This window comes from Tenrec ecaudatus, chromosome 18 (genome assembly GCF_050624435.1).
Source record: "Tenrec ecaudatus isolate mTenEca1 chromosome 18, mTenEca1.hap1, whole genome shotgun sequence".
Classification (NCBI taxonomy): domain Eukaryota; kingdom Metazoa; phylum Chordata; class Mammalia; order Afrosoricida; family Tenrecidae; genus Tenrec; species Tenrec ecaudatus.
Window position 1 is genome coordinate 67,001,611 of NC_134547.1, and position 72,089 is coordinate 67,073,699.

Consider the following 72,089-nt stretch of genomic DNA (forward strand, 5'->3'; position numbering starts at 1 on the left):
GCCCAAGCTCCAGGACCAAGCTTTCCCTGGTCGGTGCTGGACCAAATGCAGGGGTGGGCAAGGCCTGGCCCCGGCTGCAGGACAGCACAAGCTGAAGGAGGGAAGCAACCGCCGCCATCACATTAACACGTGGTCACCGCGCATCCGACGCTGTGCTGAGCAGGCAGACAGGCCTCTGAGCTCCCAATGCTCCATCCCAGCGCAGTGCTGAGATTGCTGCTTGGGAAGAATTGTGTCCCCCTGCAAAACTAGGTGCTGAAATCCTAACCCCCATAAACGGGGTCTCTAGGGGATGCAGACGGCCAGTGCACGTCACACTCAGTCTACCCGGCGGGCATTGGAAGAAACCGGCAAAGCCAGGAGCGGAAAATCCCGCGGTGCACAGTTCTGCTCTGACACACCTGGGGTCTTCAGGAATCACCACCAACCTGTTCAGAACTGGCTGCTTGGGACCTGTGAGGTTGACCCTGAGACAGAGCTTTGTTTTGTTTTTCATCATGTTGGTGAGACCAGGGGAGCATACTGGGGACCCTAAACCTCTGTTGAGTTGGAAGAGACTGGAATGACCCACTGCCATTGACTCTGTTGGGACTTGCAGCTCTCCCCCCCACCCCACCCCCACCCCCAGTGTAGGCTTTCTAAGCCTGTTCATCTTTACAAGAGCAAAAAGTCTCGTTGATCTCCTTTGGAACAGCTGGCAAATTTGAATGGCCAACACTTCCGTTAGCAGCGCAATGTCTAATCCGCTTCTTACAACAGACCAGAATAGACCCAAAGAAACCCACAGGGGAAAGATGAAGGAAGACGGTGGAGACATGTTTCGACAAACCCAGGATCGCCAAGGTTGCTGGCAGCTCCTAGAAGGCAAAGTAGACTAGGAAGTCTCTCTCCCCTGAAACCACATCCAGAATCCAGACTTGTCTGTAGCCTCCTGAACAAGAGACGCTACCCAATTACCCACGCATGGGATTTCTCTTCCTGTAGGACCAGGGAACTAAGACAAGGGGACAGGGAGACATTCTTTGGGATACTTGGCCAGTCCTCCTCAACATGGTCAAGGTCATGACAAGCGGGAAGACTGAGCACCAGCCACAGACCAGAGAAGACTGCAGAGATGCAGCGACCAAATATAACATGGTGGCCTCAGCTGGATCCTGGAACAGGAAGAGGAAGCAGCTAGATCAAAATACAGCATGGAGTTCAGTGGGATTGAGCCAACGTTTGTTTCTTAGTTTTGGCCAAGGCCCCAGAATAGCGTAAGATGTTTACAATGGAGACGCTCTACCAGGGAGGTGGAGGAGCTCTCTTCTTCCCTCCCAATTAGCTTTAGATCTCAAACGAGTCCAAAACAAAAATCTCTCGGCAAGTCCTTGGGAAGCTGCAGGTCTCTTGGTCCTAAGTAGTCTGACTCCACAGGTCTGATTCAGTAGAACTAGGCTTTGCCTATTAGGCTGGAGGCTACAGAACCTGATCCTGGTTCCTGCCCTTTCTGTGGCCTGGACGTCCAGCCCTCCTTCTATTAAATGAGATATCATAGACGCTTCCAAATACTTTCCTTCTAAAATTCAATTTAGCCAGAAGAGAAATGAATAAATTGAATTTCCCCGGTGGCACCGTGGGTGTTGTAGGTTGGATGAACTCATGGAAGCGTCTGCTGAGAGCATTTTTTTTTCCTTTTCTGTTTTAGTCCTTGGTAAAGTTGTCTGAAATTCAAAATGTTGGAGAGAGAATGTTCAGCTGTCCAGGTGTGCGTCACCTGCCGGCCCCTTGCTGAGAGGACAGAATGTCTTGCCCAGCCTAATAAGGTAGAATACAGACTGGGACCTCCCCTCGTCCCCACAGGGCAGTCAGTCTACCATTTCTAGAAAGAGCAGGGGCAAACCAATCACTGGGAGCACAACACACTGATAGCCATGGCTGGCGCCTTCTGATAGGACGAACCCCCATCCCCTCAGCCCCTGGGTAGTTCTTTGCCAGGTGAACGAAGGATGTCACTAGCGGATCACCGAGCGTAAGCAGACACCAGGGATGATCCATAGCCCACGTAATGAGTGTTCTCAGGAAAGCAGAGCGTGTAATAAAAGTCCAGAGAGGGCGAGCCCAATTTTGACCACAGTGATGAGGGAAGAAGGCTTGGTGGAAAAAGTGGCGATGAGTTGGGTCTTGCATGTGGGCAAGGTTGAGAAAGCGGAGGATGACACACCGTGGCATGCCTTACTCATACTTTCCCTCTGAAATGAAAACTCGGAGAGGAAGGGAAGTGGGTCCATGATGGCCCAGGGTGACCGGAGCTCGAGGTGTATGGAGAGATGTGCTGAGAGACAGGACGAACAGAACATCCTGAGGGAGGAGAGCCCCTCAACCACCGTGCTAGCCACTGCCCTGCTCGAGAGAACTACTTCATGCAGAGGAAGGAATGTGGCCCTTCCCACGATCCTTGGTTGGCTCACTCCTGGCGACTCCGTGTGCAACAGAGTAGAACTGTACTCCACGGAGTTTTCAAAGGCTGAGTCTTCAGAACTACCTAGACAGGCCTTTCTTCTAAGGCGCCCCTGTTGTTATTGTTAGGTGCTGTCATGTCGGTCCGACTCACAGAGACCCTATTACCACAGAACAAAACTGCTGGGCACTGGGCCATCCTCACAAGCCCGTTGTTGTTGGGTCACTGTGTCAATCCATCTGGTTGAGGGTCTTCTTTTTTATGGACCCTCAGCTTCACGAAGCATGATGTCTTTCTCTAGAGACTGGTCTCTCTTGACAACATGATCCAAGTATCTGAGACGAGGTCTCACAGTCCTCCCTTCTAAAAAGGCTGATGCCTGCAATTCTTCTGAGACAGATGTGTGATATCTTATGTCAATCCGTGGGATAGTCAGTATTCTTCACCAGAGTCAGAATTTAAAGGCATCAATTCTTTTCTTTTTCTTATCCATGGTCCAGCTATCATGCCGAAGAGACTGAATGCAGCACCATGGCTGGGGTCAGGAGTGCCTTTGTCCTCCAGCGACATCTTTGCGCTCTAATATTTTAAAGAGGTCCTTTGTAGGGGATTGGCCCAATGCAATACTTCCTTTGGTTTCTTGACTGCTGCCTCCATTGACACTGATTGTGGATCCAAGGGAAACAAAATCCTTGACAATTTCGATCTTCTCTCTGTTCATCAGGATGTGGCTCCCTGGTCCAGATGGGAGGCCTCACGGAGTGGACTCAAACCTTTAACTTTTTAATTAGCAGAGGGAGGTGCTGACCATGTGTACCAGCCAGGGATTCCACCATGACCCACCTCTGCTTAAAGAACCCTCTGGGCTCCCCAGTGGGTTGGATCAATTATAAAAACTCCCTGATGGAACATTTGAAAGGCTAGAGGCAGAGAGATGAGGCAGGAGAAGGGTGGGATCTGACGAGCAGCAGGGGTCTGAGCTGCAGTTGGTCTTTAATGGGCATGGGAAGATGGTGAGAGATTTGACAGTGGGACAGCAGCACTGGGGACCGGGTTGTACATGAGAAAGCAGGGGGAGAAGGTTTCTGGGGACCAGAGCACTTGTCCTCTAGAGCAATGTACAGGCCTTGTGATCCTGGACCCCTGCTGGACAAGGAGGGCCTTAGTCACCTTGGCTAGATTTCCTGATCTGTCAAGATGAACCCAAAGCACCAAAGTCCACACCAGAAAAACTCAAACTCCCTGTCGTCAAGTTGGTTCCAACTCATAGCAAACTATAGGGCAGAGCAGAACTGCCTCTGTGAGTTTCTCCTCTTTCTCCAGAGGAGCCGCTGGTAGTTTCGAACCACTGACCTTCAGGTGAGCAGCCCAACCCGTAACCCAGTATGCCACCAGGGCTCCTGCCCAAAGGGAAGGTCAAAGCAAATAGAGAACTGAAAGTGGAAACACCATCAGGTTCAAGCAAGAACATGAGGAAAGAGGGCAGGAACTGAGAGCATGCGGAGCAGGTAAGCCTGGAAGAGTCCATCGTATGTGGTTGGTCTTCCCGTCAGATGGGTTGCAGACATGCGTGTTAGGTTTACAGGCCCAGACAGCAACTCACAAACTGGTTGACTGCAAGGATGGTGGACAAATTATCTGAAATAGGAAAGTAGGAGGAAGGGCGGTTTGTAGCATGAGACCTTGAGTTAGTGGCTGAAACAGGTTAGAGAGTGTGGTAGTTACATATCTGGTGTCAATTTGAAAGTATAAGAGTGAAGTTGCGGGCTATATAGTTAGGTTTTTTGGTGCCAATGTGGCTCCCTTAGGAACATAAGGTGGGGGTAGGAGAGTTTAGCCTGTCAATCAGACCGCAGCTTGATTGGAGGGTGACCTGATAAATGGCCCTCTGAGGCCGGCCTTTTTCTCCCTGGAGGTGGGCCACACTCTCTCTGCTTCACCTTCCTGTGGACGAGCCACTTTGAGTCATGCTGATGGCAGCCAGAGGCCTGGAGATGCGCCTAATACCACTGGATCTGCACGACTTTGCGCCCACCAGGCTGTGATCTTGCTGCATTCTGCATCACTGTGTGTGGCTGCACGAGTCTGAAGAGGGACTTATGGAGTAGTGTTGGACTGAAGGGCTAATATGGGACTGAAGGAGTTGATCTGGACTGGGGTGGGATGTTTGCTTAGTATATAATTACTTTTTTTATATAAAGCTCTTCCTTATGCATCTATGAGTGTCTCTGGATTTGTTTCTCGTGTCAACCTGTGCAAACACAGGAATCTAAGCCTTTTCCTGGGTTGTGCCTGTCAGCTGCACTCGTTCCTTCAATTAGTTGCCTCCGGACAGCCTGGCTTAGACACTGGGCATACAAGGGCCCTGCTCTTGAGGGAAACTGACCAGTGGAGGGGCTCAGACACCACACTAAGAAGTAACCATGGAAGATGATGCCTGGTTGTTTTTGGGAAGTTGGGCAGTGGCAGAGTAAAGATATTGGTGGGTGTACAGAGACACTTGCGGTCACAAAGATTCTGTGTTCTTTCGACTCAGGCCAACAAACTCGGCAAAAGATAAGACAAAGAGAATCGGGTCATTTCAAAGACGGGTTGGAAACTAACCGGGCAGAGTTTGAAACCTGAGGGAACAAAACTGACGTCTCAGCCAGGCCACCGTGTGACCCAATGCAAGCTCCTCCCCATCTCTGAACCTTGCAGGGCTTGCCTGTAGAAAAGACAGCTGAGCACTTCTTCTCAAGATTGTGCTAAGGGGTTAGGAATAATCTAGGGGGGAGAGGGCTCCAAAAAGTTCATGGAAATGTGGAGTTGTGAGATGATGGGATTTTTCCATCAACTTTTGGAGGCGCCCTCACAAGTAGACCATTCACACTGGTCAGAGTCCCTTGATGGTGTCAGCAGTCCATGTGCTCAGCTGCCAACCCGAAGATTGGGGGTTCAAGTGCATCCAGAGAGGCTTCAGGGGAAAGGCCTATGATCTACTTCTGAAAAAGCAGCCATTGAAACCCCCACGGAGCACAGCTCTCCTCTTAGCGGACACGGGCTTGCCATGGGCCGGAATCAGCTCAAGAACAGCTGGCAAGCGGTTAAGCAAGCTCATCCCACGAGGGGTCTCACCAGGGGTTAAACCTTGGCTTCCTCTCTGGGGCGAAGGCTCTGGAATGCCGCACTGTTCCTTCTCTCTCCCAACCATCAGAATTGAATTTAGTGGCTGGAGATGATTCTTGGAAATGTCCTGGCTCTTGGATTTGCTGAGGTCGAATTATGCAAATCTTCCTTCCTTCCACCCTGCAAGCTAGCCCACACGCTTCTAGTAAATTCTTTGGGGGTTGGTTTTGTTGTTGTTGTTGTTGTTTTTGCTGTTACCCAGAGAGCTTTCATCTAAAGAATCTCAATGAGTCCATGGACATGACCATGAATAGCAGTGTCTACACCCTTTCACAGGGATTCCCAGAGTCATCAATCCGCATCATGTGAGAGTCGGGGCCTGTGCCTCCTCTTTGGCTTCGGCGCCCCTCACTTCCCCATCATTCGCTGCCCCTCAGGCACCCCAGTGCCTATTTGCTTTCCCTTTCCCACCATGCCTTCCCCATCACCTTGGAGCATGCTGGGTTGAGGGCAGTGGTGTTGCCCACTGCCTGCCTTGGTCAGGGACCCTGTTCACCCTTCACCTGTTGCTTCCCACAGCCCACCCTGATGAGGGCCTTCTTCACTACTGCCCACCCTGGGCGGCAGCCTCGTGTGCCTCCTGCCCTCTCCCCTGACGTCCCTCCCCCTCCAACCAACCTCCCCAATATCTGATTATCTTTAGACCTTCCCCAACCCCCACTGCCTGCCAGCAACCTCATCCCATCCCATCGCTTCCCTGTGCTCTCTGTGTCAGCCAGAGATGTCGCAGGTGAACAAGGGAGGGATCACGTGGCCAATGACTGCCGTTCCTCCTGTGGCCAGGTCATGGGGGGCCTCTGGTATATCACTCAGGGTGGCCTGTGGAGGGCAAACTCAGGCCCAGCCCCAGCCCAGATCATCAAAAGCAGTGCATGAGAGTTTTTTCAGTGGTCATCCAGGCAAAATGCCAGATAATGAGAGGGTTGATAAGTGAGGGGTGGGTGTAGGGTTAACATCTTTCTGAGCACTCATACACATCTTCCCTGAGCCCTAGATTTGGGGCTGGGGTAAAGAAGATCAGATCATAAATTTATGAATAGGCCCTAGATCTCAACCACCTCAAATTCTTCAACGTCAAGACGTCTCCTGGTCTAACATACATGGGACATACACCAAGACCCTGACCTGGAGCACACGGGTTCCCTATGTGCCTGAACTGGGCTGGCTGAGCTCAGAAGGGAAAAGTCGCATTCAACCCCAGAGATGGAAGGGTTTGTCTTCTGACCAGAAAGGCCCTTTCCGATCAATGGAACGAGGATAGAAATGTGTCCTCATTCCCCGGCACATGGTGCTTACATTGCATCCTACCTCCGCGCAGACTTCCTTTATGCTCCATTAGAATAAACACAAACACACGTGGATCTCAGTGGGCTCTGCCTGCAGGACACTAGCCCTTACATTCAGCTGGCCTGGGCCTCATTTCCAGCTGTTCCGGTTAGCTCAATCCCATGTTGCTGACTGAGGTCGAAAGGGAGGAACCACTTCACCCAGGCCTCACAGGGAGCTAGTGCGAGCTCAGACCTGAAACCAACCCGATTTCAGTTCAACAAAAGACGCAAACCCAATCGTCGGTTCAATGCCCCAGTGCTATGCTATGCTATCTTCAAGGAGTTACAGGGCTTCTGAGATTGCAAATCTTTATGGGAGCAGACAACCTCATTTTTCTTCCATCGAGTGGCTGTTGGCTTTGAACTGCTGCCCTTGTGGTCAGCAGCCCAACGCTTAACCCACAGTCACACACACACACACACACACACACCTCAAAGTGACCCTATGTAAGTTTTCTGAGACTACAAATTTCTACAGGAGCAGACAGCCTCAACTATCTCCCTTGGAGCAGTGGGTGGGTTTGAACCACCCCCTGGTCTTGCCGTTAGAAACCCAAGGCTTAACCCACAGCCCCACGGAGGTGCCTTAATTTCAGGTACAGTGGGAAGAAATGTGGATAAGGCTCTTATTTGAGATTATTCTTGAATCAAGTGCCATTTTTTCCCTCAATATATTCTCAGAGTTTTGATCAACTCCTCTAAGATGACGCACTCATTCTTGGAGTTTAATGGGTTGATTTATGTCCACAATGTGGCTTTCTCCATCCAAATCCCAGCCTGGGACTGAGGGAAGGCAGGACCAGGCAGGTCTAGCCTAACACAAACTTACAAAACTCACTGCTGTCCAGTGGATGCCCACTCATCCCAGCCTGTGGGCCAGGGTAGCCCTGCCCCTGTGCACTTCCAAGACTGACTATTGACTGGCATCAAAAGCCCCATCTGTCTCCCAAGTTGCTGCCTGCTGACTTTGTGGATTTCAGCCCAATGTGTAACCACTACACTATCGGGACTCCTTATGCAAACTAACACTACCAGTTATTTATCAAGCCCTGCTGGTTTGCCCTGGGCATAGATGAAAATCCATCTAAATTGGCTTGGGTAGTAGAAATGTGAACCATCCAAAAAAAGTTCAACATAACCTTGATCTAATGGGAGGCCTGAGATAGGAGCTCCTTGGATTACCTGCGAAGGTGCCTTTCACATAGCTTCCTGCCCCTGCAGAGAAAAATGACATCATTATGTTTCTATGATATCCATAAATTATTAAATGTGGAGGATGACTGCTAGTAAGGTGTGGGTATATGTCCTTGATGCCAAATTATGTGAGTTTTAAGCGATATTTTTGTTATGTGCATATGTAAACATTTTCTGCTTAATTTTCCATTTTGTATTTCTTAAGAAAGGAAGGTCGCAGGATGCCTAGTGGAGATCAATCAAGGGCAATGTAGCAGTGAGGAATTACTAAACCCGAATGAAGGCTGAACATAATGGTGGGACAAGAGGGAAGTAAAAGGAAAAAGAGGAAAGAACCAGGAGGCAACATTTATAGAGGCCTGAATACAGGCATGTACACATGTAAATATATATATAATGAGAGGGGAATAGAACTATGTACTCCTATCTATATGTTAAGAATTAAGGTTGCAGATGGACATTGGGCCTCAACTCAAGTACTCCCTTAACACAAGAACACTTTCTTCTAACAATCCGGCATTCTGTGATGCTCACCTTCCTGACACGATCACTGAAGACAAAATAGGTGCATAAGCAAATGTGGTGAAGAAAGTTGATGGTGCCCAGCTAACAAAAGATATAGCATCTGGGGTCTTAAAGGCTTGAAGATAAACAAGCAGCCATGTAGCTGAGAAGCAACAAAGCCCACATGGAAGAAGCACACCAGCCTGTGTGACCATGATGGGACTATTGATGGGATCAGGTATCAGGCATCTAAGACCCAGAACAAAATCATAACCAATGTGAATGGGGAGGGGCATGGAGTGGAGACCCAATGCCCATCTGTAGACAATTGGACATCCCCTCACAGAGGGGTCACAGGCAAGAGATGAGCCAGTCAGGGTGCAGTATAGCACTGATGAAACACACAACTTTCCTCTAGCTCTTTGGTGCTTCCTTCCCCGCACTAATTATGACCTCAATTCTACCTTAAAAATCGGATTAGACTAGAGCATGCACACAGCTACAGATAAGAGCCCACAACACAGGGAATCCAGGAGAGAAAAGCAAGGAGAGTAGAGATAACAGGAGTATTAGGGGAGGGTGGGGGAAGATAGGGGGAACTGATCACAAGGATCAACCTAGAACCCCCTCCCAGAGGGACAAATAATGGAAAAGTTGGGGAAGGGCAATGGAGAACAATGTAAGATATGGAAAAAAATAGTCTATAATTTATCAAGGGTTTGTAAAAGATGGTGGGGGGAGGGGAAAGAAATGGGGAGCTGATATCAGAGGCTCAAGTGGGAAGAGAATGCTTTGAAAATGGTGATGGCGGCATATGTGCAACTGTGCTTGACACACTGAAAGAATGTATGGATTGTGATAAAAGATGCAAGAGCCCCAATAGAAGTATTTTTTTAAAAAAAGAATTGTGTGATGTTACAATCAATTACCGGTAGACATTATTTAGGAAAGTTATATAAGTATATACATTGAACAGCTATATCCCTACATCCATGCTGTAGATAATTTAGATCATGTTTAATAAAAGTTCTGTTAAAAATTGAAGTTCTTCTGAGATTGCTAGAAGTACAATTCCCTATGAAACAGCCATCAAGTTGATTTAGGGTTTCCAAGGTGGTAAATCTTAATGTGAGCAGATAGCCTCAACTTTCCCCCGCAGAGCAGCTGGTGGGTTTGAACTACTGACCTTGTAATTAGACACTGACTAGACAATGCCATAGCTGACTCTAATTTCTAATGGCTGTATATGGTCAGTTTATTTTATTCTTGGTAGCCTGGCGAATTTCATTAAAGAAAAAAGCTCTGTCAGTGTGATATATAAAACATCACATATATTACTGGTATAATCTTAGTTTACTTGTGAAGTTGAACTTGCATCGACATTTTCCAGGGGTAGTTTTTCTTCTCGGGTGAATTTAGCCTTTGTATTCCCATTGTTCTTCCATTTTCCAAGCTTTCTTAAATCCTGTTTCTCCCATCAGAAGCTTACATGTCCTCTCGATGTACCCACTGTCCATTTCCACAGGAATGGGGTTCCTTGATGATTATGCTCACATGGCTATAATGAAATGTGACTCTGATGAAAGCTCTGGGGTTCAGGTATTACACGTCCAACCACAGGCTGAGCGCCAAGCTTAATTCTCAGGCACAGAAGCACAATCACGCTCCAAGGCCGGGAGGAGAACTATGGGAGGTAGTACAGCCCAGTTCCTCGAGCCATGCTGCTGATCACTGAACCCTAATGCAGTTGAGAATGAGAACAGTAGATCCCAGTCATTATCCTTTTCATGACCTGTGGGACATATAGTGCCCACCACCTACATTTTTTTTATCTTGAGTCTCGTGGGAAAATGCTATCCCACTTTCAAGGCATGGCACCATCTGGTGAGTATTGGTATACCTGCATGATTCTGAAGAAACCTAGCAAGTCCAGCACCCGCGACCTGCCCCACCTGTGGGACTTATATGTACACATCACAATTCACATTACCTCAGAAAAAAAATTTATTTCATTAAATCTAATATGCCTTCTATAACTTAAAAACAGTTTCAACAACAACAAAAGCAAAGCACAACATAATTCAGTCTGGAGCTCATCTGAGTAAATAACTCCACTCCATGCTTCTACGTTGATAACCTCAGACCTTCATTTCAGTCACGCCAGGAGGCCAGCATGGCCTCCCCATTGTCTCTCTATGACCTAGAGTCAGGATGTAACTGACCTTCATGACAATCCATCCAAGGGACCCCAGGGTTGCCTCACTCAGTAGTAAGAGTCTAGATTAGCCAATTTGTAAATTATTACCACATTTCCCAACACAGAAGTCAGCCCCATAGTGAAAACCATCGTTAAGGAGAGGGCACGCTCAGAACAGAGCTGGGAGCTCCTACCGGATCCCCTGCTGGCTGATCTGCCCAATGGCCTTGGCAGTTCGAAGATACTTCAGAAAAGCCTGACTCTGCAGGTTCTGCCCAATCCCCCACCCTGTCCCCCTTAGAAGGTGCAGCAAGGCCATCACGCTCCCATTGTTCTTGGTGAGCACAAACCCAAGACTGATCTGCTGAGTGGCTCCTGGAATTGTATGTGGGAAGAGCGCTCTTGCCAGCCCCTTTGCTTTTAATTAGTCTAGTGCTCTAGGCTTATCTCTCTAGCCCCAGAAAATGACAGCCATAAATTTTGCAATTCGTGTGCCAGACGGTATGTGTAATTCAGTGGAAAGCCCCTAGCAATAAAGGCGGAAGCACCAAAACGATTAGCAGAAAGTTCAGACAACATTTTGCAATCACAAGGACTCCTTTGTTAAACTCCCCTGGAATCGCAGCCCCTCAAGTGCATTTTATCACTACTGAGGAGCCCTGCTTGGCGTAGGGGCTCACAAGTTGGGTAGTTAATTGCAAGGTCAGTCGTTAGGAACCAACAGCTGCTCTGGGGGAGAAAGAGGAGGCTCCCCACTCCTATAAAGTCACGGACACTCACAGGGGCAGTTCTACCCTATTTATATGGTCCCTGAGTCAGAATCAACTCAATGGCAGTGAATTGGGTTTGTTTGTTCTTCTGTTTTGGAATTATTTTACAATTCAATATTTTCAGCTCCCAAAGACCAAGACATGTAGATCCCAAGTTTGCTTCTCCCCAAAATATGGCGTTCAGTGCCTCTGATACCAGTTTCATTCAGTCTGGCGATAGCTAGCTAGCTAGCTAGCTAGCTAGATAGATAGATAGATAGATAGATAGATAGATAGATAGATAGATAGATAGATAGATAGATGTGATCCAGGCTGTGTGTGCATATGTGGGGCGGTGGCTAACACCCATGATACCCTAGGCCCAGGTCCTGAAATAGCACACCATAAGCGATGCTTCATTAGCACCTTATGCCTGAGGTGTTAGCCACATCTGTCAAAAAGAAAATATCAGCATCTCAAAGTTAAGCAACATGTCCAAGTGGTGGGAGAGCTGGGGTGTGAGTTCAGCGTTTTTCAGCACACCAGATGCGAGAGGCCACCCCACGCAAAGTCAATAATTACTCCTCTCATGTGTCGACAGTTTCAAGGATCGATCATATGGCCTGCCTCCTCTTGAGGAGTTGTCTGTCTCATGAGGTACGCTCAGCAAGCTTATGATGTTGCTTCCCTGTTTGGCCAAGGATAAGTTTCAGAAGCAGAAAACTGAGGTTGAAGGTGAGGAGAGAATCTTGGAGAAGACAGATGCAAAGTTAGCAGTACGGTAGTCTTTGGGTATGGAAATCTAGAAAGCCATTTTGCTTAATATCTGTCAGCCTTGGGTTGAAATTTCGGGAAAAAGATGAGGCTTTCTAATCCCATAAAGAGTTACAGTACTGGAACCCCCCAGGGCAGTTCTACCCTTTCCTGTTGGGGCTCTGAGAGTCAGAATGGACTTGATGGTGGTGCATTAGTGTTGGGTGTTTTAGGTTGAAAACTCGGCTGATGAACGGGGTAGCCCAACTCTCTAGGGACCCAGCCTCAGCGTTCTCTCATTGTCTCAGCCTGAAGAGTCTCCATTCCAGCCACAATGAACTCCTGTTAGCCTCCTGTATATCACCATGACATCTCTAAGTAGGGAGCCTTCAGGCACGCCCTTTATTCTCTGTAACAATCTGAGTCCTGCCCCATCTCCTTCTTTCCCCACTTGGAGAACTTCTGTTCCTTTTAGGTCTCACAATGTGCGCTCATCTGTCACTTCTTTAAGAAAGCCTTCCCTGAATGCCCGCAGTCAGTGAGTTGCTTCTCCTTGGTGACCCCCATTCTTGTTCTTCCCCATCACTGCATATGGGCTTTATTGTGATGGACTCTCGACTTACCCATCTTCCCACCGTAAATCCACTGCCTTCGGGGAGGCAGGGACTGCTACAGCCCTCCGGCTGGCCCAGCGCTGACCCTCAGTGACAAACACAGCCGATGGATGTAAATAAGCTTGAACTTTCTATTGCCCTTTCAGGTAAAAAATATCTTTGAAAAGTCTGCGAAGGTCAGGGAGACTGTTTTGGTAGTGTAAGACTAGACTCTGATCAGACACGGGTGACGAAAAGCAAGGAGACCCAGGCAGGGAAATAACATCAGAGTCTAATGAGTGTGACATTTTCGTAGAAACGGGGAAGAACTTGGGCAGGTTCAAGAAGAGGCTACACATGATGAGGAAGGGAAAATACGATCAAGACCTAGTAGTTATTGAGCAGTTACTATATACAACACACCACCCTTGGACTGTGTACGTGTTAACTTTTGTAAGTCTCATTGCAATGCATGGGGATATACATTTCCCAAAGTCATGCAGCCCGCAGGCAGTCCAGCTAGGATTAAAACCAGTCTTCCTAGTTTTACAGCATATGCTCTTTCCAAATAGAGTCCCAAGGAACCCAGACACTGGTCTCTCGAGTAGCTCTCAGGAGAGTGGGGCAGGGTACTTAACTCTCCCTTCTTCTGCGAAACTAAGGACAGGCCAGCCCCTTCTCACACAGATGCTGTGGAAGGATTCTGAGCAGGGAGCCGTGAGTATGATGATATCAGTGCTTTGGAAAGAGTCCCGTGACTCCACGTGGAAGGAACGAGATGGAGAGGGAGACAGTGACAGCCCGGGGGAAAGGAAGAAGCTGGTTCAATGGTCAGAGGGAGAGAATGACAAGAAAGGAATGGTTTGAGTAGTATTTGGAATGAACTTATATATATATATATATATATATATATATATATATATATATATATATATATATATATATATATATATATATATATATATATGTACATACACATACATACATATATATGATATATACACATGTGTGCGATATATATACTCCTATATCAGGTCGCCTCAATCTTCCAGAATGTTTTCCTGAAGAAATAGCTCTGGGAAGTGGTTTGTTGATAAACCTTGACCAACTGACTCAGGCCGAAGCTCTGCTTCATAGGCCCTGGTCTAAATATTTCCATGCTGGCCAGTCGCCATAGGGTCATTCATTACTCTCAGCCTGGCTGATTTCAAGCTGTGGTAGCATCGCTGAACTCCAAGGTGGGGAGGAATTCACACAGCTCCCTCTTCCAAGCCACTGGGAGTCAACACCAACACGCCACAGGCCCTAAAGCACTGGGGCTCAAGATGAAGGCAAAACAAGAATATCCCGCTACCCTGAAGCAGTCACTGTCAGCGGGCACACAAGACCTGACTGAGGAAGCTAGATGTCCAATGGGCAATACTAAAGCAGCAGCTTCCATTGATCAAGAGATTTCCACGAGCTGGGCAAAGTCAACATTGGCACGTGTTCACTTAATCCACAGGACCACGCTAAGAAGCAGGGATTCATTTTCTGCAGATGGGAAAAATAGAGATTTTAAAGAGCTTATGCTAATCGACTAAGATCACACAACTCCAAAAAACCAAACCCACTGCCATCTAGTCAATGCCATCTCACAGCGACCTACTGTGTGTTTCTGAGACTGTAACTGTTGATGGAAGTCTAAAGCCCAGTCTTTTACTAGCAGAGCTGCTGGTGGTGTTGAATTGTCAACTATGAGCATCGCAGCACAACACGAAAAGATTTCATTAATCCTCATGCTCTATTCCATAAACTTTTTGAAGCCATCTTTTATCTTTGTGACTCTTTCTATTAAATTAGAGAGAGTGGGCGATGAGAGACCAATCACCTAAGACCATTGGAAAATGCATAAATATTTCACAATATATAATTACATATTGTTTTGTGATGAATCACTATGCTTTAATTATGTTCAATTTGTAACAATGAAAATGCATCCTGCATATCAGATATTTACATTATGAGTCATAACAGTAGCAACATTACAGTAATGAACTAGCAATGAAAATAATTTTATGGTCACAGGTCACCACAACATGAGGAACTGTATGAAAGGGTCACGGCATTAGAAACGTTGAGAAACACTGCCCTAAACCAAATTTTCAACATGTTTTCTTTACAACCTGTGATAGTTCAATTGCATGTGAATTTGGTTGGGCCAGGATTTTCAGTAGTCTGGCAATTAACACCTATGACCTGATTTAACATAATGTGGTCAGTTATAAGAAGATTAGGGTAGAATGATCACTCTCATTCAGGCTACTGCCCAAATGTGATCAATTGAAAGAAAGTTTCCTCAGGATATGGTCTGCTTCCAATAGAAGTGGATGCTACAGAAAGTTTGCTTAGGTTTTGCTGGGTCTGGATCCTGTAGTTGGCTCTTCATTCTTGGGGCATAAGACAATGGTCTGCAGTATTGTCTGCCAATTCTGAGAGTCATCAGTGGCCTGCCGTCTGACCTGCTGGCCTTCAATTCCTTTATCCTGTGGGTCTTCCTGCTGATCTTGGGTTCATCAGACCCCCACCCCCCCCAAAAATGCTTGAGTTAAGAGAAGCTTCCAGTCTACCATCTGACCTACCTGCCTAGACTTGGGCTTGCCTGCATCAATGTTTTTTCTTCTCAAGAGAAACCAGTCTAAGACACAACCTTTTCCCCCAGATTCCTGAAAGAGAAGAAAATGACAGAGCGGTGTGAAAAAATAAGTTTTATCAATTTCACAACACACAGGTGGCATCGCTCTGTACCAGTGTCTGTGAACTCACATCTGGGACATAAATACAGCTCCTGGGCCAAGTGTCCCCCTTCAAGACCCTGAGTCCCTTAACCCCGAGTCACTACACCTTGCTTGAACCAGATGGTCCGTAACCCCACTGCCTGAAGGGACAATGGGTTCTTATTGACTATATGAGAGCGCTTTTGCAACATTCATGGGACATTTTCATTATTGCTTCAGTGAAATTTTCCACATTTTGGGGGCAGTCTTCTCATTGGTAGCAGCCTCTTAGTCAACCAGCAAGCCAACCAACCACTAGGTGACATTCAGAATGATGCTAGAGGGACTTGGGAAGCCCTGTTGTACATGTGCCAGTCGAGAAGGATGCTGCTACCTGAACGGCATTCAAACAGAATTAAAAGGTCATGGAATTCCTCCACAAACTGTTGGAAGCCTCCCTCAGAATTGTGGAGCCTTCAAAATGCGATGCTTCATCGGTGCTGTTGACTCTTAGTAAAGAAGGAGAGCACCCCCACTTGTCAGCCATGTGAGTGTGCTATCTTGGAGGTACACTCCTTCAGCTCCGCTCATGCCCTCAAATAACTGCAACTCCAGCAGATACCTCGACCTTAACCTTATCAGACACTCTGAGCCAGAGCTGCCCAGCAAAAGCCCTTTCAAATCCACTCTCAAAAACTATGAGCTGTGAGTGTTGGTAACGCCGCCACACAGGTGTGACTTTGGTTGGATTCCTGATAAGTAGACCTGAGGCTGAGATTCAAGTGCACATCGTTTAATGCGGCTGCTCTCTTCAAGACAACCTGAAAGCACGTGAGTAAGGCAGGGGGCTGAACACGATTCCGTTGCGATCCATCGAATTCTCATCACTAGAGTTTGGAAGATGAGCACCACCTCTTTCTTCCCGGTTTGTCTAAGCGTGGAAGCGCTGCTGGAGCCTGTCCACCATGGTGACTCTCCTGGTAGTTTGGTGGCATCGCTTCAGCACCATGACAACAAAACATGACTGGAAACCAGTGGCAACAAAAGCAGGACTAGCAGGGGAAGGCACTGGGCCAGACTTTGCTCCCAGGTACATGTCAACCGTGGCCTGATCATGGGACGAACTGGAGCACAAATCACTAGAGGATTGTCCTCTGCGGAGCCCAAGTAGTACCAAGAAAGTGAGGTAAGCTTCAGGTTGATAAATGAGATATTGTCCATTCAAATCCACCAGCTTCTCTGAGGCACAAAGGTGAGGCAGTCAGTTTCCATAAAGATGCAAAGTTTTGGAAACCCAAAGGGGCAGTTCTGTTCTGTCCTATAGGATCATGATGATTTGGAATGGACTTAGCAGTGGTAAGTGGGAGTCACCCTCTTCAGACTGGGGGAGAAGTCTTGTGCTCCAGTGTTAGTCAGTCGTGGGCTATGGGATGCCCCAATTTTGGCAGAGCTTCCTGGGTGAGGCTGCCCTTACTAGCCACAAAACACGCTTCCCCAAAGGCATCTCCCTCCCACAGGGCTTGCCCTTCTCCTTCAACCATGCTGGTGCTTCAGGATGCCATCCTCGCTGGTAGTGCCCTGCCCGGTGCAGTGCTGGCCCAGAGTGCCCTGCTCTCCACCTGGACTAGAGTCCTGCTACAGGTCCCTGTTGGCCCAGAGTCTGAGTACGTGTTCGTATCCCAGAAGAAAACAGGAAAGGGGGAAGACAATATGGCTATATGAATCTTACCATAGCTCAGCCACACTGGCCGCCTCACCCCAAGCATGGTCCTATTGTAGGACTTATGGACCTGGGGTCCCCCCTATCACATATCAAGCACCCACTCATCTATCAGTTGATTGTACTCTGTTGGCTTGTGTTTTGTATAACATTATACAACCAGAATTTCAAATATTAGCAGGGTCATCCATGGTGGGGCAGGTCTCCAAGGGCAGGCCAGAAAAAAAGTTCTGGTGATCCACTTCCCCCAAATGAGCGAACGCCAACCTTACGGATCACAAGGGAATACTGTCTGCTGGAGGATGAGGGTCCAAGGGTGGCAAGAGCTCAAAACACTCAATGGCTTCCACCATGGATTCAAGCACACCAATGATCATGGAGATGTCGTGGGACGAGGCAGGGGTCCATTCTGTGGTACTTGGGGTCACCGCAAGTCTGAGACAAATCAGTGGCAATGAACAACAGATGTCCACAGGGCTGACTCCCACCCCAACTTCAAGAGTTTATGTCGTCCTCTCCATGAGCCCGCCATGTCTACGTTGAAACAATCCTTCTCAGCTCTCATTTTCCTCTTAGTGCCTTCATAAAGCTTTGCGATACTTGCACTGTTTTTCTCATGGATGGTCGTCGACTCCTTCGGAGCGTTGAGAAGATGGGATTACGGTCGTTTCTTCCCACTGCCGTATCCCTAGCATAGAGAACCTTGGTGCTGCAAAGGGTAAGTGCTTGATTGCAAACGGAAAGGCCAGCAGTTCTAACCTACCAGCTGCTCGGCAGGAGAAAGCTGTGAAAGTTTGCTGCTATAAGGATTAAACCCATCCATGAAATTGATTCTGACTTGGAGCAAGCCTACGTAGAGTCTCTGAAACTGTAAATCTTTATGGGAGCAGTTAGCCCCCCTCAGTGTCCCGTGGACTGGTGAGTGGTTCATACCCACCAGCAAGCAGCACAACGTCTAACCCACGGTACCAACCAGTCTTAGAGATCCTATGGGTCAGTTCTACTCTAGCCTATGGAGTTGCTATGGGTTGGAATGGACTCAGTGGCAGGGAGTTTGCTTTCTGTGGTTTCTCCCACCCTCGCTCACTGCCCTCTAGTTTGATCTAACTCATAGTGACCCTACAGGACCGAGGAGAACTGCTCTTGTGGGTTTCCATGAGTGTACCTCTTTATAGGACTAGAAAGCCCCACCTTTCGCCCGAGGGGTGGCTGGTTGCTTCTAACGGCTGCCCTTGTGGTTGGTACCCCAATGAGTAACTACTAGGCCACCAGGTTCCCTGGCTTCTCCTGGTTCCTTTTGCGGTTGTTCGGTGCCACTGAATTGGTTCCAACCCATAGCAACCCTATGCACAACACAGCGAGACCCTGCCAATCCTCAGTCACCCTCACAATTGGTCCTATACCTGAGAGCATGGTGTCAATTCATCACCTGGAGGGCCTTCACCTATTTTGTTGCCCTTCGGTTTTACCAATCCTGATGTTCTTCTCCAGGGACTAGTCTCTCCTGATAACATACCCGAAGAACGTAAGACAAAGTCTCCCCATCCTTGCCTCTAAGGAGCACTCTGGCTGTACTTCTTCCCAGACAGATTTGTTCATCCCTTTGTTTGTCTTCGAGTTTATCCCTAGCCTCTAACATGTGTTAGACTGTGGTGTACACTCAGTCAGCACTGACTGAATTAGCAGGTGAGTGAATAGAGGATGTAAATCTGCATTCCGAAGCAGGCCCTGCTACTCACTGGCAGAGTGCGAAATCTGAGGACCTTTCTACCACGGGGCTGGGCACATCACTTAGCCAACACTTAGCCCACGAGGACATGTTCCCTAGACACCTTCCTCTTTGTTCGCCTTAATCATCGTTTGTCGCCAGCCAGATCACATCTCCTCCTGTTGGCGCGCGGTCCAGAGCTTGAGAAAAACAGACTTGCTCACACTTCCTATGGGGGCCATGCTTTGGAATTGGCCTGGGCAGCTTGCACTGCCCCGCAGCCTGTCTGCTCCGGCGCTAATGAATGGGTCGGGAGTGAGAGTGTTGTTCTTGGACGGGAGCTGCTGCCCTTGGGAAGCCGCACTCCTGTAACCTCCCAGAGGTCACACTGTCTGTGTCTCGCTGGGGGCGGTAGGAGAGTGTGAATTGCAGCGCAGGAAGCTCCCTCCTTGGTGAAGGGGGCCTCAGGCACCGGCCCTCCCCTCCACCCCCGCCCCCCGACTCCCCCAGCATGGGCACCTTCAGGTGTGCATGAAAGGACTCAGGTGGAAAGAGCCAGGCAGGATTCAACATAGATAGAGATTTCAACAAAAAAATGGCCCTGAATTATCCAAGCAGAAGTTGTAGAACTGGATTATGTTCTACTGTATGTATTTTTGCCACAATTTAAAAAAAGGAATGACGTGAATTAAGATGAGCACAAAGAAGAACGTGTTCTGGAATTGAATGTGGTGACAATTATACAACTCTCCCGGATATGATTGAATTGTTGAATTGTATGATGTGTGGATGAGGTACTAATAAAACTGCTTTTTAAGAGATAGAAAGAAAAGGGTATGTGTGTGTATGCATGAGTGTGTGCGTATGTTAGAAAGAGAGGTGACAGTGACCATGGGGACAGAGACTGAGACTCTTTGTACTCTTAACATTAAAGATCTCTTGGCCTTTCCTGGACAGAAGAGGACGCTGGCTGGTGGTGGCCCCACTCTACAGCGACAGCATTTTGTTCAAATTGATGGTGTGTGGCCACCCTGCATCCAGCGAGGGTATTGACGCCATTTTCCCAAAAACCTGTGCTCACTGCATGTCTCTGTGTCTCGTGTTGGTCCTGCTCACAGTATTTCATTTTCACCAAGCTATTGTACTCTTCCTGAGGAGCCCTGGTGGGTTACGTACACATTGGGCTGCTAACCATGAAGTCAGCAGTTCAAAACCACCTCGGGAGAAAGATGAAGGTTCTACTCCTGTAAAGAGTTGCCGCCTCAGAAATCCAAAAGGGCAGTTCTAGCCTGTGCTATAGGGTCGCTGTGAGTCAGAAAGGATTCAGTGGCAGTGAGTTTGTGTGTATGTGTCAGTTGCATCACACCCTTCACGGGTGACAGTCTCGCGGAAGCCTCACTTTTGTGTGCATGGGAAAGCCAACCTTCCATGTGACTCACTGGATCCAGAGACTCGCTTCCTTGGGGTGTGTGGAGATGAACCCGTAAGACCTCCCGGGTCTGTGTGGATTTGGGGAAGGGGGTGGGGGTGAGGGATGACTGATTTGTCTGCTGCATTTATGTTCTTTCAGCAAAAGCAAGCAAACAAACAGGATTTAGATTTGAAAACCAAAGTTAGAATCCAAGCAAAAAGCCAAGAAGAAGAGACTGGCTAACCCCACGCCACTCTTCTGGTTTCACGAGAACAGTGAGACTCGGTGGAGAATAATAGGTTTTCTCCACCCTCGAAGAGTTTCAGACTCGAACCCACAGGGGCAGCTCTGCCCTATCCTGCAGGGGCCAGATAATGGCAGTGGATTTGCTGGGTGTGAGACTCTGAGTGGCATTATTGAGTGGGTCATCAAGCAAGTCACTTAAATCTCTGCAGCTTATTTACAGCCCTGGCGCTGTAGTGGTTACTGGTTGGGCTGTGAGCTATGAAGTCAGCAGTTCAAAACCGAGAAAGGGAGACAGGGCTTTCAACTCCCATAAAGAGTTACATTCTCAGAAACCCGCAGGGTCCGTTCTACCCTGTCCTATAGGGTCACGTGCTGTGAGTTGTCATTGACTTAATGGCAGTGAGTGAGTGTGTGGTAGTTACGGAAACTGGTGTCAACTTGAGGACATTAAGAGTGAAGGGGTGGAGTTTAGCCTGTCAACTCATGATGATTTCTACAAGCTGTCTTCAGATGCCATCTCCTTGGATATACTTTAACTACTTTGTCTATTTAGGTGTTTACATCAGTAGTGAATGTATCAAACTCGATTGTCTTCGTGTTCTTTTTGTTTATTTAGCATTTTTGTGCATTTTTGTTAAATCAAATAGTTACAATTTGTTTGAATTATCCTGATCAAACCTCAGTGAAATGTAAAACATCACCTAAATCACTCAAGTGGTCTCCCGTTACACTAAAAGACATGACGAAATGCTTAGCCCCAATTCTTCTAATTTTTCAAAGTAATATGGATTATGTTGATTATTTTTACAAGAAGTTTATAATTTCATGAAGATTATAGTACATAAAGTAATAATGTTCCACATACATTGCAAAATATTGTTTCATAATGTGAGACGTTTTATATTCAAAAACTGAAAGTTATAAATAAATATGATAAAAAGTTGTTGAGACGTAAACCCAGTTATGGTTTAATGCAAAAAACCAACTAACAGCTGAAAAAATACATGGCCACTTGGGTAAGTTGGTAAAAAAAATCTGGTCTTTAATGTGTTAATATACAATGACTGTTTCATATAAAGTATTTCTTTATACACTTCTGAGTTTGTTTCTCCAGTCCACCCAGACGAACACAGTGTGAGGAGCAACCTATGTCTTAGGCAGTTGCAGGAAACAGAAATCGTACGTGTGATGTTTCAGAGCACAGCTCCTGATGTGCTTAAGGCAACCGATGCGCAGGACTTATTTTTACTGCATTCTGATGCGCCTTAGGAATCTAAGACTTCAGAAGGACTAAAAAAATAAAATAAACACCTTTTCGGTCACGAGAGCAAACTGGCTGACTTTCAGTGCAGGAGCAAGGAGAGGAATGACATTTACAGTGAGGAGCTGGGAGCTGAGTACCATTCCTGAGAGAATGCCGAACCTGGAAGGATGGGGGCGGGGGCCCAAAAGAAGACAAAAATGACAAAAATGTTTTTGCTTAAGGATTCTTTGGTATCACTCAGGCAAGACATGTTTATTTAGCTTCCACCCGGGGCGAGGGGGGAGGCTCCGGAGTGGAGAGGCATCACGTGGGGGCCGTCACATGGAGGGCTTAGACCTGGAATGACAGCCAGGAATCCTGGGGGCTACACCCAGCCCTTTGTTATCACAGAGCCTCCGTGCATCCATATGCAAACTGCCGATGAGTCTTCTGGGGTGTACCTCCGGCTCACCGCTCCAGCTTCTAAAGCACCGGACCCTACCTGCCGAGTCTGATTGTGGACACCTGGGTCAGCGCAGAGGCCCAGACTGCTTCCCCAAGGCCCAGGCTCCAACTTGCACTTTCAGAGAGCCTCCTGACCTGTAACCTCAAAGGTCCCCCCAGGTTTTAAAACTCTCACTAACCAAGACTACCCATGCACTGGAGGGGAGCGGAGATCGGAGGGAATGGAGAAGCTGCTGGGGACAAGGATGTTTCCTGAAGAATAGGGGTTTCCCCTCGAAGGACATGATAAAGACGAGGGCGTGAGTGAGTCACAACCCTTTCCAGGTCAGAGAAGAGGGGCAGGGAGGCCTGGAGGTCGGAAGTTGTCCTGTGGGGATAGAACAAACAGCAGACTGAGAAAGGAAAATACAGCAAAGCTGACTGGGAAGTCTGGCCAAGCACGGGTTTAAACCCATGGCCACTGTGGCAGGGTCTCGACCAAGCCTTAGTTTCCTTGCGTGCTGACCAAGGGGCACTATTGGTACCTCTCTCATAGGTTCGTTTGGGGCCATCGTGCACCTATCAATTCTCACGAGCAGTAAGAGCTAGACATAATCAAAGGAGCCCTGCTGGCACAGTGGTTAAGCACTTGGCTGCTAACTGAAAGGCTGGGGTTCAAATCCACCCGCCACTCCCCGGGAGAAAGATGAGGCTGTCTGCTTCTGTAAGGAGACTCCCTGAGATAGTTAATATTTATTGTGCCAACATGGCCAATGAACACATATGGGATTAACTGAACGGCGGAGAGATAAATGGCTCCGTGAGCCTCGCCTTTCTTGTCTCTTGCTCTATGATCATTGGACCAGTGTGCAGCTGCCTTGCTTGTTCTGTGCCTCAATTTACAAGATACACTACCTGTGGGACACCTAACGCGCGGACCATGTTGCTGTAATTTGAGGTTCCTTCAAGACCTGCTTCGCCACACTATTGGAATATACATCTCTTAAGTTGGGGACTGTTGGACCCTGTCATCTGGGTGACTGTTGGTGACCTCCCTTGCTCTTTGCTTCCTGTGGTCAGATAGCCTGAATTGCTCTACAGAGGACTACCCGGCGGCCCTGATGACTTGAAGGACTGTCAGGGTCTCACAACTGTCTCATGGGAGTGAGTTGCACTGAGTCATTTACACTGCTTTATAGATTAATTAACTATTTATTTCTTATGTTATCTATCTATATAAATACATATATATAATTATTAGCATTCTGATTTTGGTTCTCTAGAGACCCCTGTCTAACATAGTCCCCAACCAAACTCATTGCCACTGAGGCAATTCCACCTCCTGAGACAGCATCTTCCCTCATGAGCATGGGACAATACAGCCTTGGACACCCCCGGGGGTAGGGGGAGGCGTTTGACTCTGTCACAAAGGGTCACTAGGAGTTGGAATGCACTGGAAGACGCAGATCGAGTCATGATCATTAGCGTTGTCATTGGTGTTGTGTTTAGGTGCCAGCAAGTCAGTGCCAACTCATAGCGACCCTACGGACAACAGACGGCAACGTCACCCAGTGCCGCGCCATCCTGGCGCCTGTCATGCCTGAGCTCACCGAACCAGCCACTGTGCCGGCGCATCTCTTCCAGCGTCTTCCTCTTGTTTCATTGAGCCTCTGTCCAACTTTACCAAGCATGATGTCCTTCTCCACAGACTGGTCTCCGCCGACAACAGGTCCAAAGTATGTCACACGGAGTCTTCCCTCCTCTTCTCGTTTCCAAGAAGCATTCTGACTGTACTTCTTCCAACACACATTTGTTGGTGTGTCTGTTCGTTTGGCCGTCCACGGTGCTTTGATATTCCAACACCAGCACTGTAATTCAAACGCAGCCGTGCTTCCGGATCTTCCCTGCACAGTTCCCAAATCTCACGAATCATTCTTACTATGTAGGGGACTTTTCTATGGGTCCTGTTGGCTCCCTTATCAACCCTTTTAAACTTCAAGCCACCATGCTAACTGTCCATCGATAAAATAATAACAAAAATAAAAGGACCCTGGAGTCTTGAGGAGAAGCCAGGCTGGATGGAGGTAGACATGGAGAGGGTCAGGAAAGATGGGCCACCTAGAAATTAGCAGGACTTTGAGGTCTCAGAACTAGTGAGAGGTGGGACAGATGACCTTTTGTTGGGACATTGTCCTGTGCATTCTAAGAGGTTTAACCACATCCTGGTCCCCTACTTACCAGATGATAGTAAGACACCCATTACCAATGACTTGACTCTCACCCAGGTGCACCCCCCCCCCATCCAGTATGTCACAGTAGAACTGTGTCCCACGAGGTCGCTGATAGCTGACTTTTCAGACCACCTGGTTTTTCTTCCAAGACACCTCAGGTGGACTTGAACATCTAACCTTTTGATCAGCAAGCTGGTGCATGGACTGTTGGCACCACCAGCAGCTCGTTTCCAAGGTGACATGGAGACCTACATCCAGATATTGCGGGGAGTCCCTCTGGGGTGGGGGTGGGGCAGAATTGCCCCAGGTGAAGAACTGGCCAACGTAGAGCAAGGAAGATGAAGAGCTCTCAGGGAAGGAGGTAGGAAGAAAGGAGGAGGACAACGAGAACTAGAGGAGCCTAAGAATTGGATGGGCAAAATGAGCGGACGTTCTGCTTAGCAAAGTTAGTCCATAAAGATCAATCGTGTGTGATACCATTATTATGAAGGAAAATAAAGAAAAAGAACATTGGTTTCCCCACCAAAGGATAAGACTTTGACGAAGGGATCAGGTGTCAGGCATCATCAGAACAAAAAATCTTATCATAGTGAATGAGGCGGGGAGTGCACAGCGGAGGCCCAAAGCCCACTTGTAGGTCACTGGACATCCCCTTATAGAAGGGTCTCGGGGAGGAGACAAACCAGTCAGGGTGTGATGTAACAACGATGAAACATACAACTTTCCTCTACTTCCTAAATGCTTCCTCCTCCCCCACTATCATGATCCCAATTCCAACTTACAAATCTGACTAGACCAGAGGATGTACACTGGTACAGAACTGGAAATGCAGGGAACCCAGGGCAGATGATCCCTTCAGGACCAGTGGTGTGAGTGGAGATAATGGCAGGGTAGAGGGAGGGTGGGTTGGAAAGGGGGAACCGATTACAAGCATCTACATGTGACTTCCTCCCTGGGGGACGGGCAACAGAAAAGTGGGTGAAGGGAGACGTCGGACAGGGCAAGATATGACAAAATAATAATTTAGCAATTATCAAGGGTTCATGAGGGAGGGGGGAGGGGGACAGGGGAGGGAGGGGAAAATGAGGAGCTGATGCCAGGGGCTTAGGTGGAAAGCAAATGTTTTGAGAATGATGAGGGCAATGAATGTACAAATGTGCTTTACACAATTGATGTATGTATGGATTGTGATAAGAGTTGTGTGAGCCCCTAATAAAATGATTAAAAATTAAAAATATAAAAATAAACTGGCATTCTGTTAAAAAAAAAAAGGATAAGACTTTAAAGACTAGGAAAAGTTTAGGGGGCGGGGCCTTGCCTGGGTTAGGGGAGGGAGGGGCATGGAGAGGTCAGGGACAGGGGCGTATGTAGCGGGGGAGAGAGCGTGGGGAGAAAGCATACACAGGGCGTTGATAGGATATTGGTCCTGATTTGATGTGAGATGGGCTGTGACCACTACATGGAATATCTTCTTCTTTGTAACTCATATCCGGCAACCCAAAAGGAAGAATTAAAATACGTACCAATAAATTAAAATCAAAATGAATTCATTAATTTAAATATCACCCACCCCCCCAAAAAAAAGTTGCAGAAGAGAGAAAGGACATGTCCTTACAAACGCTGCCAGCTCCTGACCCCTCAGATCAGAACATGGGTCTGAGCTGCTACAGAAACTGAACCAGACTCAGATTCTGCAGATAAGTTTGTTTCAAACAAACCAAAAATGGATTCAAAGGGAAAGCCAGTTTTAACCAGCAGGAGACAAAAGGAGGTCGGGGTTTAGCCTGCCCCGCCTCTCACAGGGGCCCTGGCCCTTTGTGGGTTCTCAGCAGAGGTCAGTAGGGAATGTGAACACGGCCCCAAGCACATGCTCCCCCAGACAGGAGAGCTCTGTGCCCAGTCGCCTGCCCTTGAGCGATGTGCGGAGGACTTTTCCTGCTTCCCTGCCGTTGCCATGGAGAACCCAGGTGTGGCCCTCAGCAGCCCAGGCTGACCTCTGCTCTGGGCACGGTGCTCAGGTGGACAGGGAAATCCTGACCAGGGCCTGCCAAGGGCGGGGGCCCCCGAGGTAGCAGAGCCACCCCCTTATCTAGGAGCCCTTCAACTTCCCCCAATTCTTTCCAAGAGGAAAGGTGGCCGGGCTGCCTGGCTCATCCGTGCTCCCTGACAAACGCCAACTGGCCAAGAGTCCAGAGAGATGGCTGGCCAGCCTGGCGAAGCCCTGGGCCACAGGACTCCCAGAAATTCGCTACCGGACCCTCAGCCCAGGACCAGAGAAGACCGCCAGCTCTTCAGAGGCCATCTGCTAAGGTGGTCTCTTCCCCAGGCCCGCACCCTGCACACACTTCTGTAGACTTTTCTCCCCAAGCCTCGCTTGCTCGCATCTTCAAAGCCAGACCCTCAACATCGAGAGGCTGTCCGTGAGTTGAACCTTCGATCAAACACTCCAGGTGAGTACTTGAAACAGCTGGTGCAGCCGAGGGCTGACTGCACTTCACTTCTAGAAAGCTCTTTGTTAGCCCTCCTTCGGTGCTGACGACTTTGTTCTTCATCGGAAGCTTTTGGTCCGCGCTTCCTGTGTGGGACATGTCGCCGTTTGACGTTCTAAGTGACCACTTGAAGACATATCACGGTTCCATTCCCCCCCCCCCCACCTTCCTTCCTTCCTGCCTTCAGTGGCACATGCACCCAACACAAGTCTTCTTGCCTTTGACTGCCTCTCCTGTCACCCCTGTCACCACCCCACAGCTAACTCCAGAACACCCATCCCACCGCTGGCTTTATCCCCCTGGAAGGTACACACATCACTCCCCTCGTGCCCCCGGTCCCCGGATCAGAACTGAGCAGAGAGCTACCACTCACAGGGTATATTCCGGAGCACAGACTTTCCCCGGGCGCCAACTGCTCGCAAGTCACGGGATTCATTGAGTTCTACGGGGTGACAACAGTCCTGCTCCGAGGGCCCTGAAAGGACCCCCGGTGATACCGTGGGTTAAGCATTAGGCTGCTAACCACAAGATCGTCAAACTCACCCGCTGTTCTGAGAGGGGAAGATGAGGCTGTCTATTCCCGTTAGGTTTCACAGCCTCAGAAACCCGATGCAGGGTCACGAGGCGTCGGAGTGGCTTCAGTGGTGGTGGGCTGAGCAGAGTGGGTTAGGTTTAGCTCCTTGATTTTCCTAGTTTACTTTCCTCCCCAGTGCACGCATCCAGGAGCCTTGCCTGTTATTTCCTCCTGCTTTTATCCCTGATAGGAGTCCTGGTAGTTTGAAACCACCAGCCTGTTCCAAAGAAGAAAGAGGAGGCTTTCTACTCCCATAAAGACCTATCACCTCAGAAAACCAGACAGGGCAGTTCTACCCTGTCCTCTAGGGTCTAGATGAGTGAGAAGCAATTCAATGGCAGTGCGTTTTAAGTGGACAGACACATAATCCTCTCTCCTCTACACACCCCACAGCCAAGTATTGGATATAAGATGCTCATAAGTTGGTAGTGTGTGTGTGTGTATGTGTGTGTGTGTGTGTGTGTGTGTGTGTGTGTGAGAGAGAGAGAGAGAGAGAGAGAGAGAGAGAGAGAGAGAGAGAGAGAGAGATTGACAGGCTAGACTCTACCCCTTCCCAAGTTGACAGTAGATTATGTAACTGTTTTAAATGGACACTGATGGTTACTTGCTCAAAATTGTACCCCACTTTTTACTTTTCTCAATGAACCCGATATTTAGGAAATCTTCCGGTGCTGTACTTGATGCATCTGATTCGTTTGTTCACATGGCTGCATGGTCTTCTACAGAGTGGGAGTACTGCTACAAAATCATAGGAACTTCATTCAACAATCATATCAAAATCAGCAGCTATTGCGTCTTGCCTACCCTCACACTGATCAAGGCCTATCCACTTCTGCAGGCTGCTTTCCCCTCCTGCCCTGCCCGCCATGCTGTCTGCTCTCTGCACTATGGCCGCTATGGCCGCAGTCTGCTCTCTGCGCTACGCCCTGTCAACCTGGCACTGTGGCCATTCTCAGGTGACTCAGAGTGGGGTTCTAGTACAGGTTCCCTGGGCTTGGGGAGGAAAATCGGGTCTGAAGGAGCAAGATCGGGGCTATAGCTGGGTTGGTAGCAACTTTCCTGGCCTTTTGTTTTCATTGGTGCAGGTTGGTTACTTTCTTAAAACTCTATCATCAATTGCCCCCGTGATTGTCCTGTATGCTTTGGGAAATCTATCAAGATTAGCCTTGTAGAACTTTTATTTTTAAGTTATTACAACCTCCTGAGCTGCCCTCCTTGCCTTGAATGTAACTGACCCGGCAGATGCCCTTGGAGGCCGCTGCTCTGACTGACCACTTTGGGAAGGCCCCCTAACAAGTTGTGGCAGTTGCATAATCTACTGTCAACTTGGGAAGGGGTGGAGTCTAGCCTGTCAATCAGGTTATAGTCCGCGAAGCCTCTGTGTGGGCATGGCCTTCTCCTGAGAATTCTTGGAAACTCCTGTCTTCCTTCCTGGAGGCGGGACACGGACTCTCTTCCTACTTCTCTCCCTGCGAGACATTCCCGTTGACAAGCTACATGGAGACACACTGATGGAGCCAGAGTCCTGGAGCTGGAGGAGCCACATGAATACCCACACCAGTGCTGAGATGCTTCCACTGCCACTGGATCCACAAGACTTTCCACCACTGGCCTGTGATCTTCCTGCATTTGGAATCATTGCATATGTTGTGTGAGTCTGAGGAGGAATTTACAGATTGGTATCGGACATATGGGCTACTAACGGACATGTAGACTTAGTCTGGACTGGGTGGGGATGAATTTGTTTCTCTAGTCAACACACAAGTACAGTATTGAGAGAACTTGTCTGCAGCCATCCGCTGATCACAGAGACTTATTTGAACTTGTTCTGTTTTGAATAAGTCTACGCGTACTGTGATGGTTAGATTTTAGGTCAGCTGGTACCTGTGTGGAAGTAGGGGTAAAGTCCAACCTCTCAATCAGGACACAGCTGAGCAATACCTCCTTGAGGGTGTAGCTATTTGATAAGAGGGACACCCAATTCTTTCTTGTTCTTAGCCCTCCTGATGGCCTGGATTCTGTATCTGGTTCCTGGAGCAGCTAATGTGGCCTGCCCTCCTGTGAGCTTGTCGGATGCCTGCCATTTTCCTTCAGGTCTTGGATCCATAGGGCTCACATCCACCAGCCAGTGAATTCCCAGCTTCCTGCTTCATCGACCAGCAGCTACATGAATCTGAAGGGAGTTCCAGGTAGCAATGGACTATAGACTTGACTTGAGATGGACTTGGCTGAGCTGCTTCTTGATATAAAGTCCTTAATATAAAGTTCACTCTTATGCACAGATGAGTGTCACTGGCTTCGTTTTTCTAGAAAGTAGCCTGACACACATGTGTGAATTGAAAGCTCAGTAGCAATACTTGCTCTCATACATCCACCATATTTTAACTGATCTAAGTTTCTATCTCCAGGGAATTGAAAATCCTCCGACTTATTGCTAAAAGTGCCTTGATGTTCAGCTAGTAAGTCTATGGAATAATGTGTGCAGGAGCTATCTGTATCTATCAATATTGGATCCCTGGTGAGGAGTTAAAATTAAGCTGCTAACCACTAGGTTGGTGTGCTGGTTCAAGCCCACCTACTGCTCTGCAAGTGGAAGATGAGGCTCTCTGCTTCCATGCAGATTCACTGTCTCAAAATCTGAAAAGAGCAGGTGGTCTCTATCCTAAAGGGGCAGAATCAACCCACACTACTGACTGCTGCTGACCCACCCCTGCCTGCCTTGCCTGAGGGAGGACTCCGCTGTCTGCTTCCTTGACCTTGTCCCGGCAGCCTATGAGAGTTGAAGGACTTCTAGTACATTAACTGTTCCAGAGAAGTGAGTTGACCTGAGCCCTCTGTTCTGCTGTGTAGACTAATTAGCTATTATATTTATTTTCGCTATATAAACTTATCCAGATAGATAGATAGAAAGATAGATATCATAAGTGTCCTGATTTTTCTTTCTCTAGAGAACCCTGCCTAACACAGAGGCACTGGGTTTGGGATTTGTTTGTTCACCTCTATCCATCAGTCTGTCTGACTCTTTCTATTTGTTATTGTTGTTGTTAAGTGCCATGGTTGGGTTCAACGCCCAACGACTCTGTGCAGCAGAACAAAAACTTCCCCGTCTGGCATGCTCCTCCTGCTCTTTGATCGGTTTGAGCCCAAGGATGTGGCCGCAGTCCGTCCATCTCATTGAGGACTCCTTCTTGTATGCTGACCTTCTACCTTACCAAGCATGGCGGCTTTGTCCAGGAAGGGGCCCACCTATCTATCTAAGTGTTTGGGATTTCTACGTCTTCAGGAATTGTTAGAGTCAGGTCACTGTATCCGCCCAGAGAATCACTCAATGCGGCTAGCAGTATTCCCATAGAAAATACTCATATACCAATGCTCACATCTGAAGGAGACATTATGGCTGCTCACAAAGCCTTCTCCTCCTCCCAGGCATGTGGTAGAAGTGCCCGCCTTAACCCTCTTGTTGGCGTGGGCCCTTCATTAACTCTGGTGCCCACGAAGCCCATCACCACCCTTCCAACCAGCTTGATGTGTAGTGTCAGAAACAGCAACAAACTGAAGAGAGAGAGAGCTACTGAACTTGGGGGGAGTTTTGTGATTGCACCATAACATAAGCTAAGAGATCAGAAATGGGGTGGAAAATCCTATTCAGATAAGGAGAATGTTGAGAAGCCACTGTCTTCTATTTACCCTCACCACACCAAAGCCATTACGGTCAAGGCCATTCCAACATACACGGACCCTACAGAACTGAGGACAACTGGCCCATGGAGTCTTTTCCCAGGAAGCCAATCTCTAAGGATGCAGGCTGCCATGTCTTTCGCCCCTGGAGTGACCGGTTGGTTGGGACTGCCAGTCTTCTGTTAGCAACCACATGCTTTAACCACTGTGCTACCAGGGCCATTAGGGACAGCCTTATCCCTCTGACTCATGAACTGTGTTTCCCCTCCTTTCTACGCCTCCTAGGACACTGTTCATAAAAACATACTGAAACTGCCTCTCTCTTTGATGGTCTCGCTCACTGGTCTGGTGATACCCAGTGGACCCTCCACTTGACCATGCATTCCATGATGTCTCACCACGTGCAGGCACCACTGTCAGTCTTAGACATGCTGGTAGTCATTACGTCATTATGACTAGAGAAACAAATCCGAGACACTCATATATGTGTATAAGAAAGAGCTTTATATAAGGAGCAATTGTAGATTAAGATAACATCCCAGCCTAAGTCCAGATCAAGTCCATAAGTCCTGTATTAGCCCGTATGTCTGATACCAGTCTATATATTCCTTTTCAGACTCACGCAACCCATATAATGATGCTAAATGCAGGAAGATCACAGGCCAGTGGGTGGAAAGTCTTGTGGATCCAATGGTGGTGGAAGCATCTCAGTGCTGGTGTGGGTCTCCATGTGGATCCTCTAGCTCCAGGGCTCTGGATCTACCAGTGTGTCTCCATGTGTGTTGTCAGCAGGAAGATGAAACAGAGAGTGTGTGTGTCCCACCTCTATAGGGGAAGACCAGAGTTCCCAGAATCCCCAGTAGTAGGCCATGCCCACACAGAGGCCTCATTGGCTGTGACTCGATTAGCAGGTTGGACTCTACCCCTTCGCAAGAGGACAGATTATGTAACTGCCACAGTCATGATGACTCAAGAGGTCATCTGTCCACCTCACATACAACCACTAGGGCTCAGAGAAGACAGGAGACTGACAACGCCACACAGCCAAGAGGTGGTGGTGTCAGGACAAGGACCCGGGTCTCTGTTTCCCATTGCAGCACAATCTGCTTCAGTGAGCAGACTTCCCTCCCACTACCCAGGGCCTAACCCTTCGATGCCTTGCCGTACCCACTCACGCAGGCATGGAGGACTGCAGGGCCCCCTGGCGTGTTTCTGGGGTGTGTGGGAAGGATGGGTCTGCAGTCTGTTTTCCATGAGACAGGCACCTGCTCTAATCGCCTCTCAGCATCTCTGCGAGGCGTTTGCTCACATTTCCCGTTTTCTCAGTCGCTCTGGGAGCCAGCCTCGGGAGCCTCCTCCATCAGATGGGCTGTGCTACCACATGACGTCAGCCCGGGCTCTCGGCAGACATCCACAACTGCGGCGGGCAAGTGTTTCCTGAAGGAAAATCAAACTGGGTGGGAGCGAGATGTATAGGGAGGGTCCCGGCAGAAAAGGGCAGGGGGATGGGTTGGGGGGAGGGGGGTGGCTATGTTTTTGGATCAAAATCCAAATTCTGAGCTGAAATGGACAGAGAAGCCCAAATGCCCCATGTCCTCGGGCATTATCATCAGTGTGGTTAACGGTGATCCCTGCAGCGCTGAGGCTTGGCAGGTGGTGTGGCTATCCTTATCAGCCCATCAGTCATCTGCGCTAACATGACCTCGCCGAAATGTGTTTTCCTCCGCCGCATCTGTGCAAATAAACACTGGCCATCCCTGAGACAGCGCGGCTCGCCTGTAACGCGATCCGAGTGATGTAAACTGCATCCTTCACGACGGTGGCTGGTCTCCAGTTGGACTTGAAAACAGCAATTTGCTAATCCCTCTGATTCTCCTTCATTTTGCTCTTGACCCTAACAGATTAGCACCCTGGACGTGAGCTGGTGGTTCCAAACCAGAAGGTTCCATGGCTCCCAGGGCTCAACCTTCCACTCCCTCCGAAGGGGGTCGGCCCCAGGTCGCAGGAGGTCACGGCTAGACCTCCAGTAGCTCGGAGTGCTACCCTCTGGGACTCAAACCAGGAGACCTGGGGACACAGGCGCCTTTGGGCGGAGGCGATACATGTTGCGCTGTGAACTGCAAGGTCAATCGTTTGAGCCCGCCAGCCGCTCCTTGGGGAGAAATGAGACTTCTCCCACAAAGACCAACAGCCTTGGAGACTCTAGGGAGCAACACTTCTCTGTCCTTCTGGGTTGCTGTGCGCGAGGATGGATTAGTGGCAGTCAGGTGGTTGGCAGGTAGAAATGGTTCTGGGGATGCTATGCCTATAGATGTGGTGGGGGGGGTGGAGCACTTCTGCCGAGGCTCTGATGAGAGGATCGAGCCGAGAGGCCAAGAGTGTAGGATCTGGAGTGAGAAGGATCTGGGTTTGAATCCCTCTTCTACCACATAGCACCTCTGTGCCCTTGGAGAACCTACTCAAATCCTCCCAGCTTGGTTCACGGTTCAACTGGAGAACGAGAATCATAGCCATGGGCTTAGCAGGGGGCCCTGTGGGGACGAGATCATTGGTGCTGGAGGCTTCAACACGGCACCTTTGGGAAAGATTATGTCAATAATGAGGAGAAGATTCCAAAGGCAACCCCCCGTGTTTCAGAGCAGACCTGTGCTCCGTGGCGTGTTCGATGGCTGTGACATTACAGGAGATGACAACCTGACCTTTTTTCCGTGGCACTCCTTACTGTGTGGATTTGAACAACTAATCTCTTGGTTAGTAGTTGATTGCAAATGGGTTTACCCCACCCAGGAGAAGACCCATAGCCGTAGACAGCCCACTTGAGAATGGTTGCATATTCCAGCCTGGGATACTGACATCAGGAACTATGTCAAACCCACAAATCTCTGGGGCCTGAGGAAGAAAGCAACCCCAGAGGGGAGCAGAGGGCCACCCCTACAAGAGGAGGGAGCCATCTGGGAATGTGCTGGCGCTGCTGAGGTGCTCAGAGCACTGTGAGCATCACCCAAGCCACCCACGGAGAAGACGAGGCAGGAAGTCTCCTTTCCTTGGAGCAAGTGAGAGAGAGGATGAAGGTTCTTTTCCTGGAAGAGCCAGCTATCTCCTGCTGCTGTGATCGGAGTGATCAGCGATCAGAGCAGACTTGCGTCCCAGGTGTGGACAACTCCATTCAAGATCAGGGAAGTGGACCCACCCTCTGCCGTTAAGCTCTTATCAGCTCCCAGTGACTTAATGGCCGTGAGTTTGTGTTTTGGTTTGGCTTCAGGAGAAAGGCTGAACTCCCCCTACCTGGAGCCATCTGTCCTGTTGCTCAGCATCCCCAGTCCCGTGCTGGCTCTCCCCACCAGGCACACTGGTCTGTCTCCTGCCTGGTCACTCAGCACCTGGGCTCTTCCCAGCACCTGGCCTGTGCAGTAGCGCTTGCTTCACAGTCGGCTACCTCCTCTCTTCATAGTCTCTCTCCACAGGTGGCCACCGCCTCTGCACCCAGTTCACGCCCATCCCGCTCCGGAGTCAGCCTCGACCTGCTTCCCCCACAGAAGCCCTCTCTGCTGTGGCCTCGGTTCCTATGTGCCAAGAAGCGAATGGCTTTCCCCAGTGACCGGTCCCCAAGGGCATCAAATCCCTTGTTCGTGCTCTGAACCTCTGTGTTTATCTCTTTTCAAGACTCTTCAAACCCCCTCTATCTTGCCGGACCCCGGGCTGATATGTTGCTGGCGTTTGGTGCCATCAAGCTGGTTCCAGAACACAACAGTGGCCGGCCCTGTGCCTCTCCCTGACCCTGGCCTTTCCCAGAGAGGAGTCTCCGCTGATGACTTGAGTCACGTGGACGCACCAGGTCTCATCACCCTCATTCCTAAGGAGCCCTGGAATATTTCTTCCTGTAAAGAAGCTGCAAGAGCCCCAGTGTCTCCTAGAATCCTGATGGACATCTCCATTTGGAATCAGGAAAGAGAAAAAACGCCAGGAGTCCCAAGGTGACACTGGACAGTGTGTCTCCTGTCTGAGCATTCCAAGAAGCCCAAGACTGCTTCGCCTGCTACTGCAGACTTGGTCTCCAATCAGGGCAGACTGCGTGTGGGCAGACAGCTGAGGAGAGATGGCTGGGTGGCCAATCGAGGATGGCAGTCTGGGGACACAATGAAGCAGCTTTGATTCACAGGTCTCCCACTGCCCAGGGCTGTGCAGAGCTGTCACTAGGTGGTGGGGTTCTCCCAGTAGCTTGAGCAATGTCTGTACTCTGACTCACTCCCTGGAAAACCTTCAGCTGCGGGAAAGGCCAAAAGGAGAAACCCACTCATCTCACCGCCATTGACTTGATTCCGACTCCCAGTGACCTTCCATAGGGTTGCCAAGACCACAGATGGTTATGGGGGCAGACAGCCTCCTCTTTCTTCCATGGTGGGTTTGAACTGCTAGCTCTGGGGTTATCAAGCCCACACCTAACCAACCCACAACACCAACCAGGCTCCTTAGAAGGAGAAAAAAAAAACAAAAATAAATAAACCAAACTCACTGCCATGGAGCTGATGCAGATCATAGTAACCATATAGGACAGGGGAGAACTGACCCCGTGAGTTTCTGAGACTGAGACTCTTACCGGAGTAGAAATCCCATCTTTCTTCCAAGGAGCAGCCAATGGTTTTGAACTATAGACCTTGTCATTAGCAGGCCAGTGTGTAACCACTAGACCAACAGGGCTCCTTGGAATGAAGAAGGGGAGTTGTCCTTATACTCTCTGGTGTCATTGCCCCCAGGACATGAGTCTTCAGTCCCCTGGGGTCTGTGACACCCATGGCAGTGGCCTGTAGGACACAGCAGTGACTGGAAAACTGGAACCTTTGTGCCTGCTTATTGTGGGAATGTCCTAAGCTCAGCCTTGCCCAGACCATGCAACCCCGCAACTTGCCCTTGGGTCTTCACGCTTTGGAAGACCCTCTAAAACCATCCGCATCCTTGCCTCACACCGTTCACAAAAACAAACTCAAGTCGGACTAAGCGTCCGTGTGTGCAAACCCAAACCATGAGGTTCTTAGATGAACGTGCAGGTGGTGGTGCCGGGACTGGCTCTAAACAATGGCTTTTCTAATATAACACAAGTACAAAAGACAAAGTAAATAAATGGGACCTCCTAAAAAATGAAAAACGTCATTCATCCAAAGACTTTACACCAAAGTAAAAAGGGAAAAGACAAGCGGCTGCCTGGGAGAATAGCTTCAGGAATCACGCATGCAACAAGACACTCACTACTAACCCAAACAAACGCATAGGTTTGGAGGGCTGACAGACCCTCCCTTGTTTTTTGGTTTTTTTTCCCCTTCATCTCTTCTAAGTCCTTTGATGTCCTTCTTCATTCATGGAAACAGAAAGAAGTTTCATGGAGTGAGGTCAGGTGAGCAAGGTGCATGGGGCAAGAGAGGCATGCTGTTATTTGCCCCAACTGTCTCACGTAGATGACTGCATGAACAGGTAGATCGTCGTGATGGCAAAACCAGTCCCCCATCTGCCTTTCATGAGAAATCTTTTCAGAAGCTCTAAATAGATAGCTTGATTAACAGTCTGACCTAATGAAGCCAACTTCAAATGCACTATAAGTCGATAGTTTTGTCCGTTTGGGAATTTGACTGGCGTCCAGACAAGGTTTGTCATCAATCGATAGTTCACCTTTTTTATGAAATGAGAAGACAATATGTGCACTTGCGTTTTTCCCATAGTGTAGTCCTTGTAAGCTGTGTTCTACATCACAACAGCTTCTGTAGCATTTTTCCCAAGCAGGAAACAAAATGTCACAGCCACACACTGTTCCCTTAAATTGGCCACCACAAAAAACAAGATTCAAGCGAAACTGCTTTTCTGAAAAAATTCACTGTGACCAGAGAGAACCTTCCCAGGTGACGCCACTGGGTGCACTAACTCAGAGTGAGTTATATATATACTTTTTTATAGGAAGAAATGCTATATTTATTCTTTTTTATCTTTTTATTGGGGGCTTGTACAACTCTTAATCACAATCCATCCATTCATCCATCCATTGTGTCAAGCACATTTGTTGCCATCATCATTCTCAAAACATTTGCTTTCTACTTGAGCCCTTGATATCAGCTTCTCATTTCCCCCCTCCCTCCTCACTCCCCCTCCCTTATGACCCCATGATAATTTATAAATTATTTTGTCATATCTTACCCTGCCCAAAGTCTCCCTTCACCCACTTCTCTGTTGTCTGTCCCCCAGAAAGGAAGTCATATGTAGGTCTTTGTAACCAGTTCCCCCCTTCTACCCCACCTTCACTCCACCCTCCCTGGTATCACCACTCTTGCCATTGGTCCTGAAGGATTTATCTGCCCTGGATTCCCTGTGTTTCTAGTTCCTATCTGTACCAGTGTGCATCCTCTAGTCCAACCTGATTTGTAAAGTAGAATTGGGATCATGATAGTGGTGGGGTGGGGTGGGGGGAACATTTAAGAACTAGAGGAAAATTGTATGTTTCATGGTTGCTATGCTGTACCCTGACTGACTCATCTCCTCCCCACAACCCTTCTTCAAGGGGATGTCCAATTGCCGACAGATGGTATTTGGGTCCCAAATCTGTACTCCCCCTCAAAAGATATAGCATCTGGGGTCTTAAAGGCTTGAAGGTAAGGGGGAACCGATTACAAGGATCTACATGTGACCTCCTCCCTGGGGGATGGACAGAAAAGGGGGGTGGAGGGAGATGCTGGATAGGGCAAGATATGACAAAATAATAATTTATAAATTATCAAGTGCTCAGGAGGGAGGGGGGAGCGGGGAAGGAGGGGAAAAAAGAGGACCTGATGCAAAGGGTTTAAGTGGAGAGCAAATGCTTCGAAAATGATCAGGGCAAAGAATGTACTTTATACAATTGATGTATGTATATGTATGGATTGTGATAAGAGTTGTATGAGCCCCTAATTTTAAAAAAAGAGGATTACCTCAATAAAAAAAAAGGCTTGAATGTAAACAAGTGGACATCTAGCTTAGAAGCAACAAAGCCCACATGGAAGAAGCAGACCAGCCTGTGTGATCGCAAGGTGTCAAAGGGTATCCTGCATCAACAGAACAAAAAAATTATATCATAGTGAATGAGGGGGAGTGCGGAGTGGAGACCCAAAGCCCATCTGTAGACAATTGGGCATCCCCTTACATCCCTCCTCAGAGAGGAGACAAGCCAGTCAGGGTGCAATGTAGCAATGATGAATCATACAACTTTCCTCTAGTTCCTAAACGCTTCTCCCTGCCCCACTATCATGATCCCAATTTCTACCTTGCAAATCTGGCTAGACCAGAGGATGTACACTGGTACAGATGGGAGCTGGAAACACAGGGAATCCAGGGCAGATGATCCTTTCAGGACCAGTAGTGTGAGTGGTGATACTGGGAGGGTAGAGGGAGGTTAGATTGGAAGTGGGGAACTGATTACAAGGATCTCCATGTGACCTCCTCCCTGGGGGACGGACAGCAGAAGAGTGGGTGAGGGGAGACAGCAGAAAGGGCAAGATATGACTAAATAATAATTTATAAATTATCAAGGTTGCATGAAGGAGGGGAAATGGGGAGGGAAGGGGAAAATGAGAAGCTGATACCAGGGGCTTAGGTGGAGAGCAAATACCGTGGGAATGATGAGGACAATGAATGTACAAATGTGCTTTACACAACTGATGTATGGATAGATGGTGATAAGAGTTGTATGAGGCCCTAATAAAACTATTAAAAATAAATGAATGAATGAATAAATAAATAAATAAAAAGAAACACACCAGACTGTGTGATCCTGAGCTTTCAAAGGGATCAGGTAGCAGGCATCAAGGGGGAAAAAAATCATATCACTGTGACTGAGGGGTGGGGTGCAGATTGGGGTCCCCAAACCCGTATATTTTTTTAATTAATCATTCTATATATACTTTTTTTTCTGGAAAAGGTTAAAAAGATTAATAGGACGTTTCATACGACGACTTACCAGTGTGCGGGTATACCTTGGTTTATATGTTAAAAGGCTGCATGCACACCACATTTTCTATTAGAGTTCCCTATGTACAGGATTTCTCCTTCTTCGATGTGTTGTAGTAGACCATAGAGTTGTCCTATTCAAAATGGCCTGTACCTGTCGATTTCAGCTCACTGACACCTGGGTCATGCTGTCAGGGGAGCACTGGGAGGCTGTAGTGCAAACCCACCAGCCACCCACAGGAGGAACAGGAGGCCGTCTGCTCCCATCAAGATGTACAGCCCCCGAAACCCTCCCCAGGGTCCCCGTGAATCTGAATTGGCGGAAGGGGAGTATCTTGTTTGGATTTGTTTTAAGTGCCTGAGTTATTGATCTTCATGCGTCCACTTTGTTTTTGATGACTCCCAATCTCCCTAGATTTATACTGAGAATGCATTCCACATTTTGATGATGAATGGATGTTTGCAGTTGGTTTTGTCCCCCGTGGGGGTCCTGCCACATCAACAAAGGAAGGTCCTGAGAGCTTTACTCCAGCCACAGCGTGACGGTCAACTCTGCGTTGTGGAGGCAGCTCGTCCATATTTTGAGTGTCCCTTACAGTCGCTATGAGTTGTAACCAACGCAATCCCACTGGGTTGGGGTTTTTGGTTTATACATAGATGAATCTCTATATGATGCATGACTATATATCACCATTAAGTATATAATGCATGCTATGCTCATAAATAGAATGTAGATCCATGTGACCAAATATGAGGGGACTTGGAACAGTTGATGCAAAAATTCCAGGATCTTGTCATGTTCATTTTCTGCACCTCTTTAGAAGCCTCCCCATACAGGCAGGCTGTGTTGTGTGCTGTGAAGTTAATTCTGACACGGGGTCACCTCCAGAGACCGAGTCGAACTGCCCCGTGGGGATTCCAGGCTGTCACCTTTGTGGAAGCAGATGGCCTCGTCTTTCTTTCTCCTGCTGGGTAACTGCTCAACATGAAAGGGTACCTATCCCATGAGCAATGGAGCATTAAGCACTGCACCCCCAGGGTGCCTTCGTGTATTGATACACGCATATATAGTCACACATGTTGTCATGTGTGTGTGTCTAGTCACATGTATATTGTCATATAGATGGTACGTTCAGTTGGCTTCTAACCATTGCACATCCAGGGCTCCACTTCTGTGTATGTGTATATACGGTACATACATATGTATGTATATATATATATACATACATATAATGTTGCTCTTGTGAGGTACCATTGACTTCGTTCCATGTCACAGTGACCCTGCACACAACAGAACAAAACACTGCCAGGTCCTGCACTGTCCACACGCTGGTTCTTATGTTTGAGCCCGTTGTTGCAGCCACTGTTCTGTGGAATATATATATATATATATATGGATTTCAAGAAACTGGCAGAAACATTCCATTATTTTTCCATTCCATTTCTCCACAAACTCTTTGTAGCCCGCTCATACTAATATGTAAAATACGACTACCGATAAAGCAGATGGAGCATTGTATGGTCCTATCATGTTATATGTATGTGTATATATAGAGAGGTAACTAAACAGAGGCCCTACATGCTCACGTGCTATGCCTACAGCCCGTCCGTGGCTGCAGCAGGACAGAGAGAGCTATGGTCCCTCTCTCAGAGCAGTGTGACTAGACAATGGGCCCGCATCTCCCTGAAAGCTGAGACAGGCCACACCCATCAGGCTTCCTTCAGACCCCGCCCCTGCGTCTGTGGCACCGATGGAAACACTTTTTTCATTTTGTGGCTTCTTCTAATCCGGGTGGTGTAGTGGCTACACAGCGGGCTGCGATCCACATGGTCGGCAGTTCAAAACCAGCAGCAGCTTCCTCGAGGGAAAGAGCGGACTTTCTACATCCATAGACAGCGACACTTTAGAAACCCGCAGGTGGGGGTGTCCACCTGAGTCAGGACCGACTTGATGGCAGTGAGTTTGGCTTTTGGGTTCATTCGTCATCCTCGGTGGGACGCAGAAGTGGCAAGACTACAGAAACAGGTCCATACGGTGGGGAGTGGTGTCTCGGTGACAAAGCAAAATAAAACCAAACTCACGGTCCTCACGTCCACTCTGACTCCTGGCGCCCCTACGGGACAGGGTGGACTTGGCCCTGTGGGTTTCTGAGACGGTAACCCCTGATGCGTGTAGAAAGCCCATCTTTCTCCCACGGAGCAGATGGTGAACTTGCGGTTAGCCGCCCAGCCAGCAACCTTAACGGCACCACGGCTCCTTCACAGGACTCAACAAACTCTACTTCCCATCTGTCCTTCACGTTGCTGTGGCTCTTTGGCATCATTGAGTTGATTCGGTCTCAGAGTAACTCGCTGGCACCCTGCAGGAGAGAGCAGACCTGCCCCATCCGTGTGTCTCAGGCTGCTCTCTTGATGAGGACCAGGTCGTTCTCCCAAAAAACAACTGGGGAGGTTAAAGTTACCAGCCAAGCATCTTCCCACTGCTGCCACTAGGGCTACCCGTCGGAGACGTTGACCTTTCCCTTTAAGGTCGCTCCTTTAAAGACTGGCTGAACTCAGAGGCTCAGAAATGGTCCGGTCCAAGAGAATCTTAAAGTCCAACATTTGGTAAGCTCCTTGAAGGCAGAGTCTAAATCTCTCAGGATGCAGTACAGCGCCGAGGCTGCGGCGTTGACTAAAGGATGGGTAAGGAATTAATAGTTGCTTAAGAAAAGGGAGCTGGGCTCAGTTTCCTTGAAGAGGTTGCCACCTTGTGGACATGGGTGGAAACACCGCACCTCTGGAAACTGAGCTTCGCCTGGGTCTTTTCGCGACGATCCACCTGCTGGATTGCTAACTCGACACACAGAGGTTCAAACCCACCAGCAGCGCCCCAGGAGAAGGATGGTGATTTCTGCTCCCATGAGATTGATACAGCTTTAAAAAAACCCAGGGGCAGCTCTACTCTGTCCTGCAGGGTGACGATGAGTCAGGATGGGCCAGACGGCAGCGAATGGTCTTTCTTGGTGCTGGGAGCTTTGCTAGGAGAGCCCCCTGCATCTCCACAAAGGACAATGTGTTTCCAACGTAGGACTGGCCATTTAGATGAAGAAAAGGCACTTCTTAGATTACTGAAAAGATCCATGTGCTTCCTTGGTCCTAAGTTCTCCTTTAAGGAGTCCTGGTAGCACAATGAGGAAGCGCTGCTCCCTGGCAGGCCAAGGATTCAAATGCACCAGCTGCCCGTCAGCGTCAAGAAGAACAAAAGACGGCCTGATAATTTGGTCCAATGAGCATCCCAAACCAAAGACAATTTGTCAATCCCTCTTACCAGGACTCTAGCTCTGAGTCAGACTGCCTCATGGGGTGGTGCAGTGATTTCTCATTAGGTTTCCATCCGTTCGAAACCATCAGCCACTCCACGGGAGAAAGATGGGGCTTTCTGCTCCCCTAGAAGACAGTTACAGTCTCAGAAACCCACGGGGCAGTCCTACCCTATCCTGCAGGGGTTCCCATGAAACTAACGCTGAGGGAACTATGACTCGGACGCATTCCCTGACTAGACAGAGGGAGTCTGCAAAGCTAGTATGCCACCACGGTAGGAGAGCCACCGCTTTGGAAAGCTAGAGATATAATACAAGTACACGTTCCTGCGCTAACTATCTTTCCACAGACTCTCCCTTAAAGCTGGGCTGCCGCAAAGGGAGCGCCTGGTGGATTCTGTCTCCCTGTGGAAGCAGACGCTCCCATTTGCTCCCTCTCTCCCTGTCGCGGCATCCAGCCCCTCGCATTCCTTCCCCCAAGAGTAGATGGGCATAGGGGGGCTTTATCCCCCGACCCTGGATTCAAAATGCTTGCCATAAGCCTGAATTTTGGGCTTGGCTACTTTAATATTGTCATCAATTTTATCTTGATGGCTTTAAATAGATAGAAAATAACCACCTCGCCCATGTAGTTCTTTTGGATTTCATATATAAAACCAAAGGGGGAAATGTGGGAAACAGAAAGATTTCTCCCAAGTTGTCTCCCCCAAATATACGCCAAACCCAAGACGCTGCTTGCTGCACATGGTAAATGGCTGGCTGTACACTAGGAGGTCAAGGAAAGTGGGTCAGAGGCTGTTCTCCTGAAGCAACCAGACTGTGTAGTCTGACTCACTCTAAGTAGGGCCCACTCCCTTCTGACATTGTTCCCTTGAAGGAGTGCCCAAAGGCAAGCCCGGGACCACTCAAGGATGTCTAAGCTTAGGCTATTGAGTCTAGGGTCCACCCATCTTGCCACATATGTACCCCTATTCCCTCCCTGTACTATTGTGTATACACCCCTAGGTCATGCCCCTCCTATTGCTTGTATTGCCTGTTACAACGCCTTCTCAAGATGTACGTGTATTCAGAGGGCTTGCGTGCTCCCAAAGATATATAAGCTTTGGTTAGAAATAAAACCTGACAAGAGTTCTCTCCTGCCCGCTGGTCCCCCACCACCACGTGCACCACCACAAGGAGTTGAGGTGAGCATGCTACCATGAAATGTGTCTGACTTCTTTATTCCACGCTCTCTCCTATCTCCTCTACCTCTCCATGATTGTACTATGATCTTTCTATATCTTAACCGTACAATTGTGCTTACCAAGCCCGTGATTAGTAGTGGGGGGGGGGTGGGTCTGGTTACCCCTAAACCGATAGGTTTGCATTGACTCGATGGCAGTGAGTTTGGTTTGGAAATCTTTGCGGAAGCAAGTCATTACACCTGGTTCCTGTGGTGAGCTGATCGCTTTGAATGACCTGCCTCATAATTATCAGCTGAGCGCTTAACCGCTGCACCACCAGGGATCCCACCTAGAAAACCTCAGGGGGCAGGTCTATTTTGTTCACCTGAGGTCACTAGGACTCAACATAGACCCCATGCCACCTAACAACAATGATGATGACGATGACCACTCGCTAGTCCTGGTTCTGGCTCTAAGCACCAGGCCTGAGAGGTGCCTTCCTCCAAAGCACCGTGTTAATTTAACCATCTCGCCTAAGGGACGATGAAGCCAGGGACAAGGCAAAGTGGAAGGCCGTGCTGGATGGCGCTCTGCCACCAGGAAACCCTAGAGAGAGAGCTGGGCTTTGCTGTCACCGGGCTCCTGAGGCCTTCGGCAGGAAATGGCTTTCAGAGAAAGTGCTTACAATCAGCCAGGGATTCCCCCCCAACAGCGCGGGTGCCCCTGAAATGGATCGGAAAGGCATTTCCAGACCGGGGGCAGAGGGAGCCCCCGGCCTGTGGGGTCTTTGATCAAATGGAAGGCGTGTTGCTCTCATGACGGTACAATCTCAAACTCACTGCCATTGAGCCATTGCTGACTCAGGGACCTTGGAGGACAGAGGCGAACTGCCTCTGTGGCATTTCTGCGACTCTCACTCGCTTTGGGTTTGTTTTTATTTCTTTTGAACAGTTTTATTGGCACTTCATCCACATGCTGTACAATCCAGTAGTTCAATCCCATCGAGAAGAGTGGTGTGATCATCACCACCATCAAGTTTGGGACATTTCCTTCTATTCAATGTTATTCGTGTACTTTCCTTATTTTTAATTGTGGCAAAAATGTACACAACAAAACACTCTCCAACTCAACAATTCCCACACGTACAATTCAGTGCTATTGATTATGCTCCTTGTGTACAACCATGATTGACATCCTTTTCCAGATTATCCCGCCACCATTTACATAAACTCCACGCTCCCTAAGCAAGAACTCTTCCTCCTTCGCCCACAGTAACCACTGGTCGAGTGTGGCTTTTTTTTCCCCCTCTAGTAGTTTTCTTCATTTAAATTCACGCATCATACCTTCCATAGTCAAAGCGCTTTTTTAAAGGGTTGTAGAGACATCATCACAATTGGTTCTAATGCGCCCTCCCTCTTCTCATACTTATTGTTTGCTCCCCAAGTCCCCTCACCTTCCCTGATAAATCGTGGTATCGTTTATGACTCTGTGCTTCCAGATGTCCAGAGACTGTACCTCTCAGCACAGCTTTCTCCCACGGAGCATCTGGTGGTTTCAAACTGCTGACTCTGTGGTTCACAGCCCAATGCGTAACCACCAGGCAAGCAGGGTTCCTGCTCAAGACGGTATGGTGCTGTGGACACCTCCCCACCGCCCAGCCTCCGTGCAATGACCTTGAAATGGTCGATGAACGTTGGTTTCAATGGCACTGCTAGCTAGAGCTCCCGGGTGGCCTCCAGCAGGAAGCTGTAGACAGTCTGCCGCCGTCCGGTTGACGGTGAACCACACGCCACATCTGGGCCCCTTGAGGACTCGATGCCATGCTGGCCCACATCCTGCGTCGAACCACCCCTCAATCACCGACGGGCTGTTTCCACAGCCAGGCCGGGCAGACCAGGGTCAGAGACACCGTTCATTGAAGAATGCCCACCGTTTCCTGCACAGAGTCTTCAAGAGACGGCAATCACGTAAGGAAGGGGCTGCCCATTTCCATCAATTCATCTCTGCCCGGGTTTCCTGACGGCTCCCAGTGAGCAATTGTCATCAGCACTACTCGGAAACCCTCCGCAGCCTTTCCCCCAGCCGAGCCGTGAGAAAAGAGGCACCTGGGGGGCACTGCCTGCATGGGGCTGACCTTGGCTTTGGCCCAGGCACTTCACACAGCGAAGGGGAAGCCAGGAGGATGTTGATGTTGGTAGCAAATGATCTTACAGTGCCACTGGAGGGAGGGGGGAGGAGGGGAGGGATGGCCTAAGCAGAGCTCTCAAGACACAATACAGGGCTCCTCACACCACCACCCCCATGCCTATCCCCAGATTAGGGACAGCACCCAGATCCCTCCCTGCCCTGCTCGTCCCAAGGGGCTTTCCAGGCTCCTCAAGGAGGTGGGGGAGTCCGGCAGACTTGGCCTCTGGCAGCCATGCTGGATAGCTGGCCCTGGCCTCACGGCTCTTGTGGAAAGCAGGTTGGGGGCCTCTCTGTGTTGAGGAGCCCCAGTGAGGTAGTGACTACTCGGTGGGCTGCTAAACCAAAGGTCGGCAGTTGGAAGCCACCACCTGCTCTGAGGGAGAGAGACGAGGCTTTCTGCTCCGAGACTGTAACTCTAAGCGAGAGTAGAAAGAGTGACCGTCTGGAAAACCCACAGGGGCAGTCCTACCCTGTCCTATCGGGTCACCATGAGTTGGCATTGACTCGATGGCAGCGAGTTGGGTTGGGTGGCACCACGGTCAAATGCCCGGCAGCTAACTGAAAGGTCGGCAGTTCAAACCCACCCCAAGGTTAAACCCTTGACTGCTCAACACAAGGTCGGCCGCTCAAACCCACAAACTGTGGTGCAGGAGCAAGATGCACCCTGTGCTGCTGGAAGGATTGTGGCCTTGGAAACTATGGAGCAGTGCTGCTCTGGCCTATAAACCAAAACAAACCAAACTCACCGCCATCCAGTCAGTGCTGACTCATCACAGCCCCCTGTGAGCTTCTGAGACTGTCATTGTTGACGGGAGTAGAAAGCCCAGTCTTACTCCCGCGGAGCTGCTGGTGGGTTTGAACTGCCAACCATGCAGCCCAATGTGTAACCACGACCCCACCGAGACTCCCTGCTCTGGCCTATCCTCTCCTTGAATTGACTCACCAGCAGTGAGTTCATTCACATATTGGTAGTTCCCGCGCCCTGGCTCTGGCTCGTGTCGCCCGGCCCATCCGTCTCCATGAACTTGAATGCATCGCTGTAGCTGTTTTGCCGATCCAGCTCCTGGAGGGTCCCTGTCCTTTTCACTGACTCTCCGCTTTGCCAAACACAATGTCCTATTGTAGCGATTGGCCTCTGCTGGCGGCGTGTCCCCAGTCACTGAGCAGAGGTCTCACCATCCTCACTTCTAAGAAGCATCTGCCTGTTTCTTCTAAGGCGGATGTGCTCCTTGTTCGTCTGGCAGTCCACGGGAGAGTCACTATGCCTCGCCAAGAGCAGATGTCAGAGGCGTCAACTCTCCCTCGTCTCTGCCTCTCTCCATGTGAAGCTTCCGCCTGCGTGCAGGCAGATCGCAAACACCGTGGGTTGTGACAAGTCCAACTGAGTCACCTAAATGCCACCGGCTGTTTCTGAAATGAGCATTGTTGTCACGAGTAACAGAGGTCGTCTCCGAGTGGCCGTTCCTTTTCCCTTTTATGGTGAAAGTGAGAACTCAGGATGGCTTACTGAGACCGAAGATATCCACGCCACCACTACCTAGCCGATCCGTCTCTAAAAGAGGGAGCATAAAGCTGCTAAAACCCAGAAGACTCAATCAATGCCTAAACTAAACATACCGGGTGAATCCATAAGAACGACTCCAAACCAACACCACCAACAACAATAAAAACACCTACCAAGTCACCCGAGTGGCCTCTGGGCTCTGGGAGTGTGTTGGATGCCTGGCGAGGGTGGAAGTCACTCATCCATTCATTAGGTAAACAGGTCCTGCTCGTGTGTCCCGGGGTGGGCATTGGGCCACTGGCAAGGCTGGAAGTTGCCTGAGGCCCCAGGTGTTATCTTGACCTAGAGAAAACTTAGGCAAAGCCAGTCGGGTCTGTTTGGTGACCCTGGGAGAGACCGCAGAGTGTTGTAGGAACTAGGGGGTCAAGGAACACGGGAGGCAACGGTCTTCTCTGAAAGGTGGACAGTCCCACTGAGAACTGAGGAAGCAGGAAAAGCCAGATCCAGGGCCGGAAAGTGCCAAGGCTGGGAGATGGGATGGCCCTTGGTGGGTTGGACCGTGGAAGAAGTCCGGAGCTCGGGTGTGGAGGGGCACAGTAGGAGGGGGTTGGAGAGGGGCCAGAATTCAGCTTTATTCCAAGTACAGTGGGACCAGAGGGGTGGACAGTGGGACAGGACCGACTGGATCACCTTCAGTACTCAGCTGCTCGCCAGCATTCCTCCCTTTTAAAGGAAGAAGGTCACTGGGGGAGAGAGACAAGGACCACTCTTATCAGAAGGCCCTCTGCCTCCCAGTCCTGCAGGGAAGGGGCCTTTGCTAATTAGCCCACCAATTCTCTTCTGGGGGTGATTATGAATTCCCATCCCCAAAACATCTGGCAATGTCTAGAGTCCTCTTACTAGTCGCAACTTGGGTGAGTATGTGTGTGGGCGGGGGTGGGGGGCATGTCTTCCTGGCATTGAGAGTTGGGGGCAAGAGTGCTGCTAACTGTGTTCCCGTGCCCAGGGAAGCTCCTGGAACAAAACAAGAGTTAGCACCAAGCATCGCGGTGCAGAGGTGGGGGAGCTCTGAATACGAGGACCAGCCAGCTTCTATCTCTCGCCCTACCAAGCCAGCGTCGCCCACAGTGCTTTCTCCAAGGGGCAAAGAACGGAGGAATTCAAATTCTTATAAGCAAGGCAAAGGGAAGGCAAACAGCAAGCAGCTGGTCATCTCCTATTGTAGGCAGGCTACTGTACTTTACATCGATGTGTGTGTGTGTGTGTGTGTGTTCTCTAGCAGCTCCATAAAGTAGGACCCTATACCAGAGAGAAATGAAAGACCTTCTTGCCCTCCGGAAAAGATCCCTGAAGATACAGGCGCTATGGTAAAGTGTGGCTCTCAGAAAGAATAGTCTCTGAGGTCTTAAAGGTTTGTCTTAAAACAAGCAGCCATTGAAGTGAGACACCGACTAAGTCCACATAGAGGAAGCACACCAGCCTGTGTGATCCAAGGATTATAATGAATAAAATCCAAATTCGAAGAAGGGAATGGTATTAGAGCTTAAATTATGGACACCCGGTTTTCAGAAGATTATGAATGGCACTGGAAGCCCAAAATCCATCTGCGCAGTCTCCACATGGATTAAGTCTCCAGTGAATGCCCTCCGACCACAGTCCATGGATGCAGATAGCCTTGCTGTCAGCCAGAGGCATTGTAAAGTCAATTATGACAGAGGTAGTTAAGCCGTAACACCTTATCATTTGATTTTCCTTTTGACTCATCTTACAGTTGTTTCAGTTTTTCATATTATTTTGTTTTCTTTTCCATTGAGGTTTATCTCTGTTTTGTTCTCATTGTTGTTGTTTGATTTCTTCCTGTCGGTGTTTTGCATCTGTTTCTGTATATGAAATCCAGGAGAGATCGATCTTCAGAGACAGTAAATGCATTGATAATCACCTGGGGGCATGGCAAGAGAGGGAAATGGAAGGCTAACTATAATGAGAAGAAAGTATTCGGAAATGTATTGTGGTGACAATTGAAGAACTCTTTGTAATATGATTGAGGGATCAAATGGAAGGATGTGTTCATTATATGCCAATAAAACCAGGTTCTAAATCACAGATCTGGGATTCAAGCCCTAGGCTCCCTGGCTCCCAGCACGGTGTTCTTCATGTTCCTTGCAGGTCACACAGAAGATTGGAGTCTGACTGCATGGGGCGGGGGGGGGGGAGGGGGGAGACTGGGGTCCTGCTTGTTTCTCTTCCCTGTGTCCTGCCCAGGAAATATAAATAATTTAGAGTACAGGGGCCGGAGGGCTAAGCATCCTGTCTGGTTTCAAAGGCCACCCAGACAGAATGAGGACAAGGAGATGGGCTCAGAAGTCCCTCCCTATCATCACACACATCACAGCCTCACGCTCACCCCCCTTCCAAGAACCAGCCTCCTGTTGGGACTCTCGCCATTCTGAATTGTCAACCTCTCCTCACTGTATGTTCAGTTTAGCAAGGGGGGTGGTGGGATCTATGAGGTGCCGCTACCATTTAGAAAGCAAGTTCTCTGAGCCAAGAAGAGCGATTCCCGAGCGAATTCAGTGACCGATGCAACACTCAGCCAATACTATTGGATGCCTACTCTATGCAAGGTTCTTGGTAGCTTCGTGGGCTCCCTGCTGGGCAGCTAATTGCAAAGAGAAACCCAGCAGTCTCTCTGTGAAAGGAAGATGTGGGTCAGTGCTCCCATAAATATTTAGAGCCTGGGAAACCCAAAGAGGCAGTTCAGCTCTCTCCCGTGGGGCAGCTGTGAGTCCAAATTGACTCAATGGCAGTGGTCATGTGCTAGATTCTGACCGAAGAGTAGAGAGGACCAAGAAGACAAGAAGTTGTTGTCTGAAAGACCAATTCTTTATGAAAGGTTTTTTTGTTTGTTTTTATCAACGATGTATGTTATGCCACAGAGCTCTGATAGCACAGTGGATAAAACACTCAGCAGCTAACCAAAAAGGCCAATAGTTCAAACCCACCCACTGCTCTTCTCCACCAAGACTTACAGCTTCAGAAGACCTCAGGAGCAGGCCTACTCTGTTCTATAGACTGGCTACGAGTCAGAATCAAGTCGAATGCAACCGGCGACGGGTGAACGTGCTATGTCAGGCCCAGTGCTAGGCCCAGAGACCCCAGGACAAATCAAACAGAATCCCTGCCCTCCAGGAGCCGAAGGCCTAATGGCCGAACCCAACCCGCTGACAGCGAGTCGATTCCAACTTTATGACAGGCAAAGTGGAACTGCCCTTGTGGGTTCCCCAGGGTGCAAATCCAAGTGGCTAGTGGGTTTGAACAGCCAAGCATGTGATTCCCTGCCCGATGCCTAACCCACAGAGCCACCGGGCCCCATGGTCTACTGACAGTGTTGACGTGATGAAATCAGTCTCGAGCTGGGTGGAGAATGGGTAGCTAATGTCCCAGGTGCTTGATGAGCGACTGAAGGAAAAAGAGAAGCAAGCTCCACAGAGTTGACGTTGAGGCAGGGTCTGTGGGTGCAGGTGTGCAGGAAAGCATCATGCTACAGATGACCTGGCCTTCCTGCTTCACAGGGGTCCCATGGGTGGGCATGCAAAACCCTGGGACCTGGAGCAGGAGAAACAACCCAGGCTCTGAAAGTGGACCCTCAGACTGGAGAGGGTTCTCACCCAGTGGCAGGGCGGTCTGGACAGGCAGGGGTAGGATGTCCCAGCCCTGACCACACACTGCCCGCACAGGAAACCCTGAATCTAGGAGCCTGGCACATGAAGACTCCCACAAGAGGTGCATTTGATAGGCTCATCTCACAAATGGGGACAGTGAAACCTTGCACCCATAGTCCCAGGAGGCTGGCAGGGGTGGGCCCACAAACAAATCCATCCTGGAAGAAGGACAGTCAGAAGGTCCCTCTGAAATGAGGATGGTGACACTTGGTCTCACAGGCTGTGCACATGTGATCCAGAGAGGCCAGTCCCTGGACGAGGCCATCCAGATGGTATGCTCCAGAATTCACTGTCCTCAAGTCGATGCCAACTTGTAGCAACCCTGTAGGACAGGTAGGACTGCCCCAGGGGGGGGGGGGTCCGAGACAGTAACTGTTTACAGAAGGAGACAGTCTCCTTCTCCTGAGGAGCGGCTGCTAGGTTCAAACTGATGACCTTGAGGCTTGCAGCGCAATGCATAACCCACTGCACCACGAGAACCCGGGCACTCGACCAGAGGACAGCGCAAACATCACTTTCACACCCACCGGGAAGCCCAAGGAGCAGTGTGGCTCACTGGGTTGTGACAATTGCTTTATCATGAAGTGCACTGCATGAGGTGGGAGAGAACAAGGGAGCAGAATGTCTCCCAGGCAGGTCTGTGGTGAGCACAGAGGCCCATGGCGTCTGCAAAGCTTGAGCACTGTGCTGTCTGATCCTGCACGGGCAAAGCCTGCCCGCCCTACCCTAGAGCTCCCTTCTAGCCAGCACCTGGAGGGCTCTCTCCACCTGGGGGCCCTCCTCTCCTCCCCCACCCCCTGGGGCAGAACTGGTGGCAAAGGAAAAGGCCAGGGTCTTCCCAGGTCCCATCCAGGCCCTGTCCGCAGGCACATCCCTCGGGTGCTGGAATTCCTGTGGCCTCTCCATTATTTATATTGAAAACACCACAAGCACTCGTTTTTCATGCTATTTCAGCTGAAAACAGCCATGGCAGGCAGGCCCACAATCAGGAGATTGGGGGAGGTGGAGAGGGGGCGCTCAGCCTACCCGGCCCCCAGGTTGCCTGTCCCAGCCAGGTGCACTGGGCCCGGGCCAGGCTTCTTTCTGGGATAGTGGCTTTGAGGAATGAGGCTGAGTGGAGGGCGGGGCGAGGTGCCCCTCCATGGAAAGGCCGCCCGCTCTGATCTAGAGAGGGGGAGACCTGTGCCGGCGTTCACACATCTACCTGGTTCAACAGCCTAACACGGGCCACTCGTTGAAACACAAGGCAGCCAAATGGAATCCAGATGGCGGTGCCGTCTCTGGGCAGCACCACCAGCCGAAGGCAGGGGAAGGCGAACCCATGCGGTGCTCGTGGTGGACGGAGACGGAGGGGACTCACACCCTGGTCTCTTTCTCCACTCCTGTCTTGTCTTGGCTTTTCCTGGGTGGCCCTTAGACCAAAACAAGGAAGGAGAAGGAGAGGAGGAGGAGGAGGGAAGATTATCACGTAGCAGTCGTTTAGGGCTCTCTCCCCATAAGAATGTAAACTCCACCCAAGACACCAGCTGTCTTGTTTATTGTTGCAGCCGCAGCCTGGAAGAAGGCAGGTGTTCAACTCACAGCAGTTGATTGAATACTTGTGTGTGTGTGTGTGTGTGTGTGTGTGTTTCCCCAGCATCATTGTTAGAAACACAGGATGTAAAATGATGTCCCCATCACTCAGCCACTGACTGGCCTCCTCCTACGGAGCCCTGGAGATGCAGTGGATTGTGCATTGAGCTGCTACCACAAGGTCAGCAGTTCAAACCCACCAACGGTTCCACAGGAGAAAGACGAGGCTGTCTGCGCCCCTAGATAGTTACAGTCTCAGAAACCCCGATGGGGAAGTTCTACTCTATCCTCGAGGGTCGCTGTGAGTCGACTTGACAACAGTGCGCTTGGTTTGGGGTCTGACTATCTGCTATGCGTCCACATTACTCCTCTCTCTCCCAGGAGGCTGCGCCGGCACGGTAGACAGCAGCCGGGGATGAGTGCCACGCAAGTCAGCCTGCCCACACAGACTGCACAAGGCGCCATGGCCACCACCCCTGCCACCGACTTTGAGAAGGAGCATATGAAAACAGAGGGGCAGCTCTCCATCTTTAAGATATTAAGTGTCCCGTCGCACCAGGCCCCAAGAGTCTGCACCGCACGTTCCTGGGGAGATCATCAAACTGAATTGCAACCCCAGTGGGGAGCAGAGAGGAAGAGTTTCTGGAGGATGTTACTGTCTGCCACAGCGAGGCCTGTGAGTGCCGTGGACAGGAGGGAAGTTATCATGCCAGCTGGTGCCCGCCTACCCCCACCCCCCCCGCACCCATTAGACCTCATTCTGCCTGTTTCCACTGGGCATCCCTGCCGCCCCACCGCCCAACTCCAAGATCCAAAGTCAAAGCTCCCATTGGTCCTGAGCGAGCTGCAAAGGTGACTTCAGAACTTCCGGAAACAGAGGAGAGCCTCTGGGGCTTCACGTGAAATGTTGGGGTCCTCATCCCCCCCACCCGCTTTTTCCCCAGCATGCCAACAAAGCCTTTGTTTTCTGCACACCGCTCTCAGGATCGTGAGAAAGGCTTAATGCACTGAGCATTCAAATGTATTTATAAAAACGCAATGCTCACGCACCCTTGGGGTTTTGCAAGAGTGCATGTGTATTGCTTCTTCGGTACGTCTATGACTTCAATAAAACACTTAGTCCCCTGCCCCCTCCAAAAAAATAGTGAAAAGAGAAATAATACAAAAAGCTGTCCATTCACGCGAGTAAGAAACCCAGAGGGCAGAAACCACGGAGGGCCCAACTTCGTTGCTCAAGCCTAACTCTGCTCAGGCCATCCTTGAGCTGGGCAGGGAAAATCCACGCTGTCGCTCTGTGCCATTGCCTGCCCACGCTGACCCTTCCCGGCTGGAGAGGCTGGGACAGCCTTGTCAGTATCCCCTGCACATCTCCCAGCTGGTAAGATGTCTGAAGGGCTCTTGGGGGAAGCCAAGGGCAGCCATGGAAAGTGAAATAAACATTCTTTAAAAAACAAAAAAACGTCACCCCCTCCACGAGCCATGCCCCTGCGGTAGAATAAAGAACAAGGAAGGGAGAGTGCCCAACGCGCCCTGCGGACCACACTGAGCAGCAGGGCGGCGGGGGAGGCCGGGGCCAAAGGGCAGCCTGGTGTAACTGATCCCAGACGCTTTCCGTAAGAAGCCGAATGATGAATTCTCACACACTAGCTAGTGGGCGCACAGATACACAGATGAGCATTCATCGCCTGCTCTCTGGCAGGCCGAGGGGCTAGGAAGAGAAAGGACCCACCACGTCCGCCCTGAAGACAAGATTATCCTCTTAAAAACACTTCAAAATGTACTGCTAGTGACCTTCCAGGAACCAAGCTGGGCGTGAAGGGCTTCGCCCAGGTCACCACGCATCCCTTCAATGAAGGTCTTTTAGAGCCCCAGCGGCCACACAGCCATCGACTCCGTGCTGTCTCACGGTGACCCCTTGGGGTTGCCAAGAACGAAGATCTGGACGGAAGCCGAGAGCCCCATCTCTGTGGGAGAGGCTGGTGGGTTCGAACTGCTGTCTTTTTCTGTTAGCCGCTGAGAGCTTAACCACTGAGCCACCAGGCTTTGGAAATCTCATGGAAAGCTCAACCTAACATCTCCCAGCAGACATGGTCACCATTCTACAGAGAAGTGAGGTTAGGCATAACCGAGGTAACAAGTAAGGCGAGGCCATTGGAGCCCTGCTGGCGCCGTGGGCTACATGTGGGGCTGCCAGCCACAAGGTCAGTGGTTTGAAACCACCAGCCACTCTGCAGGAGAAAGACAGGGGCTTTCTACTCCCAAGTGAGTCATGCCCCATGTCTGGCCACCTGACGTTTCAAAATCTGCATCACGCCGTAGCACAGGCCAGGAGTCCCACCGGCATAGTGGTTGCACGTTGGGCTGCTAACCACAAGGTCAGCAGTTTGAAACGACCAGCCGCTCTGTGGGGAAAAGATGAGGCTTTCCCCTCCCATAAAGAGCTGTCTTCTCAGAAGCCCCAGGGGCCGTTCGACCCTGCCTTCTGGGGCTGCTGTGGGTCAGAATTGACTTGGTGGCAGTGAGTTTTGTTGTTTTGTTTTTCATCCGGGCCAGGCTTTGGGCCCCTCTGTACCGTTCGCTTCTTTCCCGACAATTTGTAACCGCAAATGCCTGCAAGGGCCAGGCCCAGGAAGGCCACGGAGATCGAGGTTTTATGTCACAGCAGCAATTGTGTGGCTGTTGTCTTCTATACAGACACACTGTCCTTATCAAGCCTGCAGTCACATGTCCCCCTTCTGCCAACGAGAGAAAAGACATGTCACTATGTCCCCCTTCAATGAAGGCAGAAGCAACCTTCCCTTTTGTGGAAGGTGGAGGCGAGAGATCTTTGGGGCAGCCCTTGATCTCCTCAGCCTCATGTTGGGCAATGGGCTGGGAAGGGGAGGGGGGCTCGGGCAGGGCCAGGCCCCTCTCTCAGGGACAGTGGCTTCTCGGTCTCAGCTAGTGGCTTCCTTGAGCAAAGCAGACCAGGTGTTGCCAGCTATTGTCCATGAAGCTGGAGTTCTGGCTTGCCCTATCCCCGGTGCCTGGTGGCGCGGTGGTTAAAGCAGTCGACTGTTAGCCACAAGGCCTGCGGTTCAAACCCACCAGCCGCTCTACGGGAGAACAATGCGTCCATCTGCTTCCATGGAGAGGTGCAGTCTTGGAAACCCCGGAGGGGGCGCTATGAGTGGGCATGTACTCAGTGGAGATGGGTTTGGTTTTTGGGGTGCATCTAGCCCAGTGCTGGACATGGAGAGGACTCCCAGGGAACACGTAAGGAGGAAATGAGCTCACATAGGTGAGGGTATGGATGTTGACCGGCCCACAGCATGCGCCACGGCCACGGATAATTAATATGGGCGAGGAAACGCCTTTCCAAGGAAACTTCTATTGGGCTGCAGAGAGAAGAATAACAAGTGGCGGGTCTCTGGCCAGTGTGAGCCCTGCTCTGTGGGGTCAGCAGGCATTTCCTGCCCCCAAACAATGAAGGGAAGCCCCCTCCACTCACTGCTGGGCCTGCTGGGGCTATTAAAGTGAAAGGGGAAAGGGAACAGAGGCAATCTTGGGTTCTTTCTTATTTCAGAATCAAGAAACGAAACACCCTACCACTAGCTCACAGCCTCCCTTAATGAAACACGAAAAACCGGGATAGTTCTTAGAATAAAAGAGTATCACGTTCCGGTGTGTGAGGCACCCTTGGTGGGTCCCATGCTAGAAACCCCGTTGACGACAGGAGGAAACATTGCCAAGGCCCGCGCCCACCCCCACAAGCGCTAACTGATTGCAGCCCCTGCGCCCAGACCTGCTGCATGCATCCAAAGCTGCGGCTGGCTCAGCTGATGGCAAGGCACGTGCTTTGGAATCAGAGACAAAGGTTCGGATTCTGGCGCTGCTTCTTACTAGCTCTGTCCCCCTTGGACACACTCCTGAGCGTCTCTGAGACTCTGTAAGAGGACTTGGGAGGGAATGCCAGCCTCCTTCTCTCTTCGCCCTCTGGACTGGTGCGTAACAACGCCTAATTAGGCACACGTCAATTCCAAAACAGAGACCGAATGATCTCACTCCCCGGAGACATCAAAAGACAAAAGACCAGGTTTCTGTCCAGCCGAAGGCCTCTCCCACAAAGACTGCGTCCAGGATGTAAGCGGCTCTCGATAGCCATCTATTTTCTGACTCCCCCTCATTGTGTTCACATGTAGATGTCTCTCTCTACACGCAGGGTAAGCCCACAGATTGCCCACAGCTGGCCCCGCCACATGAAAGGCCCAGACACTCCCCAGTGACCTCCTGGCACAAGAGACTCATTCATCAAGTGCTATGTGCTTGCCATCAGACACACAATAAACGGGTCGCCCGTGGTTTTGTTTCGTTTTGTTTTAAATCACGCTGGTGTCCGCGTTCCCTGTCTGCGGCCATCTGAGCAGCACCAAGCTTGACACCGTTAACAAATGTTTGAGAGCCCCGGCCTTCTCCTCCGATGGACTGTTTTTCTTTTTTTTTTAATCATTTTACTGGGGCCTCATACAACTCTTATCACAATCCATGCATCCATCGTGTCAAGCACCTTTGTACATGTGTTGCCATCCTCATTCTCAAAACATTTGCTTTCTACTTGAGCCCTTGGTATCAGCTCCTCATTTTTCCCCTCCCTCCCTGGCCTTCTCCCTCACAAACCCTTGGTAACTCATAAATTATTATTATTTTGTCATGTCTTACACTGTCCAACGTTCCCTTCACCCACTTTTCTGTTGTCTGTCCTCCAGAGAGTAGGTTATGTGGAAATCCCTGTAATCGATTCCCCCTTTTCCTCCACCTTCCCCGTATCGTCACTCTCACCACTGGTCCCGAAGGGATCATCTGTCTTGTATTCCGTGTGTTTCCAGGTCCTATCTGTACCAGTGTACATCCTCTGGTCTAGCCGGATTTGTAAGGTAGAATTGGGATCATGATGGTGGGGGGAGCATTTAGGAAGTAGAGGAAAGTTGTATGTTTCATCGTTGCTACATCGCACCCTGACTGGCTTGCCTCCTCCCCGCCACCCTTCTGTAAGGGGGCATGGATGACTATTTTTTATGATATTCGTCTTTACCTTTCCCATGGGAACGTCAGCCTGTCATGAAGGTGAAATGCCGCCTCTGCTCTGTGCCCTCCAGAGTCCTGCTGGATTGCCCACCCTGGGTCCTGGGAGCCAGTCATGCTTTCGTGTGCAGGTTGAAAGGTGAGCTGTTTGAGTCCATCCAGATGTGCCTGGATCTACTTTCAAAAACAGAAGTCATTGGCAACCCTGTGAAGCCCGAGCCTTACTTGGCTACACACAGTGGGTGCCCCACGTCAGAATCACCATTGGCCAGTTGGTTCAGGGGTAGAGGTGTGATGGGGTGCGGTGGCGGGGGAGGATCCAACATGATATCTCTTCTATGGAAAAATCCCAACTGTTATTATTATGATACAGCGTACACACTTGATACCAGCCAGGGGTGTCGAAGGAAGTGAGCGTGCCAACTGCATTAGGAGATGGACTGAGGTTGTCCTTTTCCTCATTAATGATTTTGTTCCGCTGTTTCCATCCTTTGTTCTCCATGCTCCAGGAGAAAGTGACTCTGGAAGTCGCGTCTGAAGGACGTAAGGTGCTCCATTAACAACACCATTGCGCTTGATGGAGATGAACAGAAGCAGGTGACTCTGTGGTTTGGGCATTCCTTTTGGTTTTTTTTTTTTCTTTCCACAAAAGAAAAGCTTGTAGTTAGTCCAGGGATCGTTTGCTGGCCCTTAGGAGCGTTTTCCAGTCCAGTCTGTTGGGGCACCACGCCCTGGCCCCAAAGTCCACTTTCAGCATTCCCTGGGGACCTTGCCGCTCCATTCCCTTGCTGTTCCGCTGCACTCCCCCAGTGCTTTGCCTCGGTGTTCTAATCCACCCAAGGGGAGGGTATTGTTTATATCTCCACAGGGAAAGTGGGACCAGACTTCAACCCAGTGCCGCAAGGTGTTAATGCAATATCCCGGCGTGGAGTAGGGAACCAGTGGAGAGGTCTGGGAGGCTGGCCCCAGCACCAGAAATTAAGTGGATTCCTGCCCCTCCCCCAAAAAGAATTTGTTCCAAAGGACGACATTGACTCTGCAGCTCTGGGAGATGGACATATCTGATCAGAGCACACGGGAGCAGATGAAGGGGCAGGAGGAGAGAGTGGAACACAGCCTGGCCCACCAGGCCGTGAGGATGATGCTCCTGAGTAGAGCAGCCAGTCCACAGAGAGAACAACATGGCTGGTCCCACTATGAGAAATGATGCCCCTCAGTGACTAAGGGCGATACAGGGGACTGCACCGGAGACACAGTGTGGGAATTGCACCTGACCTGATCCCACCACACCATTTGGGTTTCTGACAAACCTAAGAGAACGAGAAAGTGTAAGCCAACAAGGAAGGGGTCTGCTTATCTGGCGGTCGGTTTAGCAGTGTCCACTTCTCTGGCTGATCAGCTTCAGATGATCGCTTCTCTGGCGGCTGGTTTGGGATGATTACTAAAATCCCAAGTGGGTAGGAGAGCGAACTTCCTCGGGTTTCAATGCATAGTACCGGGCGGTATCTCATGCGCACGTTTGGGATTGTGCATACTAAATGTAGTCACAGTTTTAAAAAGGGAAAACCGCTTTAAGAAGAAAAACTAACGATAGTTACACTCATCATAGCATGTGGTATAGGAAGCCTTTATTAAACCATTAACGCTTTGGGGGATTTTCGGAGCATATGCATCCATCAGCTGTTTGCTAGGGCACGCCGTGGTCACGAGCAATCCCAAGATCTCACTGGCTGACACCTCTTAAGATTCATGAGCCACTGGTGGCGTTCATCCTTCAGCCTCCTCCCACCTCTTCTTCCTTTGAGGACGAAGGCTAAGGGGCAGTCCCTACTGAGGAAATGCTCGGCCGTGTCCTGCCAAGAGAAACGAATAGTGGGAGAGCCGCGCTAAGGCTTCTAAGCTTCTTTCGGATCTGGAATCAGTCACTTCTGCTCACATTCCAGTGGCCAAAGGAACAAGGTGTCTATGATGGACCCCGTGGAGAAAGTAGTAAGTAGCTTCATGTGAAAGTAGTCTACCTAATGGGAAAATGCTATAATAACTACACTATATTATAAAATAGTGTATGATTTTATAATATGACTATAATAAACATGCAGATATATGTCTATATGTGTATATGTTTATATGTTGCCCTATTGAGACACACAAGGAAACTGTGTTCGGCTGGGTACATTAAAGAAACAAATCCACAGAAACTCATATGTATAAGAGATAGTTTTATATAAACGTTACATGCACATTAAGAAAATATCCCAACCCAATGCTGCCCAAGCTCACAAGTCCAATATTAGCCCACATGTCCGACAACAATCCACAAAGTCCTCCTCCATCTCACAAAACAGATGCAATGATGCCGACTGCAGGAGGGAAGCAGAGTCAGTGAACGTGTAAGCATCTTAGTGCTGGCAGGGGTCTCCACACGGATGCTCCAGCACCCAGGGCTGCATTGGGGTAGGTCCCTGTGGCTTCTCCTCAGGGATATCTTGCAGGAAGTGAGCCTTGCCAGCTGAAACAGGGAACTGGCTAAGGCAGCTACACCCTGGTCCGACCATCATAAAGCAAGAGACCCGAAAACTAGAAAGGTGAGGCTCATTGAGCCATTTCTCTCTCTGCACTTCAATTAACCCCATGTGTGTTTATCGGCCAGGTTGGCACAATCAACGCTAACTATCTCAGAAACGTTTATAAATCTGAGCATCATAGGGTATTTCAGACTGTAGTGGCCAGGAAAGGAGACTAAGAAGGAGATTTCCAGGCCTTTCTTCCAACTCGCCTCTCAGCTGGTAGTCTAACTCAGACAACTCTTACAGCCACTCAGGGAGCTAGTGCACATATGGAAGAGAAAACAAAAAACTCACTGCCTAGAGTCAACTCTGATTCATAGCAACCCTCTAGGGCAGGGTAGAGCTGCCCCTGTGGGCTTCCAAGAATGTGACTCTCAGAGAGTTAAAAGCCTTGTCTCTCTCCCACGGAGCAGCTGGTGGTTTCACCTGGGACCTGGTGGTTGGCAGCCCCAAAAGGAACCACTACGCAACCGGGCCTCCCGAATATGAAGACACATCCATAGAAATTATCCAATTTTATCAGAGGGAGGAAAGAGCTGGTGGAGGTGAGGAAGAAGCAGAGTGGCTGGGACCAGTGTGAAAATAACAAAATGTCTAGTATTCATGCAAGCAGAAAGCCAGAAAGAGGTGTGCAGTGCTGGAAAAAAATATGTGAACAATGATGCTCAGAAACGTCCCCAAATTGAGTGAAAGGCATCCAAGAAGCTAAATAAACCCCAACAGGATAAACCAAAAGAAATAAAATCCAAGACATACCATAATAAAAGCTGAAGACAACTAGTAAGTATTAAAATAGCCTGAGAATCATGACTCCGTGGGTAGAGATACAATTATTCAAAGACAGGAGTCCTGGTGGCATCGTTGGTTACATGATGGGCTGCTAACTACAAGGCTGCCAGTTCAGACCCACCAGCGGCTTCTTAGCAGAAAGATGAGGCTTTCCTGTCCCCATGAAGATTTACAGCCTTGGAAACCCACGGGGACTGCCCCACACAGGGTCGCTGTGAGTCAGAACTGACTCAAGCGTGACAAGGACTTCTGAAAATAAATAGTTCAAATAATTGTCGATTCCTCGTGAGAAGCCATGGGCCCAGATAGAAGCGGCTTGTTTTTAAAATGTTGAGCTACGAGAGCTATCTCTTCCAATTTTATATCTAGCAAAAGAGTCCTTCAGAATCTAGGTCACACAGAACAGAATTTGAAACTCTTGTGCAACCCATAATTGCTGGAGCGATGGAGGCGGGGTGAGCCTCTAAAACGATTGCCCTAAAAGCATCCTTAAACCATAAGCCAAAATGGTCCTCTGAGGTGTTAAAACCAATAGTAGTTTAGCTGAACCAGTACACAAAACCTGTCTTAAGCATTTTTGTCTCGGTTAAGACCTACCTGTATGGACTCACATTGACAGCAGCAACTTTAAAAATGTAGATCAAAACCTCGGAGGCCAGTGAATTTGCTTGAATGGGAAAGGAATATTGCAAGCCATAACCCTGAATTAGATTACGTATACATACTTGAATTGTTGTACATTTTTGCTGTGTATATTCTCAGCAGCCAAAAAATTAATTACATATATATACGATAAAAATGAAGGAATTAACAATTAAAGGAACCTCACCAAACACACACACAAAGGGAAGTGAAAGTGTTGTCAGAAAGTCATTGAAACCTTTGTGCAACGAAACCATAAAAAGGTGAAGCTATTGTTTCTCAACATCTCCATCTAGGTCTGCACCCTTCTGAAGGCAGGCTCCAGCTCGCTGCCCTTTCCTGAAGGGTCCTGCGCTCTTCTTCTCTCACCGCATCGAAATCGCAGTCTGGACTTGCCCCACGGACTCAGTCAGGAGTCAGTCTGCCCATCCATCTTGTGGGGTGTCTTCCTTCTACTTTATTCAACATAATGTCCTTTTCCAGGGACTGGTCTCTCCTCGCGGCATGTCCAAAGTACATGGGACAGTGCAGTTCACGTCTAAGGAACATTCTGACTATACCTTTGCCGAGACAGATTTGTTGGTTCTTTTGGCAGTCCATGGTGCTTCCGGTATGCTTAGCCAGCACCGTCATTCAAAGCAGCAGCTAGTTCAGGGTCACTATGCAATGGAATGGACTCAAGGGCAGCGAGTTGGTGAATTCTTTGGAATTCCCAATAACTGGCCTAGCAGATCCCCTCAGGAATCATTATTTTGATTGGTTCATTTTGTTTTCTAAGGTGCCCTGATGAGAGGAAGATGGGTGTATTCCTGGGAGAACTTGTCTGTAACCATCCACCAATCACAAGCTCAAACACGTTTTGTTTGGAAGTAAGCCGTGCATGTATGAACTAACCTAGTGGTAATATTTTAAATTTGCAGACATATACTTTTGTATTCCCGACAGACAACAGACCGGTCCTGGCAAAGTTGCGACAGGGAATTCTTCAAAAGAAGCAATGTGACACCAGATGATACAAATCTGAGACATGGCTAATGCAGGAAGAACAAAGGAGAGAACAAAAGGTATGTAAATCAGTATGTAAATAGTTCTTCTACTCTTGAGTTTCTCCAAGTACACTAGAAAGTTGAAAATAAAATTTAAGAGACTGCCTGGCGGCGTTTTGGATATAGGAAGTTATACTGCATGAGATCAATAGAACACGAAGTTGGAACGCAGAGGAACGTAGATGATAATAAAGATATTTACATTCCACCAGGGATGGGAAGAGGAGCCCTGGTGGTGTAGTGGTTGTGAACTAGGCTGTGATCCACAAGGTCTCTGGTTTGAAACCACCAGCTGTCCCTCCGGAGAAAGACAGAGCTTTCTACTCCCGTGAATAGCTACAGTCTTATAAACTCCCAGGGCCAGGTCTACCCTGTCCTATAGCATCGGCATCCTCTCAATGGGTGTGAGTTCAGTTTGGTAGGGGGGGCTGGTAAAATATTGATTAGAAGTAGACAGGGAAAATTTCAACACAAGGGGGCTGCTGAAAGTTTGCTGGAAAATCCCACTGTTTTTTCATTCTCCTCTTTCTACGAACTTTCTGAAGTCCCCTGGTCTGTACATTGTAACCTATAAAGCAACATCGATGATGCACAGGCTGGTCATCAAAAACAATGTACATCTTTCCCTTTCTGTGTATTTTATGTTCAAATAGCCCCGAAGTAAGGAGCCCTCGTGGCGTCGGGGTTATGCGCTGGCCCCTCACCACGAGCTGCTCTGCGGGAGAGAGATGGGGTCTACGGCTCCCGTGAAGAGTTGCAGCCCGAAACCCACAGAGGCAGTTCTCCCCTGTCCTGTCGGGGTGCTGGGAGTCAGAACGGACTCCATGGCAGTGAGGAAGCAAGGAGGGGGAACAGAGGATAGAACCGAAAGATGGGGGTCCCTCCCTTCAAAGAAAGAGGGAGAATAGCATTCGCGTGTTATGATAAAATCTCTGTCGGGGAATATAAGACAGCACCATGCCTTTGAGTGGCATGAGGGACCTGCGCTGGGTTGGAGTGGCCGCCAGGAGCAGGTGACCTTTCAATTGAAGAGTAGCCCTGGGGGAGGACAGCATCCTAAGGAAACGCAGCCCCGTGAGCACAGGCCTCAGGACAGGGGACAGGTGGAGGTCCTGGAAGAGCTCAAAGCCAGCTGTAGCCAGAGCTGTGAGCCAGCAAACCCAGGGGGGCAGGGGGCAGAAGACAGCCGAAGACCATCCCGAGACTTGGATTGCCCTTAAGTCCAGTGTGGAGGGACCAAGGAGCTGCGTTTGAAAATCACGGGCTCTCAAGAGAGTCTACCCCACCCGCAGTGGGGGGTGCCTGGCAGAGCATGGGCGCTCCCTCAGGGGGGTTGGCGGAGAATTACAAAGCCAGCAAAATCAACAAGGAGGTCCCCGGGTGAGAGCCAGCCCTCATTCCTTTGACAGCTGAATGGTTAGCTTCCCTGGGCAGAAATGCGAACAAATCTGGATCCCATCTCACAGTCAGACAGACGCCTTATCTACAAGACGACCGCTCGAGCTTGATCTTTGGCCCGGGGGGAGAATTAGAAGGTGTTTACGTTTCCGAAATAATCAGAGTCAGACATCTCAAAATTAAAATTCTTTGTCAGCCTATCAATATTTATGAATGTGTAAAATTTCCGACAGCCCCATTCCACGATTTCCATGCATTACAGGTTGGGCGATGCCTGACCTTGGAGACACGCCTCCCCGTTTACTCTGCGGAGCAGGGAGTTTCTCTGGGGCGCTCACCGGCTTCCAGTGATGGTCCTCATGCTTGCTGTCCTTCCTGCCCGGAACAGAGTGAGATTTCACTCCTCCCTAAACCTCATTTCACTGATACAAGTAAACTCCCAGTCTCCCCTTCTCCCCACATGGACAAGCCATTCCTGAAGCCCCATGAATGAATAAACTACGAGATGACATTCTGGCCAACGGATCAGAAAAGAAGGCAGGATGTGATTTCAGAATAAACGATTGCTAGTGCTGGTGTTGCCTTGATCTCATCATGCGTGAAGCTGGCCAACCGTTTGAACTTCAGAAGCTTCCATTCGATCGTGTGTTCAAATAAAAGGTCGTTTGGCATGTGGATACACAGGGCTTTCTCTGATTCACTTTCAGAAGTAGATTGCCAGGCCTTCCTTCCTACTGTCTTAGTTTGGAAGCTCCTCTGAAGCCAGCCCACCATGGGGGGACGCTGCTGGTATGTGAAATACTGGGGCATCCCTTCCGTCCTCACAGCAACACACACGCCACTACAGTGTGAGAAACGGAGAGGTGACGGTGAACCAACAGGCTGCCAATGAACAAGGAGTCATAAAGGAACACAGCACAACCAGAATGCTTCCTAGCAGTGAGGGTGGTAAGATGTCTGCTCGTTTACTACAGACACGTCATTAGGAAGGAAAGACTAATTGCTGGGAAAGGACATCAAGTTTGGTAAAGAAGGAAGTCAGTGAAAACAAGAGGCCCTTCAGTGAGAAGGATTGACACGGTGACCACCACCGTGGGCTCAAACGGATGAATGATGATGGAGATGGTGCAGGACTAGTCAGTGTTTCTTTCTATTATTCATGAAGTGACCATGAATCTGAGTTAGCTTGATAACAGTTAACAGCAGCATAATGGATGGATGGATGGATAGATAGTTGGCTGACGGAAAGACACAGACAGATGGATGGACGAATGGATGGATGGATGGATGGATGGATGAATAGACGGATGGATGGATGGATGGATAAAGAGTTGGCTGACGGAGAGACACAGACAGAGGGATGAATGGATGGATGGACGGACAGACGGACGGACGGACGGACGGACGGATGGACGGACGGACGGACGGATGGATGGATGGATGGACGGATAGGGGTCAGGTTCTCTTGGAGAAGAGGAAAGCACATGTGTGCTTAATTGAGGATTACTCTTGGAGACAAACCTGTGAAAGGGAGGGGGCAGCACAGGAAAAGGGAGAGGAAAGCAAGGATGTGGCCCCAGGTAAAGTCTAGCCTCGGCAGGATCTATGAGAGGAGAATAAGCATTCTTATACCTGGTAAGGCAGGGTTGTCCCCACATTGACCCAGAGGTACCTTTTTCAGCCCCATATCAGACTGTGAGCTGTCCTGGGGCAGAGGGAGCAACCTCCCCCGGGTGAAGAAGATGCCTTCACCTAAGATCAGCTCTCCAGACAGGCTATCTGTGAGTCCTTAGCTGTCAGCATGCACAGTAGTTGGAATAGGTGTACTGATCCTATTTGTGTTCGTCTAGGTAGACTAGAGAAACAAATTCATAAACACGCATATGGGTATAAGGAAGAGGTTTATATACAAGAGCAATTGATCACTGAGAAAATATCCTAGCCCAGTCCAGATCAAGTCCATAAGTCCAACATTAGCCCATATGTCCGACACCAATCCATAAAGTCCTTATCAGACTCACGAAATACATGCAATCATGCCGAATGCAGGACGATCACAGACAAGTGACTAGAAAGTTTTTGGATCCAGTGGCGTTGTAAGCATCTCAGCGCTGGCAGGGGTCTCTATGTGGCTCCTCCAGCTTCAGAGGTCTTGTCAGCTGCAACATGTCCCAGGAAGTAGCAGAGAGTCTCTCCTACCTCCCAGGAGAAAGTACCAGATTCCCCAGAATTCTCAGGAGAAGACCATGCTCACACAGAGGCCTCGTTGGCTATGATCTGATTGACAAGCTAGACTCCACCCCTACACTCTTAATCCTCAAACTGACAAACAATTATGTGTCTACCGCACTATTAAAGGACTTGAATGCATAGGTTGTGTACACATACACACACACACACACACACACGAGGGAGTACGGTACAAGGAGTCTTATCACCTGCACACAGGCATGCTGGGCTTGATTCCTGATCAATGCATCCCAAATGTAACTGCCACTCACCAGTGGAGGCTTGGGTGTGGGTTGACACTGAACAGGGAGGAAGAAAGTTCTGGTGACCTGCTTCTAAATGTCAACCAGTGGAAATCCACTGGACCGCAAAAGCCTGAGGAGAAGCTGCTCAGGAGGCTGACGCAGGACTGGGCCGCAGCAATTGCTGTTGTAGCCCCCGGGGTCACTGTGAGTCAGGGGCCTCTCCAGGGTCACTCACCACCGCAATGCATGACTAAGGGTATTGGCATGTACAGGTCGGCAAGGGAGGCATGCGTGTGCATCCCTGTGAAGTAGAGTCCATTGAACATGCATGAATGAAAGCAATGGGACGCACACACACAGGCTCAGGAGGAGAGCGTCTCCCTTCTGTCTCTTGGCTTACAAGGTTCTTAGGAGAACTCCATGAGATGCTTGGTGAATGAGCAGACCATGCACCCCGCAGGCATTCCCAAAGCCCTCAGCAGCTCCTCCTAGTCCTTTCAGTGCCCTCCCCCCTTGCGAGGCTCAGCTGTTCTTCAGATTCATGCCCGGCGACCTCCTCCTCTGCTCACCTCTGGCTCAGCATCATAATGGGACCAACAAGGTTCCCAGAGCAATCCCCTCTGGGCAGTTCCCATCTTGGGAATCAATCAAGCTGTGTTCAAATCCCAGCTCCCCTCGTAATCCTTGGGGGACCTCGGGCAAGGGCAAGACCCCTCTAAGCCTTCTTTGCTCATCTGCGAAAGCGACAGACGGATATCACCTACTTCCAAAGAGGCAGGAGGCACGGGAAAGCTTCCAGAAGCCACGCTTCCACGTGGTTTGACAGTTAGCTATGTTCTCTCTGCGAGAAGGGGCCCATGCACAGCATGTCTAGGTAAAACGAGCCCTGGAAAAGCCCTGGAAACCTCAGCTCTCCACCAAGAAAGGAATGGCTCTCCTTGGGTTTAGAGGAAGCAAAGGAATGCATGGCTCTTACGCTCGGAGAATCCATCACCGACAGGAGGAGAAACATGAAAATAGGGGGCGGGGGAATAAACAAGGCCCAGGCCAGGAGCCAAATGCCCCAGTGGCAGCTGGGCTCAGCAAAGAATGTTCCACTATTTTTAGCATTTATTTGGGTAGATTGATTTCCGGTACAATATCCTCTAATTATCGTGTCTAGGGGTGTATCCTGCCCTCCCCCCTCATCCCAGCCCGAAGCAGCGTGAGTTCTGCCCTGTCCGGCGGCTCCCCCAGGTACTGCACAAACCAGACGCAGACCTGAAGCCTTCTGGAACTGATGTCTACTTCAATACCCCATGAAAGGGCGTTGTGTCTTCCACGGGGCAATGTTTGCAGGCTCCCCTCGCCAGGCTGCTCTGTGGATTCTGGTGCCAGCTGGCATCTAGCACAAGGCACTGGCATCATCTTTGGTTTTGTTTGCAGAACAAAAGCACGGTCCCATCCTCGCAGCTCACGTAGTGGGAAAACGTAGTGGGAAACCCCACTTCACTTAGGTTACTACGCTGCTTGCGAAGCCACTTCAACGCTTGGGGATGTAAAGCAACAGCCGCTGAAGCATCTCTCCTGGTTCTATGGGTCAAATGATCTTGGCTGGACAGTTCTTTCACTGGCTTTCGGGAAGGAAGAGAGTCTTCCATGGCACTCCTGTGAAGTGGCATGAGGTTGGTGTGAGCCAGAAGCTCGGTTGGGATGGTGGTTGAAATCCCCAAGCATCTCCTGTTCATGCGGCCTCCCCAACAGGTAGCAAATTCCTTACAGGATGGCTCAGGGATCCCACAAGGAATGTGGCCAGAGGGATGCGTTGGAAAGGGTCATGTTTTCTCATGCTGGTCCAGGACTCCCAGGACATCACGTTTCCATATTCTAAAGGTCTAATCAGTCACAGGCCCACCACAGAGCCAATGCAGGCTCCACCCCTGGATGGGATGAGCGCTCTGTCCCACATGGGACACAGTGAGTTAGCCAAGCCCATTCTAGACCAGTGCGCATACAGCCCAAATCTGACATGTGTGGGACTGCTTGTTAAGGCGATGGGTATGTGTTATCTGATGGTTAGTTTCTCTGCATGAATGAGCTTATCCTGGGGAACCAGCTATCCACTTGTCCCCAAGAATCCCCACCTTATATCACTGTCATTTCCCCTTTGATTTGGGATTACCGAAAAAACACTGGCTCCTGGGCACAGCTGTTGTACCTGCTACGGGGGGTGGGGGTGTAAGGAGGGGGAAGGAACTTGTCCAGTTCACAGACACTTTCTTAGGGTCCAAGTAAAATAGCTGACCTAGAGGAAACACAGGGTAAATATATGTTGGTCAATGGATAAATTAATAAATGATTCTCCGTATCTTGGGAATGAAAGAGGAGAGTAGAAAGGAGGTCCCCGAAAGACTTTGGTGTCTGCCAGCGAAACGCAATTTACGTCTCATTTCTGTTCCTTCGGGGTCCATGAATCTGAGGTGGAGTCATTTGGGGACCAAGAAGGAGATGACTCCATGTCTGCACAGAGAGGAACTTGGAGCACCTTCAAGCACCAGCAGTGTGAGGAGCCCGGGATGAGGCTTGTGTGTACTGGGGAGTCGGTGTGACATGGGTACGCCACTTGGGGCTTCTCTACTTGGATTTGAAGTTCCTGGGTGGCACAAAGAGTCGGCAAGTGTGACTGCTAACCACACATCCACCCAGAGGTCCCTAGGAAGGATGGCCTGGCAAGGTCCTTCTGAAGACACAGCCATTGAAGACCCTAGGGGACAAGGTTTCCTCTGACACACACGAGGTCCCCATGAGCTGACATGGACTCCATGCTAACTAAAAGTTCAGCTTAGATGCCTCAGGAGGTTGGGTTCTCATGCAAAACACTGATGTGCAAAAGTTTATCAAGGCCAGAGACTCGATTCTAGATGAGAGAGGCTCCAGGCTCCCCTGGCAGACCTGGTTACTGGGTTAAACTTTGCCTAAAGGTGGCTGACCGTATCCAAGGGGCAGCAGGCCCTCCGGGCGACAGACAGACAAGGAAGGCATGCACACTTGGGTCTCCTTCTCTAAAGTAGCGCAGACAAAAGCAACCACAGAAGCCCTGGAAAGTGTCAGGTACCTGCGTGCTTGCCCTTTGCCCTCTTGCTTTCCCCCACTTCTCTTCCCATGACCTCATCGGCCAGCGCTGTGCAGGGAGAGATGGGCTGATGGGAAGCAGTGAGCCGCAACCTCGAACGCGGACTTACTCAGAAAGGCACGCCCCAGGGCGCACACAGCCTAGCCCCAGGAGGGGCGTGGGAGCAAGGGCATGGAGAGGCTTGTTTGATGTGCAAACCTGAGGTCCATCTCAAGGTCATCGCATGGCTGGTAAGTGTATGCTGCTCTGCGGAATGTCTCACCGTGGCTTTCTCCTGATCCAGGGAGTCTTGGAATTCTTAGAGTCCAATTACCTTTCCCAGAGGGAGTACTAAAAAGGCACAGATAAGGCAGATGATTATTCAGTTCTGAATCTTCAGTGATAAAGAAGTCCAGGGAAGGTGACCGACGATGCCCACGGATTTCCTCTCTGAGGAAGGGCATGTCTAGACGCATGACTCTCAGCCTGTCCTCCCAGAGATAGCAAGCTGATCACGCTGGATCCAAATGTAACCTTCTCTATCGCGCATAGAGCTGCCTCCTTCTACGAGTTGATTATCTGTTGCCCTGGAACATGTAAACTTCATGAGATGCGATTTTGTCTATCTTCTTCATCATCCTATGCCCCGACGCTGATTCCGGCTTGCGGCAGCCTCATGTGTCTCAGACGACCACTATGTCCCATAGGGTTTCCAATAGCTGGGATTTGGGAAGCAAAACACTGGATCTTTCTTCCAAAGTACCTCTGGGCAGACAACTTAACTTTTGGCTCACCCAGGGACTCCTTAAAATGCGGTCAAATGACTGGTTAACATTCAGTACGCTCTGGTCAAGCCGAAGACGACGCAGCATGTACTTTGTGAGGCCAAGCTAAAAATACTAAGTCAACCGCAATAAAATTACGATAAACATTAGGATATTTAAAGATCAAAACAAAGGCCTCTTGAGAAAGCACAGGGGAAGAAAAATCCTGAGCGATGACTAGGGTTCCGGCTTTCTCCCCTCTTTATCATTCAGGGGGGCTCTCTGGAAGGTAGGGAACTAACAGTCAGCAATCCTAAAAGGAAAACCACGCACATATTGCTCTTTCAATTAAGGAAAAGATAAGCGGGGATAAGTATACTTTCAATCAAAAGCCCAGTTGAAAAAGAACAATATTTAAGAAAAATCATGCAGATTCAGAAACGTGTTTCTCATCTATTTCCCTAGCAACACTAAACTCTATCCTTAACAGAAGATAACATATCAGAGATCTACATATCTGGACCATGTTAACTCATAATATAGCAAAATTCTCCTTTATGGAGTTGTACTCTTGGCTCTTAGTTAAGATCTTCCCCCCACTCCCAAGAACATCAGTATCAAAAAAGTCGTACTGTAAAGCTTGCCTTAAGGTGTTTCCAACAGCGTCTCCAGTAAGGCATTTCCTTTAGGATAGCGGTTCTCAAAATAGATTCCCCAGACCAGCAGCATCAGCACCACCTGGAAAGTTGTAAGCAATGGAAATTCCCAGGTGACACTGGTTCAGAGGAGCTAAGATGGAACAAAGGTGACACACGCTTGTGTGCTCAGTGAAGGGTTCACTTTGCAGGAGAAAGACGGGGCAGGCAGCTTGCTCCTGGGAAGATTTGGAAACGTGTGGGGCCATTCGGCCCTGTCCTAGAAGGTCAATTCTAGTGCTGAAAACACAAGCTCACGGCCATGGGCCCTTGGGGAAAGAGCAGAAGTGCAGCCCTAAGGTTCTGAGACTGTACATCTTATAGAAGCAGAAAGCCTCATCTTTCCCCCGGAGAGAGGCTCGTGCTTTTGAACTGCTGACCTGGCAGTGAGCAGCCCACTCTGCCTACAGGGCTCTCCAACTCTGGGGAGAGAATCCAGCAATCTGCTGGAATACAGTGGGGTCCCCAGGAGAAGGCATGCTGCTCCCTGGAGAAAGAGGGCTTCCTACTCCCGCCAGGAGTGACAGTCTCAGAAATTCACAGGGCCCATTCTACCCTGGCCTAGAGGTCACTGTGAGTCGGTGGCCACTCCATGGCAGTCAGTTTAGGGTTGTTGTTGGGGTTTTTTTTGGGGGGGTGTAAATCATTTTATTGGAGGCTTGTACAACTCTTAGCACAATCCATCTGTCCATTGTATCAAGCACATTTGTACATTTGTTGTCAT